Genomic DNA, 60,948 nt, shown 5'->3' on the forward strand with positions numbered 1-60,948 from the left:
CACTATTATTGCTGATATTTCCATCACATTATAGTGTCACAACTTCTAAGATCATCAGATCCAACCATAAACCCGTCATCACTATGCTCACTAAGTAATTGTTGCATCCACTATACCATCATCCTTTGGATGGAGCCTAAACTGGAGATGCTTGGCCATGTCACTGCTGTCCCATATTCATCCAGCTGAGCCCTTTTATTAGGAGAAATCAATCCAGAGTGAGGACAGTTGAAACTGGACTCCCAGCACCTCATTTCCCTTGTTCTGGAGCTATCGTCCTTCAGTGTCTCCACCCTGGCAGATGCACCTGCTTGCATTCATTATAGCCAGCATCTTCTGCATAAATGCTTTAGTGATAGTTAACCTGGCTGTAAGAGGTACACAGCAATGACAATCGCAGGGTGTCAATGCACTTTACAGCCTATCTCACCCCCCAGGATCAAGAGGGTTTTGTTAGTGTCTGGTGATGCTGCAGGCAATCAAAAAGAATTATGAGTTTAATTGAAAACCACCATAACCATTTAACTGGGCATAACAATGCTATCCAACCTGGAATTTGCACAGCATTTAAACATTCACTGTTTCAAATGAGGAGAAGAATGGTTGGTTGTTTATATTTCAGGGGAAAGCAGCATGCCCAGCTCTTCTCCTTCCAGCACAAAGGATGAGCATCTCCTGCATGTATGGGCAGTGCCTCCCAGCAGAAGACCTTTCTCTGTATCTCTGTTGAGCACTTAGAGCTAAGAGTTTCCATGTGGGCTGTCTGCCTCAGGCATTTCTGCATTTTTTAGGAAGGTTTCAGCTGTAATCACCCTATTTTCTGTGGCTAAGATTTGGGATAGATATGTGGTTTTGAGCATTCTTCTCCCTGATTTGTTGAGAAAATAAAATGCTACCCAAGCCTGGAGGTTTGGCAGGATGTGCACACCTTGAGTGTGAAATCTGCTGCTTTCACCAATTTTGGCTGAGTTACAGATGCTTGATAACCTTCCATTAGCACTTAAAGAGGGTGGCATAGCCTGGGGATGCTGAGGGCTCACTGATGCAGCTGATATTAACAGAATTTGTCCTAGATCTGTTAAGTTCACTACATAAAGAAGGAAAATGTGCTTATATATGTTCTTTTATTTAGCAGCCATCCATACACCATCTTGTCTCAGTCTTGACTGAGAGCCCAGAATGGGGCTCTCCCACACAGCAACCACCTTTGCACAACATTAAACTTATTTTCAAAATATGAGGCTTCTCAGGCATGACTCACAAATTCCTGGTGACAAATGTGCTGAGGTTTGTCTGAGATGAGGTCAGATTTCATGAAGGACAAATGCTTCAGGGGGGGGGGTTAGCTGTTGATTTGGTTTCTGCCCCTTGTGTGCAGGAAGAGGCACAAGTACTGAGTCTAGGACAGGCATGGTGCCCTCTCCAAGGGCTGAGCAAACACAAGAAACTGCCACCTTCTCCTTTCACCACCTATCCCTACTGAGTTTATATCTGCAAGCAAAAATATCAGCAGTTCCATGGGATTTGGTCAGTGCTGACAACCAACAATGTGGCACACTAATAGGAAAGGAGGCAGACAGAAAAACAGGGAAAGGCTGCAGGCAGCACTGATGTCAGACTTGCTTTTATTTTAGCTTTCAAGGTGCTTTTCAAATTTTGTTATGTTCAGTAGTTAAAAACCACATTCATTTCTTCATTACAGCGTACTGGAAGTCCCTGTTCTTGTTTTGATTTCTAGGCATTTGTGAGTTTAATAAGATTTTGTGTTTGTTTAGGCAATTATTGCCCACCTAATTGAAAGATAATGGGATGGTGTAGCCTTGCCAAGAGTTTTTATACTTCAGTAAAGTAACGAGCAATTTACACAAGGCAATAAAACAGTACCCTGCATCCCCAGTGAAGAAACACAAAGCAGCGTTTGAAATGTCTAGCTTGGAAAATAAATCCACCCTTACTCAGTGCACTCCATAAAATTAACTGGGCACAAAAGCCCCCTTGCGCTTCCCTTTTCCCAGAAGTTTGGAAAATTAGCACAAGATGCTCTTGAAAGTCCTGTAACACATTGCTGTCTGCAGAGCAGCAGGCTGACTGCTTGTTCAGACTGCCAAAGGAGCATAGGTATGATCACATGCTGTGTTATCACTGATTTCTTCTCTCTTCGGGTCTTCTTATTTTCAGAGAAGCACTCTCCAGGTCTGCTGGTGGTGCCCCTTTCGAACACTATCAATCACAATACATAAGCATGTATTATTTCAAAAGCCTGGAATACTTTGTAACAGCACTAGCTATGTTCGCACACAAAGATCAGTATCCAGCTGTAGTATGGGGCTTTATCTCCTCCCAGCTGTTAACTCTTAGGGAATTCCACACACTCTGCTTGGAAGTGCTGTGCTGACCTTTCCTCTGGAGCACCCTCTGGACTTCAGCAGCTGCAGCTCAGTTATCCTTCTGGCTGGTCACAACTGTGGCTGTTTAAAGAAATAAATACACAATTCAGCCAGCTGCAGAGCTGGGTTCACAGCCATCTTTCCTGACAAAGGATAAGGTCAGAACCTCCTTAAACAGAAACACACCCTGGCACAAGGATTAAAGCTTTCACATATCTCTTTTGCTGTTAAAATCCCACTTCTCATGAGAAACCTCCCTCCTCCTTCCATAAAGCATCCAGCTCTCTTGAACCACCCGGTTGTCAGTGGATGATGGATTAGCACAGCAAAAGCTCCTGAAGCTTTTAGCTCTCCTTCTCTGGGCATCTACTTCAAACAGCCTGGCACACTGAGAAAACTTCACTCCTAATCCCGGGGGCTTGGCTGGGGGGATGCCTGTGAGACTAGATCACTGCTCTCTACAGAAATTAGAGGGGTCAAAGAAGTAACCACACTCTAATTTCTAACAGCTGAGATCTTTGATTTGGGGAGCTAATACAAAAGCAGCACTGTCTGTAGCTTACTTTTCCTTCACTGCATTACAGAAACTGGAAAATGAAGGAAAACAGAGCACTTGCTACTGTATTCAGAGATCTTCTACCCCCAGCTACCCTACTGAATCTCTTTTTGGACAAGTCCCAGAAGTAATGCAGTCTAGGAGAGCAGGAGAAAATACACTTGGAGCTCTATTTTTAATGGTTGCATAAGCCTGAGATGTGCTCCACCCTTGCCACTCATCTATCTCAGCCAAAAAAGCCCTGAAAGAACTCCTGAAGTTGTAGTGAATACCCTGTGCCACGCAGCCTGGGATGCTGGTGTGCTCTCCTTTGGTGTCTGGCTGTGTAAAGGGTTTTGCTGTGTGAGGTCCCAGGGAAGAGAGGCAGGACAGCTAGTCCTGCTGCACAATACCCTGAGTGTTGGGAATCTGTTCCCTTAGAGAAATAGTCATTAATCCAGTGACACTGCAGCTAGGAACAGAAGCAATTTCTTTTCCTGTTCTTCAGCAGTGTTTCTCTTCTGTAATTTCTGTGATTATAGGAAACATTTCAGTGAGACAGAATATTTGCTCCTCTCTGTTTCATTATCGCCATCTGGATTTCCTGCTCATTCCATATGCTCCCCAGCTGATGTTAACCATCCAATGCAGTGTCACTACCAGTGTGACATTCCTGGCACTACCAAGGGAAGGAGAGGGTGGCGTGGGGAAGGTAAAGGCAGGTTCTGATCTCTCAGATCAGAAGCAAACTGGTGTCATTCTGCATCCTTACACCACTGCTCCATCATTCATCAGTCCCACGCTTCAATACCCAGATTTTCTCTAATTGTCCCCAGACCACATAGTTGGCTTTGGTACCTCATCTCCAGAATTACACTCATGTGAGGAGAGACCAGGACCATGGGAGGTCTGTGGGTTACACCAAATGTTAGCAATTCAACGTCTGCTTCCTTTCCCAGGGATAATTTCTTTTAAGACAGGGTTGTTCTGGGATGTCCTGGGTTGGTTATTCCCTCCTCACATCTGGGTGGGAAGCAGTGGGCCAGCAACCTGCCTGCTGAGCAGCTGCAATGAAGTGAGTTTATGTCTATAACATTAGGAGAGCATTTTAGGATTCCCTAGGATGAAAACTACTGCCATATAAATCTAGCACCTTGCAGTAAAAATGATTCTGCCAAATACACTATGCATTTTATTTAGTTTTAACCAGACCTGGGTCTATTCCTCTCCTTAGTCTGGAGAAGCGGCAGCTCAGGGGAGACCTTATCGCTCTTTACAGCTCCCTGAAAGGAGGTTGTGGTGAAGTGGGGTGTCAGCCTCTTCTCTCACATAACTGTAATTGGACAAGAGGTGATGGCTTTAAGTTGTGCCAGGGGAGGTTCAGGTTGGATATTAGGAAACGTTTCTTCTCAGAAAGAGTGGTAGTGCGCTGGCACAGGCTGCCCAGGGAGATGGTGGAGTCGACCATCCTTGGAGGTGTGCAGGACTATGCAGATGTTGCACTGAGGGATGTGGTTAGTGGGCATGGTGAGGGTGGATTAATGGTTGGACTAGAAGATCTCGAACAAGTAGTCATTTTCAACCCTGTATGTCAGTGATCTGCCCCAAATCACCCTCATTTAGATTCTTTGATTCCTTTTTGATGAGATCAGGGAGCGGGTACAGAGCTACCCAGCCTTGTATGTAAGCACATGCCATTTCTTCCAGCTTCTCCTGAGTTATGGAGAATTGGCCAGCAAATGTTGAGTTATGCCTCTTGCTTGGGTTAGTCAGAGCTGCATCAATGCACAGGAAAGATGGACTGTAAAAGGGAAGCCACAGGAAACTCGATCCTAGTGAAATAAATGAGCTCAATGTTGTTTATAGCCTCTCACAACATACCCACATCCCCTTGCCTTCTCTCAGAATCATAAAGATGAAAATGGGGAAGGCCTGGCTGCACGTGGGCCTCCTGTCCTGCCTGTGCCAAGGGCCACTTGCTGGGCCTGGCAGCGCTCCTGGATGGGCTTCTTCGAGCAAGCTCCTCTGCAGCACCCGCTGACACGGCCAAATTCAGGCTTAATTTCCTCCATGGACTTTCATTACTTCTTGGGCTTCCCTCATAGCTTTCTTCCTTCCTCTGATGTTGTGTCTAGGATGTTGGGTTCCCGCTGCTATGCTTCTCTGCTCCCTTCTGTAGCGATGCTATCCTCAGATGCCTCTTCTTCAAGCCTGGCATTTCCTTCATTCTTCTCACACTATACTGGGCTCTGAATTGTGGGGAGAAAGGAAATATTTACCCCTGGAGATCCCCACAGCTGGGCAGCTCTGGGGAAAACTCTGTGGATGAAAAACTGATGTCAGCAGTTGCAGCTTGGAGTGGGGTGTAGCATCTGCCTGAGCTGGCTTGACAGCTCCGAGGTGCACTTGTTGGATGGAAATGCCACCCGTGTCTCTGCCTCTCCTGGATGAAATCTTCACACCTTCCTCAAACAGGCCAATAGTCAGTCCCACCTGCATACAGTCTCCATGCATGGGACCTCCTAAAGCTATGACTGGGCACCATCTGTATGTACACGTGTTGTACTTAACCGGTCCTTTAGCAATGCCACTGACATCAGCCCAATTACACCAGCCGTGAATTGGACACTGTTTACACTCTGAAACTACCATAGCTTACAGCCAGAGTTCAGACTGTTATACAATGAAACCATTCACACGTCTCATTAACTCTGCACTATGCATTGAAAATAACCATGCCCACATGAGGCTGTGATTTTCTCAGTTTATATCATTTGTAAGTGCTTTTTCCTCTTCATTACAGCAACTCTCAATACGGGAAACATTTTACGCTGTCAGTGTAGCAAAAATGCTACTTAGAGCAGAAAATAGTAACTTCTTGGTGTTGTATTAATCGTCTTCATCTTAAATAATACAGTCCATGAAGGTATTTTAAACCCAAGCTCAAAGACATAGGCATGTGGCCAACTTCTCTGAGACACCAGTGCGCCTGTGGTTGTGTATTTTATACTTTTTGAACTTTATTTTTATTGGTTTTTAATTTATAATGGCAGTAAAATACAGCCCAAGTTTCTGAGTAAGCAAAGCGTACAAGCACTTGGAATTTAACAAGGTTATACTGTTGCCTACACATGGGAAGACACAAGAATCTTCTGCTCATATGATTTATATTACTGTATTTCTCTGCTGAGTGCCAGCAACGAGCCTTGTGTTGTACATGACTGTGCTCTTGTATAAAGGTTTGTATAACAGATCCAGCACATGAATATCTGGAAATCACAAAGCACTTGCAAAGTAAAGCACATGTTCCCAGCCTTGAGAGGCACAATAGAGGGACTGCTGCAGGGATGGCTCTGGGGGGTTGGTTTTGGTTTGTGCTGCAGGAAAGAAGAAATGGTGGATTCTAGAACTCAAAACCTATCCCAAAAGAGGCAGAGATATGATAAGTCCCATGAAACAAAGCAGAGAGATGGGCTGGGCCAGGACAACGAGACAAATGAGTTGCCAAGACTGGTATTAACAATGGAGCGTAGCACAGAGAGATGTGGACAAGCAAACCTTTCACTGGGTGCTGAAAGGGAGGATAGGAGATGGCCATGAGTGTGTTTGAGGAAGTATACACAAGTGGATGATGCATTTAGAGCAATGTCAGTGTAAGCAAAGCTTTGTTCTCAATCATTTTGTCCATCTGCAAAAGTAGTGTGGGAAGTCAGAAAGAAGACTGCTGGCAGCTCAATATGAGAGGACATACATTGAAGTAATGTCAGGTCAGAGGCATGTCAGTGCAGAGGATGTCTCAAGTGCTTGTGATTGATTGTAGGTTATAGAAGAAGAGCATATGTTTGATCACAGGTTAGGTATGTTTGGGAGAAAAAAAAACAAAACAGAGAGAGCTGTTAACAGATCCTGAGCCTGGATCGAATGGAAATATTGCTAGAAGTAGGTAAAAGGAGACTATTTTATGTTGCTAGAAGGAAGTAAAAGTGAAAAGGGTTTTAGAGGAAAAATTAAAGACCTCCTGTTCACCTGTGCTGTGTCAGAGATAGATGGAAAGAAAAAATGACCCAAGAGGCACGTGGGGAAGCAGATTTATAAGCTGTCATCAGTGAAACAAGAGGTACAACTCAGAGGAGATGGGCTGGCCATGTACCTTCTATTTTCTCCATCCTCATATTGCTGTGTTGCAATGGGCATTCATCTTGCTATGAATAAGAATAGTAACTTAAAGAAGAAGTCCCTCCTTTCGTTGCTCATCATTTCATTCCTCCTGAAGCTAAACTGTTTTTACATGTTCATTTCGCATCATCCAGTGACATCTACAATCACTCCCACTCCTTGAATAAAGAAAAGAGATGGGCAAATGGAGATATTCTACAGAATTCAGGTCTGTTTTCAGATCTAAATCATGAAGTATTTCAGTAATGGTTTTGATACTTTCACCAAAACCTGTACCCATATATATTATGCAAGGATCAAAGCTCTTCAATGAGACTACGTTGTACTTTTCCATCTGTTCCAAAACTCCCTCACTAAGGTACATGGCTGGAGAGGTCACCTGTGTTTGATTTGGGAATTATAAAGTTTGTTCATGAATTAACCAGGAAGGCAAGTCTACAAATGAAACAGAGAGGGCTTGAAACATAGGTCTGCTTGTAAAAGGCATGTTGAAAAGCCATTTTGAAAGACATCCTAAAATCTGCTCTTATCTTGTTGCCAAGACATCAGTGGTTTGACCCACGTATCAGAACTTTCCTTAAAAAATAATAATTAAAAAAAAGCTTCAGATGAATCTATTTACGCACGAAAAAGTCTTTCAAAACAACTGCACAGGGGCCAGGATCAACATCTGAACACGGGCTGAGTTGTTACATATTTAGAATTATTCCTTTCATTAGAAGCATGAGGGTTATCTCAGGCATCCTGGGGACTGATTTGGAGTTGAAATGTCCTAAAGCAGTGACTGCCTTGCTGGGTTAAATCCTGCCTTTGTATATGCAAGGCTTCTAATTCCAACTCATTTCCACACTGTTGCTGCCACTGAGGACTTCATTAAGGTGAACCCACCATTTCCATTGCCACTCTAGTGTGGCTGTAGCAGCTGAATTGGTGTGATTCAGATCTTCTGCAAAGAGATGAAACCCACTTGGAGGACCACCAAACTTTTTTCCATCTGATGTTTGCCTTTCCAGTAATGCAGTGAGTAGACACATGGAAAAAACAGTGACTGCTCCAACGACTGCATTTGAGTTGCCTGGGGTTGGGTGCCTTGTGTGTGCCAACTCTTGCTGAGCTCTGAGCAATTAGGTAGCAATGAAGCATCAAGGTGAGGAAAAGCACAAACTATTGTGAACAAAGAAAACATGACCTTAAGCAGAAGGATTGCAGAGCGAGGGCAGTGGAGACTGGTCCAGAGTGAATGGGAGTCTGCAGAGAAACACTTTGAGAACGTGCAGTGGAATTGCACTGCAGGATGTCAGAACTAAGCATGTTTCTTCACTGTTTCAAAAAGGATATATTTTTTTTTTAATGACAGAAACATCTGGATCAGAAAATGTAGCAGGCTGAAATAAAGCATTTTGTTTCATTTTGTTCTCTCTCCACTCATTTATGCACTTTCAGCATTCCTTCCTATGCAGGGCCTCAGTGTTATCACTGCATGCACAGAGATGCTGCTGATGTGGAAACAACATGGAATTACATACAGCACTTTTGCACATAGATCATTTTGGCTGCATCTTTCACATAACAAAGCCAAGGAGACAGGTGTTTTATCACTGTGTTTAGGGAGACAGATGACCCCAATCTAAACTTGCATGCTCACCAGGTGCGTCTGTCTTGTATCTAGGCAGCAGCTCCTCACAGAGACCCTTGAGAAGGTTGAAACAGTCTTCCCATAAGCTCGTCTCCATGCCCAGGAGTGCTGATTACACTTTCCTTGGGAAGGGCTTTATCTGGGCCTAAGAATTCATACTTAATGGGCAAGCGCTTGCAGCACATACCTTTCCCACAGAGTCCTCCTTTCAGTGTTTTTGGTTCCAGCAGGAAGGACAACCAAAACTTCCAAAGGCTTTGTGCCAAAGAGCAAGAAAGCAACAAGGTAGAGCACTATGAAAGCTTTGCCAAATGGGAAAGCTCCTCACCAAGCTCTTCACCAAGAACTCAAGTAAATTTTCAGCCATGTGGGAATAAAACTTTCCTGATATGAAGCTATTGTGGACAAGGCTCCATAATGTAATGCACTGCCCAAAATAAGAATGCCGAGCCCTGCTTCTGGTTCTGGACATAGCAGCATAGAATGAGAACAATGTGTTCAAAGCCACAAGAACAGCAGGGAGAAGCTCAGCAGGGCCATCAGGATCACCTGGTATTATGCACTAATGAAATCTGTCCCAAATGGGTTTGAGATATCTCCCATTTGCTGCTATTTCTCTCTGTGAAGGGATAGACAGCTGCTATAGAGATGTTCCTGAAATGTCTGCAGTGACTACAGCCACAGTCCCTGGTGAGAGACCCTATGGAGCACAATGCTGTTTGCACAGGTTTGGGAGCATTCAAGCACAGAACAGGTTACAGTAAAGCATCTAATGAGATCAAGGATTTGCCCATTCGCTCTCACTTAGGAAAAGCTGATTTCAGCCAAATTAACCATGTTAATATTAAAGACATCTTGCTGACAGGTGTTCAACACTGAGCTTATTGGAAATGCCAAGTGAGATGTGTGTGTGTGTGTGTGTGTGTGTGTGTGTGTGAGACAGGGCCATGTTGCCAAATGTCTCATCACAGGAATGCCTTAAAATTCATGCAAACATGAGTAACATTTTGGCAGGGCTGGGCTTTCCAGCACTGGGAGAGAGAAACCCTGGAGGAAGCGAGACGTACACGCAGCTGGGAGCTGAAAGGGCTGCAGCGGCCACTCGCTGTGACCATCCCCGATGATATATCTGCAGAATTCCCCGCAGCAGGAGGCAGTCGGGGCAAGAGGGCACGGGGTGGAGACTCCAGCGAGAAACGGCTCCAAGCAGAAGCCTTGAAGAAGGGCATCCTTCAAGCAGTGATGCCGGGATGTTGGAGAGGGAGCAAGAATGGTAAAGAGGGGGGAAGAAGTGCTGCAATGTGGGGGGTGGGGGTGGGGAGGGGGAGAGGGAACTTATCAATTTAACGAAGAAGGAAAGGAAAGGACAAAGGAAAGCATAAAAGAAAGGAAAAGGGAAAGGACAAAGGAATGGAAAAAAGAAAGAAGGAAAGGAAAAGAAAGGAGAAAGGAAAGGGGAAAGGAAAGGAAAACATCACGGTGATTTGCAGAGCGCGGAGTAGGGATGCTCTGCGCCGCGGTTGCTCCCTCCTTCGCTGCGGGGGGGCCGGGCCGGGGCGGGCCGGCCGCGCGGGGCCCTTTAAGAGGTGCGGGCCGGGGGAGGGCGTGCAGGGAGTTGGGTTGAGATACCGCCGTGGTGTTCTTACCGTCCCCGAGCCGGTGCTCGCACGGCGGGCATGGCGCCGGGGAGCCGGTCCTGGGGGGCCGTGCTGTTGCTCGCGGCGCTGCTGCCTGCGGCGTGCGGGAGCTGCGGAGCGGAGGGCGGCCCGCTGGAGCCCTTCGACGCGCTGTACGCCAGCGGCGTGGAAGCGTACTACGGCGGAGACTTCGCGGGCGCTGCGCGGTGCCTGGAACAAGCGCTGCGCAGCCGGCGGGAGCTGCGGGCGGAGCGGCTGCGGTGCAGGCGGCGCTGCCGGGGGCAGGTGCGGCTGGCGGCGCTGGGCGCGGGGCCCGCCGGGGAGCTGCCCTTCTTCTGGGCTCTGCTGCGGCGCGCCGGCTGCCTGCGGAGCTGCGAGGAGCCGCGCCTGGGAGCCGCATCCCGGCACCGCATCACCGAGGAGGTGCGCTCTGACTTCCAGCGCAGGGTGCCCTACAGCTACCTGCAGCGCGCCTACATCCAGGTAGGCACCCCCTGTGCGCCCCGAAGGATGGCCTAGCCTCTGTCCTTCTGTGTCTCGCGTGCGGTTCTCACCTTCAGCTCCATCGAGCCCACGTGTTGTGCCCGTCCCTTCTCGTTTCTGTGCACAGCTGGGGCTCGCAGCTCAGGCTCAGTCCAGCCTTGCTTTACGGGTGTTTCTCTTGATTGATTTGTGCTTCATTTATCCATTGGAGACTGCTTTTGTTTGTATTGTGCAGTATAATTCCGAAAAGACTTCTTTTGGCTGCTTGGCGGAGGGAAGCCCTCCAGAACTCCACCCCAGCAGCCCGATGCCCCGTGCAGGGGACCTTTCCCTTTGATGTGAAGTGAGCTGATTCCATGCTTGCTTCAGGAATGAGGAGTGTGTGTGGCTGGGTGGTGCGCAGGCTCTGCTATCCAATGGTCTTCATCTCACAGTGTGATACGGAATCGTTTGCGTGATGCTGTGCAGTCAGTATTTAGCTGCCCATGTCATCTTAAGTAGCCTTCCCTAATACTAGTCACTCCTGCTGTATTGATGTTACCTTCTGTCATGAAAATAACATTCATGTCACCATTTTCTTTTCTTCTGCTAAAAAAGAAACCTAACTGCTGGGTAATTAAAGGGATTTTTCTTCTAGTTCAGAACCTATGCTCCATAAGGCAAGTACCTGCAGTAAGTCTTCCTATTCACATGGGATTTTTTTTCATGCCAAGCTGAATGTATAAAACGTCTCTGGAATATTTTCTCCTACATTTCTGTTTTATGTAAACACATTCATAGCCTTTTTGTTGCTAGAGGCAACTTGAGAGGTGAAGACCTGCACAGCTGAGCAGGGCAATGGGGTTTTGCTGAAGTCTGCTTCCAGTTGGGGAAGGAAACCTCTGTCTTAGAAAGTGCTAGTGCTGATGGTGCTGTGACTGACAGCAGTGGAACAAGGAGGTGAATCACCTCCTGCTCTTTAAAACCTTCTGAAATACAGTAACTGTGTTGCTTTAGCTGTAGTTCCTTTTCTGTCGTTGCCTTGATGTCATTTTTACAAGTCAGAGGATGGAAATGCCTTGGCTTTAACTCTGTTGTGCATGTGCAGAGCTCCTGAAAGAAATCCTGGGAGAGAACTGAGACTGTAATTTGGCATGCGCTGAGGCTGGTGAAGCTAGTGGAATTTTCCTGAGGTCTTTACCCTGAGAGATATTCTGGCTGTGCAGTGTCACTGTGTGTGGGAAGTGACACTAAATTTGTCGTGACAAAAATGATTTATTTTTATGAACTCAAAGCTTTTCCCAGAGTCACAGAGGTTGGCTCATGCTAAGCTCATCAAACAACTTTCTTTTGATCTAGGCAATGCGATTAGTGAAATGGAAAACAAAATAAGCTAAAGTTGGTATACATAATTCCGCATGATTTTGAGTCATGGTCTGTCTTCTGGGTCTGTAGTTTTTGTTTTCTTATTTAAAAGTGTTTTGTAAACTTATCAAAACAATGTGTTGAGAACAGACTTTTTTTCCCCTTGTATACAAGTCATCTTAATTTGCTTCTGCAGTGTCTGGAGATGTTATGTTAATTCCAACACTTTGACTTTCCCCCTCTCTGATGGAGAAAGGGTTGTTGTTGCTACCTGCATGGATGCTCAGGTGTGGGACAGGTACTGTTTGAATGGAGCTGTTCTGTTTTAGTACCTCTTCTTTAACCCTTCCTGTACACCAACTGCTCCTGGGGTCCTGGCTGACTTTGTGAGCAGTGATGGGACCAGCTCTGTCCTGCTGATTAAGCCATAACTGTTTGTCACACATCATCTGGCGTGCTCTTTCCATCTGCCTCAACAGCTCTGTGTGCAGGAGAGAATGTCCCACACTGAGTTTGTCTGCACTTGCACATACATGAGGTCTCACGCCCAGCACCAGCACATGCTCCGATGCAAACCATCCTCCTGTGCCAAGGCTGAGTGAACACTTTGGCACGTTCCCTGAGGGTTGGGAAGCACCCGCAGGGAGACCTTGCTGCAGCATCCACTTGGCTTTCTGGCTGTAAGGGCGAGCTGTGACATGGGGCTCACACAGAGTATGACTGCTGGTGGTGCCTCTCCCTGGCTTTTTACCTCTATTTTGCTCCTTGAAAACAAAAAGTAAATGAGAGAAGGTTGAATGTGCTTCTGTGTCCTGTTTGGTCCCTCTATAGGTTGCATGAGAAGCCCTGACTGCTGGGCGCACACATGAGGTCTGACTGGTTGAATGGAGGTGATGATATCAATGGGTTTGAGGGGGAGGAGCAGCCTTGCAGTGTGTTTTCCATCTCCCGCTGCCCATGACTCTGCATTTGTTTGGTTCTCAGGAGGAGAGAAATGTGTCCCCTTGGGAGGGAATGACACAACAAGGAATAGATTTAAAAGTAAAAAAGTGAAAAATAAATGGGAGAAAAAAAAACCGAAAAGGGTTTGGCACTCATGCAGTGCTTTGAAAAATGTTGCTGAATAAACATGAGCTAATCCTTGTAGCACTCCTGTAGGGTATGAAAAGCAAAGGCTTTGATTCTTGCTGGACAGATGCACTGGCCAAGGGCTGGCCTGCAACATGTGAGCCTGGGTGCTTTGGGGCAGCAGAACTGTGGTTCTGCTCATGAGTGAACTGGGGGATGACTGATGTTAGGATTTTAGGTTTGGGGCTTTGCTGTATCCAAGATCAGTGGCAGCCCCAAGCTGTACTGCTGAGCAGTACTAGAGGTGCTGCTGCATGGAGCACTGTGGAGAAGCGGGGGATAGTGTGGTTAGATCAAATGCTGATAATCTTATTTCTAGGGACATGGGCCATCAGTCGCTAAATCTGTGCCATCCTATCACTTCCCTAAGTTATTTCCTGCAGTGGGCTTCTGTCATGTCCAAAAGGCAAAAGGACAGTTTGCCTGATGCTGGTGGTAGTATTCGATGAAATACCCTCTAGACTTGGCAGATGGGTATGAGGGAATCTCTTTGCTCTCTGAAATATTTTTATTAATCACATCCTCCTCACTTTGCTGCCTGAGTCATCTTGTTTCTGTTAAAACCAAGCCTGCAGGCTGTGATATTTCTAGACGTCCCCTTTCTAGGGGCTTTCTAGCTCTGAGAGCAAGCAGAAGAGGAAGCCACACATACCATGAGTGGGGCTGCTGACTCAGCAGTCTTTTGCTCTTCTATGAACGATTCCAGGTCACTGGTGGAGCAAAAGGTGCAAGACTCTGACCCTGTCTTGCTTATTCTTTGTGCTGAGTTCCTCCTAGTAGCTGTGGGAGAACTGCAAAGTCTTCTCTGCTGGGCTTCCAGTTGTGCAGTTCAGCAATGCTGAAGGCTCTGCCACGAGCGTGTCCTTGGGCTGTATTATGTTTTCTTGCCTGCTTGTACTGCTGTAAGACTTCCAAAATGCAACACGGACACAGTAATGACTCGATAACAGAGAGGGAACAAGGTGAAAGAAGAGAAGGTAGGAGTAGAGTGGGAGTCCGAACTCCTGGAAAGCTTTGCAGTACTGGTTATAGCCCTTTTCCAGCTCTGCCTTTGAAAACTCCCTGGTTTCGGGCATTCAATCTCAAGGCAGGGATCTGTACGCATAAAATCAGGCCTCTAACCACTCCACGCTGACCCCTCAGTCTTTTGCCAGTGCTTATGTGAGATTTGCTGTCAGCCACACTTGGGCGGCTGTGCATTTGCAGTGAGCCTTGGGTCTCTTTTCAAGATATCTCTTCCTAAATTCTTTCCATCTCAAGTAGCTCCTTGTTGCCTGTCTCTACAGTGCTGTGCTGGGCCAAAGTCTTTTGTCTTGTTGACAGAAATCTGGAGTATTGGCTTAGAAATTGTGGAGTAACTCTGGATTGGTACCAGTGCAGTTACTTTGCTAATTTGGTTTGTTCTGCTCAAGCATCGATACTCTCCATGAAAGTTTGTTCAGTTTTTCTATGTGCTGCAATTCCACATGGTATTCAAGGGCCCCATCTTAGGATGCACTGCAGCCTTTGGGAGAAGGATGGTGATCTCACTTCTGGCATCTCATGGATAGTGATGTGGAATAAGGTACAAAATCCCACTATGTGCAGGTCTCTGCAGGAGTCTCCTGAAGCTGTTTCTCATCCCAGCCACCACCTGTGTGCAATGTCCCCATTTGGTCAGCCTTGTTGTCACTGGATTTACATGGCACATCTCAGACAAAGACCTATCATAGAGCTCTCAGATAATCCTTATTATTAGGATTATTACTGTTGAAGGTATTTATTCATCTTTAATCTTGAACATTGGTATTACTCAGATATTGGATAAATAAGAGATCCCGGGAGTAATCTCTCAGAACTTCCCTTTATTTAGTTTCTCTGAAGGAACATTCCTGGTTCTCACTAGAGGGTAAATGTTAGTGCTCAGGCATTTAAGATTATATGGACAAAAATAAACTCAGTTTATGGGATGTAAAACTTAATGGTGGGGTCAGTGCTCTGGGCTCAGGGCATGACTGAATATGCTTGTTCTTGCTGACCTACATCAACCTGCTGTAAAGGGAGCTGCTGACTCCAGTGGGGTTGCCTGTGGTGTGACATACCACATTGCTTTGAATTTGTGGGAGCTGTAAATAAATTCCCTCTTAACTATGGGTTTCATGGTGAAACTAATAAACCTGAGATGCTCAGAAGCACATTTCTTCACTTTGATGAAATGGTGGGGCCAGTTGGGAATTACTTGGAGCTGCCTCATTGTCTTCACAGGAAAGACACTCTTCCTTTTTCAGATTATTTCTGCTCTAGCTCCAAAAGAAACTAATAGCAGCCAGCCTCCAGGTTGGTGCTGTAGGAGAAGCTAGACAAGGTGATTGTGATGGTTTGCTGCTGGTGGTGGAAGGACACAGCCAGTTAGTGCATCTGGTTTTAGCCCATGAAGCTCACTTTATACAGCCTGGTAATGAGCCATTTGATGGCTGGAGCTACTTTTTTGTCTTGCCAAGTTCCTCTTTCTCACCTCATTGCTATGCAGCAATGCCAGGACTCCAAAACAACTGCTAGCGGGGCCCAGCCTGCAAAACTTATCTGTCTTTTGGAGAGGAAAAAAGGTAAATCTGGATTCCTTCTTATTTCTTGGTGTTCTCGAGTGCTGGGCCTTGGATGGTGGAGAATACAATGCTGTGACTTGCATAGTTTCACTGGATTGGTTGGAGCCTTGTCTTGAGGGTATCCCAGCTCAAGAGCTGGCCTGCCATTCCACCTCAGACAAAGCAATGCACCAATGGCACTTAAGAACCCTTTTGCCTTTAGAGACCAAACTCCTGCTACTGTGAGGCTGTATGTTGTCATCTGCCCTTCCCCGTTGCACCATCTCCATACTACCCCAGGTTTCCTGTCCCTTGCTCTTCATGCATTTCCTGGGAGCCTCTTGGTGGTGCTTGGCTACTGTGTTTCCCTGTGCACCCTGGAGTTCATTAAATGCCTTTTTGCACTGCCTGTTAATTCTCATCTGTATGTCCTAGCTAGCTGTTCTCTGGCTTCTGTTGAGCCCTCTTGTTGTCCTTGGCCACAGGAATAACTAATGGCAGCTGATAATGAACTGCATGTGAATGAGCAATGCTATTTAGCCCTGCTAAGCAAATTTGTGCCCAGTACTTACTAGCTGTGCCTGAAGTTTCAACAAGGATTATTCTTGTTTCCTCATATAAGTGGTGATTTCATCATGGATGGCGTGGGCAGTAATGAGAAGCCATCATGTTAGTAACTCAGCTGCCTGCTGCTAATGTGCTGAGTGCTGCGGGAGCCCTGCTAGTGGGATCTGGGGCTGTAGGCAGTGCTTGACATCTGGAGCAAGGGATTTGGGACTCATTTATCTTTGTTTGTTTGATTGTTTTAATTATTTTTTTCTTTGAGGTGATTTGAATTGGTCATGGTGATTGGGTTTGTTCCCATGGAGTAGGGACCCTTGTGCTTTGCATGGGGCATATTTCCAGACCTGAGGTCAGGTTGAGTTTGGTTTCATCTGCGTGAACCTGCAGTGACCCAGCTGGTGCCTATGGAGTTTATCTCCGTTTACACAGTGGAAACTGAGGTCAGAATTTGGCCCGTTCTTATTAGCAGTAACTGATGGCAGGAACGAGAGTGCGAGGTTCTTTGGATGCTTTCATTTCTAGCCAATGTATTGGCAGTAAGATACTGACGTTTTTACTTCTTGGCCATAGAGGGTGATAGCTGATGACGGCAGGGGGTTTGCCTGTGTGTGGGTTCAGGCAGCAAGGAGCTGTTCCTCATCAGCCTGTACCTCTGAGCCAGCCCTCCTCCTTCCCATGACAACTGGATGGTTAAACAGACCCTCCAGAGCTGACGTCAAGGGTCAGGGATTTGGCCACTGAATAATTACAGCAACAAAAATAGCATCCCCTTTCCACCCCTTCCTTCCCACACGCTCCTGCTGAATCCCTGTTCATAAATGTCCTTTTTTTTCCCCTCCTGCTCTTGGAAGGGAAGCAAAACCCACATGTATTAGCTGGAACATATGGCAAAGTTTGGCTGCAGCCCATCAGTTGCGAAGGCCAAATACTTGCATGTAGCTTCGTGTTCATTAAAAAAGGGGGAGAAAAAAAAAAAGCTGAGGAGTGGGAGAAAGAGTGAAAAACACGTTCTTTCAAGATTGGATAAAAGGCTGAGTCTGTGCTCGTGCTGAGATGGGAAACAGATACGGTGTGGAACAGCATGCTGCCCCTGCTGCCATGCCAAGGAGCACGTCCACTGCAGCACAGAAGGGAAAGGCTTCTCATTGAGGTCAGCTCTTTACTGGCAGCTGCCACTGCCCCACACGGATGCTGGCTCTCTGGTCATGCCTTGTAAAATGTCTGCTTCCAGTGTTCGATTGTATGTTTTGGAGATGTTGGCTGCAGGGACCAGTGCAAGGTGCCGTACTGCTTTGTTCAAAACCATTCTGCATGAGTCTGAGCTTGCTTTAGTGTTGTGAGCAGAGTTACCACAACTGGTATAACCAGGCTTGGGTACAATATAGCCATGAGGAAGAGTTGCTGCTGTTCCAAGTGGCACTGTTTCTTCTTTTTCATGGAGTTGCACGTTCCTCTTTGGTGCAAAACCACCTTGGGTCTTGCATATCCTTCTCACATGTTCAGATCAGGGAGATCCTGTGATGGAGTAAGGAAAAGATCAGGAAAGTAACAACAAAAACACCAGTGTGCTGCTTTTCATCCTGGTTTACTCAGATCAGCTCAGGTTGTGGCTATGATCTCATACTGTGTCCCCACAGAAAGAGGAGCCTGTTAAGATTAGGCAGGGCACTGCTTAAACTCGCAGCACTTTGAGGTCGGGATTGGGCTCTAACAGGAGCAATGAGGACACGTATTGAAGTACATTGCCCAGACCTGCAGCAGGATGGGGGATGCAGTGTCCTTTGAAGATGTAGCCAACCACGTCCCTTCCCAGGAAAGATCAGTGTGGTACAGAGAGAAAGAGGTTGGAAAATATGCTTGAAAATGTTTGCTGAAGGTGTTGCTGTGACTGCACAGGGACTCGACTGGAGTCTGTTGATTCCCTTGCTTAGAAAGCTATGTTTTTAAAGTGGTTTTTGCCAAGGCACTGCCTGTTCTGAGGCTTATATATATTTATATATATATATTCTGGAGCATCTGTGTCCTGAGTTACTCTGTCTCTTTGGAAGCAGATGGGAATCTGTGAAGTTTCAGTGAAAGTCTGAAAGGAAGAGCACTGACTGGCCCTGCCTTGCACTGCAGCTGTTGGCATCATCCAGGGTCTGCAATAAAGCAAATGCTGGATAGATGGGCAGGAAAGAGTCTGCTGTGTTATCTCCATTTTTTTTTTTCCCCTTATTGAACTGTGTAATAAGTGTTTTCTTTCTTCTTTTCTCCAAATGCTCTGGTGTTCCTGAAATGCCTTATTAAATAGAACGTTTCAGTTTGTTCTCAGAAGTCTCTCTTGGGACAACAAATGGTGCAAGTACTTTTGGAGTTGTGTAAGTGTGATTAAGGATTGCTTAGAGGAGAATCACGTAGCTTTTGGGAAAGGCTTTTTGCTTCTTGGAGGTGTTTCCAAGCCTGTGATCCCTCATGAGGGCACAGGGCTGGAGCAGGGCTTGCTGCAGCTTGTGCAAGTGATGCTGGGGCATCTTATACTGTGCCTTCCTGTTAGCCACAGAGCCACCTATATGCAAACTGTGACCATGTCCTGCTTTGGCTGATGTGTTCGTGCAGGGTAGGTGCAGTGGTGAGGTGAGGACTGAGGTGGTTGGCTGTTGGGTGTACTAAAGCAGCCCTCTCTTCCCACTGCATGCCCAGGCTTCCAATGCAGCCGGCATGGAGTTGAATCACTCTCATGCTTGGCCACTTCTGTTCCCTTTACTTTAAATACCAACGTCTCTTGGATGCTGCTTGTTTCCCTTTTTTCTTGGTTGGCAGCCTCACTCCATTTCCTTTAACACAAGCATTGCATCCTGGTGTCTGGATTGTGGTGGCTCTGCTGCTTCTCCAGAGCTGACATTGTGAAGTCAGCCTGCTTGAGGGTGTCTTTTCCTCCAACCACCTTGGCTTGCATTGTTCCTATTAATAAAAGCCTTATCTCAGTCTTCATCCTCTTATGAGGAAGGCAAACAGCAAATAAAAGAGCAGCGTGTGGCTGTAGGAAGCAGCATTTGTCAACTGTGCATCCTTTCTGCTTAGTGCCGGCTGTGCTGTGAGCTGCTGGGTGCTTGCTGCTGCGTGCTTGGTGGGTGTCCAGCTGGAAGCACTCCCTGCAGCTTCTATTTCTGTGCTGGGCTTTTACAGCCGTGCTTCCCACTGCTTGGATTTACAGCCTGCCACTGTGTTTTAATGCTGGACTAGAATCTCATTCCAGTGGCCTGGGTGCAACTAGGACTAGATATGTGGCATCAGCATCCACCTGAGCCTGGTGGTTGCACAGTTGTTCCCCAGTGCTACCCAGCCGAGTCATGGCAATGGTGTGCACTTTGAGAACTGTGGCAGCTATGGGGGTGGGATGTGCCTGGCTCAGGTTTGAGGGTAACTCAAGGGAATTCCCCATCATGGGGTCTTGCTCCAGCCTGGCTGCTGTTTAGACTGTTTTCATTCATATCCAAGACCTCTGGAAAATGACTTTTGCACTGCAGTACAAAGCTTCCCACAGGGGTGTTTGTAGCTCCACATCACTGTTATTTTAATCAGCGTGTTTCTGTTTTATAGATGTATTTTTGGATACCAGCTTTGAAATCTTGGTAGGTGACAGAACCATAAATATACCATTTTTAGACTTCAGTGTTTTCTGATTCAAAAGAAACCAGGTAGAGAGACCTAAATAACCAACCACTTGCCTGGATTTTGTTCTTAGAAAGTTACAGTGCTTAAAGCTGTCACGGCTCTGCCAGCAGTCAGGGATCTTCTAAAGTGCAGGGTAGAAACCATCCTGCCCTTTATGTTTCTTTTGAGAAGTATCAGCTAGGAAAGGTTTGCATACATGGGGCATATTGTTTACATTCCTGTTGCTTTGCTGTTATAAATGTTACAGTTCAGCTCTGTAGTGGAATAGTCAGCAGTCAGATGATGGTGTTCTCTTTGGTGTTGCAGCCAGCCTGAGATGAACAGCAAAGTCCCGCAAAGTGGGGTGGACAGTTTTGCTCTTGCACATTTTGGATGTGCATCTGTGTGCTCTTTCCATGTGCTCAGACAGGAATGGAGCTGGGGTGATGTGCTTTGTGATGGCACAAATACATCTATTCTTTAATCTCAAGGCACTGAGTTGGTAGTTTAAATGGAAGGGAATGTGACTTAACTTATGCACATCTAGCTGGTGACCCTTGCAAAAGAGAGATGGACTGACTACAAAATGAAGGATGCTGAGCAGTTGGTTGCAAGATAAGGGAGATATGAGTGGCTGATTTCCCTTTAGATGTTGGGTGTGATGTGGTAGCTGAAGAAAGAATAAATGCAGATCAGTCTACAGTGTTTATTCTGTGATATGTGGGAGAAGGTGGCCTAGAGAGGTGCTGCTGTGACTGGAGTGGAAATGGATGGGACTGATCCCATCCAGCTCAGGTTAGTCAGGTGAGAGGCAGTGCTCCATCCCTCACTTACTCATCAAGTAAACAGGAGCAGATGAATTATAAATGTCCTGCCCTTAGAGAAACAAGTCTGATTATGGAAGCAGTTTGCTCCAAGTTAGAAGTTCTGCCTGGTTTATTAGGAAAGTGTGACCTGTCTGTTCTGGTAGAAACAGGTGACCATTCACACCTTGCAAAGCAGGAGACCTACATGAGCCACAGGCCAGTTTTGGCCACAACCCATTTGGTGGACACCTTACCAAGGGGGTAAACACCTTACAACCTCTGTGTTTTGGCAGCATATGGCAAAAACTAGTTTTGGGCATTCCTGATTACCTTTACAAAGATCTTTTTGACATTGGCACATTTATTTTATTTCAAACATTTTGCTCTGAGCTGCTGCTGCTCAAAACCTGATGACATTGCTGGGAAAGGGTGAAAACTGAATATCTCAGATGAGTGGGAACCCTAAATTACAGCCAGGATGCATAATAACAGCGCAGCTTGCTTTGAGTGTTTAAAGTCTGATAGAATCACTGTAGGAAATGTGGCCCAAGGAGATTTCTTAGAGCAGTTTCTGAGTTACAGATGCTTTCTAGTGAGGACCTGGATTGAATCTGGAAAGCCAGGTGGCTTCTTCAGGAGCAGCAGCGTTCACAGAGCAGAATGCATCCAGCTTGGGGTGAAAGGCGTAGTGGTGCCTTCAGTGTCCTTAGCCCAACTTTGCTCTCTGCACCATGCAGTCGGCACAACCTGCTGCCAACAGACAGAGCCATGCTCTTCTGCTGCAGCTTGTCCCATCTGCTTCTGTTCTGTGTGAGCATGGGCACTGCAAGGGACTCTCCTTTTGCAGCAAAACGTATCTTATTTATTTATTTTGTTTTTTATAAGGAGAGAAGGGGTGGGGAAAAAAAAAAGAAGTATCTGCTGGAGAAATACTTATTTCAACATCCAGTGAGAATTTTTTTTGGAAAGTAGATATTCTGCTTCATTTCACATCCGTGGAATAAACTGTAATTTCAGCTGTGGAGCACGTCTCGGTTTGTCTTCCTCCCATGGGAGAGCAAAAAGAGAAATGTGAGAAAAGTGGAGGAGGGTACAAAAACCACAGAGAAATCCATGGGGAGAGGAGCTGCAGCACTGAAAGGAACGTATTCCTGAGCCAAACCCAAAAAGGAGATGATGCCTCCCATGGAGGGGCACTCACCTGTAGCGAGGGTTCTGGGGGAAAGTGATGATGAATGCAGTTTGTTCTGGAAGGAGAAACTTGCTGAAAGGCTGGGTTTGAACCTGGTGTAGAGAAACTGGTGTATAAACACCCTTTCTGCTACAAAAGAGGGTTTACAGGGATTTCTGGCCTTTGCTTGAGTTAAAGGGATATGGAGTCACAAAGGTTAGAGAAGACTGATAAAATTGTCTAGTCCAGCCCCAGCACATCACCACTGTGCCCACTAACCCATGTCCCTTAGTGCCACATCTACCCTTTTCTTGAACACCTGCAGGGACAGGTTCTCTACCACCTCCCTGGGCAGTATGTTCTAATAAATACGACTTAGTGCCCTCACACTCTGCTTAGCCCAAGGCATACATCTTCCTAGCCAGTTACAGATCTGTCAGTATAGTAATCTGCTTTGTAAGGGATTTTGCAGAGCTGGGCTGGGAGTCATGTAGATTTGGGAGATCTTGGAGCTTGTTCATATGTTCGTATATTGGAATTTACATGCGCTCATGGGTAAAGAACTTCAGGAAAGAAAATAACAGTTCTATTCCTTGAATCCTTCGAAGTTCCCCACTGGAGGAAAACTTGGCAAAAATATGGCAACCTGAATTTGTAAATGTTTGCTTCTTTGTTTGCCTTTGCTTGTATCCCTGGAGGAATGAAGTCATTTATTTGATTTGCCCTGCTGCCTTGTGCTCCTACTCATGAATGGTAGGGAACAAGGCTGTATGAATAGTCTGGCCGTGTGTGGTTTTGAAAGACGTGTTCACTTGCACATTACTGTCCGGATAGTGTGGCTGGCTCTGAAATCCCATCAGTAAGGCTTTTGAGTAACTTAAAACCTTTCTAGTAGATGCTTGACATTTCTTCCACTCTGACATTGTGTAAGCCCCTGTTGAAGTCTCATTACCTCAGTAACCACAGAAAAGCAGGCTGCCTTTTTGCTCAAACCTTCACCACAAAGGTCTGGATTCATATTCTTTATTTTTTTTTCTCTTTTTTTTTCCTAGAAGGCAGAACACAGCTTATTGTAGTCTAAATACAGGGTAGAAGGCCAAGATCACATATGGATCTGGGTGGAGGACGTGCTGAAGATGGAGTATGAATGTGTCTTTTCCTCTGGCTATGTCTGGACAACTTTGCACTAAATATGAAGAAAGCTTGTGTAATTTTCAACATAAATAGGATATTCAGTGCTTTTTTTGGGGTGGCTTGTAAAAGCCAATCCTGAACAGCTGCCATTTCATGGGTATTTTCCATGCTTTAAATAACTCCAGGGCTTCATCCTGTGCTCCAATGGGAGATCTTCCCCATCTTCTCTCAGACAGTTCTTGCAGACCTTCAGAGAGTCAAGTGTTGCTTTAGGGATTCGTCGCAGGGTCTGTGTGGGACTGTGGGTTGAACAGTCACATGATTTCAATATTGCTCCTTCAGATTTCATGGAATCATTAAACTTGGAAAAGAACATCTCATCCAGCTGTCAACCCATCATTACCATGCCCTCCAAGCCACCTTTCCCTGCAGCCAGACTTCAGCGCTACCCAGAGCAGCAGTGTCCTTCCTCTTCCTTCTCCACCAAGCCCCAGCCATGTTGTTTCCAACATGATTCATCCTGCTACTGCTACATAGACCAGAAAAGCTACCTGGGAGAAGCTCAGCCTTTTGCTTTTGCCCATTTCATCCCAGGAGATGATGACAGCGTGTGGCACTGTTACACAGATAGAATGAAATCTCTTTCTGAAAAGAAACCTCTGGCAGCAGCCAATACACTGAACTGCTGGGAACCTTTCAGTTGGATACTGCCAGGACTCTTCTCTGTGTGTATGTGTGTGTGTGTGTGTGTGTATATATATATATATACACAATTTAGTATACATACATATTGGATGCCTTCTAGACAACAGAAATCAGTGGCAAAATGATCATCAAGTGAAAAGGTTTACACCGAAGCCCTTGAACTCTCAGTTTAAATGTAGTCAAGTTCTACTTGCCTATGCTGCAGAGAGGCAAAGAAAAAGCCCTTTTTAGACACCAGACAATGCAATGCATGATATGTGTCTCTGCAGACACTCTCATTTTCAGTTGTTTTTTTTTTTTCTTTTCTTTTTTGATTCAGACACCTATAAAATTAAGGGATTATTATTTTTGGCACAAAATCATTCCTATTTTCAGAAGTATCCGGAGCTGCCTCCAGCACTGCAGTTACTGCTGCTGGGGGAATCGGTGCCAGGCAGCTGCTCTCTATTTTTAGGGAATTTAAGAAAAATCTCACAGTGCTTAGCTGGTGCTTTATGTTTATGAAAGCCTCTGTTTTCTCCCTCGGAGACTCATTAATCACATTATTTGTGGCTTAAGCAGCAAGGTAGCAATCAGATGGAAATGACTGATGTTATTTGATCATGTCTGATAAAAAGTTACTGAAGTATGAAAAGGGGAGAAGACCGAGAAGGAAAAGGTGCTGCTGCTGTATGAGCTGTAGGGGATACAAGGCTGGAAACTTACCTAAACTGAGCAAACAAGAACGCAAAGCTCATCTAACAGCTTTCCATTTCATGCTGGTGATGGGGTTTTTTGGCATGGGTTATTTTTTTCCCCCCAGCTAATGATTTTTTCATGAGTCACTTGTGCAGAGCCAGCAATGGGCTTACAGACCTCTGGAGTTGGTGGGCTCAGCAGTGCTTGCACAGATGTGGTAGATAAACTACTGAGAGGTGAAACGAGGAACGGGTCTCACTTTGTGACTGTGTGCACAGCCTGCCTGGCATCAGCCGCCCACCACTCAGTAAAGTGAAAAGGACCGAAGAAGTTGGAAGTTTGGTCATGTGCTTTGCTATCTATCACACCACGCTTGTTAGAACTATCCAGTTCAGAATAAAAGGCCCTAGGAAACTGCCCTCCATAAAGTATGCAAAGTAGAAACGAGACATAGCAGGGTAGCAATAACAAATGGACCCGTGGGGCTGCTCTGTACCCTGCTCCAGGCAGAATGGCTCTCTCCAAGGACTTGCAGTCCATCTTTCTTTTTCCACATTTAAACTGATTTCAGTCCTCTTGGTATAGCTGTATACCAGCTCCTGTGCAGGTGGGAGGTTTTGCTTGACACATTTTCAGTGCAGATAACTGTGTAAAGAAGAATGCTTTACTGCACCCTGGGGATCAGGCTGCACCATGTGCTGGCACTGGCAGGCAAGAGTTATCTCTGAATTTGCTGACTGTTTGATTTAACCTCATTGTGAGGCAGCAGGTGTGAATTGCCACCAGCAGTTTGTGTTCCTTTTGGCTCTCCTTCCCACGCTGGCCACTCTTGGGTTAATAATGATTCTGTGATTCTAATAGGCGCAGCCACCTGTTTCTAGCTAGTGCTTCTGGTGTGACTGAACCAAATAGGATATAAGAGGGGCACAACTCTGGGTCTCTCCTTAATATCTCCAAGATGGAAGTTTGCCACTTCTTTCAGTGGCACCAGACACAGGAGCTGCTTCCTGTAGGTCAGCTGGCATTTCATATTCCCTATGGAGAAAATCTTGCTGTAAGCTACTGGATAAGGAAGGTATTTTTCTTTCACTTTTCTTTTACCTCCCACTGTGCTGCTTGTTACGAATCTGGTTATGCCACAACTGCACATTTTTCTGAGGGGAGGAGGAGGCTCTCGATGGCCACAGATGCTGTCATAGTCCCTTGATGTTTGCAGAGTCAAACAGATGCAGCCCAGAGATGATGGAGGTTGCATCTCAGACTTGCAGACCTCCCAGTTGGTCAATGTGGTTTCAGCCAGAAATAGCATTTAAGGGCCTTGATTCATCCCCAGGTATTTCCCTCGGGGAAACTGCAGAGGAGGATCATGGATTTTTGTGTATTTTCTATGCAGGAGGCATGCAAAGTTGAGGATCAACAGGGGATTGATCCTGTTACTTCAGGAGCTCATCACTTGAAGCTCTGGCAGGAAGCCCTGTGATGTATGGGTTCTGGGAACTGCTCCCAGCTCTTAGCCCTGTACTGGGTTATGAGCCTTGTTCTTACTAGCACTGTGTCAAGGAGGCAATGCTGAATAATAGGTCAGAGTAGAAATACCAACTTGGCTTTCTCTGGAAAGCTGCATAATGGACCATGCCCTCACTGAGTGCCATTTGTTCATGTTTTGAAGCCAGAAGCCTGACGTTTGGAATCTCATCCCATAGGACAGCAACTAGGTACATTTTCAGAAGCAAACACTGGTGATGATCTCTGCCTTCAGCCTTGGGAAGTAAGGACTCTTTCTGGCTGCAATGTTTCTGTCTGTGACGCTGGGAAACCTGTCTGGGCTGGAACCTACTGCAGTGCTGGAATGGAAGGGTAGAATGGGAACATGGTAGAAGATGTCTATATTGTGTCTGTTGTCCAAAAGAGATCGTTTTCAGGAAATGAGGAGCTATACTTTCACAGCTTTGCTTATAAGCAACCAACCTGGAGTGGAGCCTGGAAAATATAGCCACTGGCTTTTTTGTTTTTGGTTATGTACTACCTCTTCATCTGCTCGTTGGCCCCTTGAGAAAGAGCAGAGCTCTGGTTTAGTTTCCGTCTCCCAGCCAGGGCAATGGAAACTGGATCCTTACAGAAGAAAAATGTAGAGGGTTGTTTCTTGTTGTTTCTTTGCCATTTACCTTGCTGGAGAAGAGGAACTGAAGGGTTGGAAGTGAGGTATATCATCCCCTGATTAATTTGCATTGTCTAGTGTTCTTTGGGATGAATCCCAGATTCTTTTGGTTATTTTTATCCTGAAAGGTGTGAAGTGCTAATCTGAATTTCATCAGGTAACTTGTTGATGCTGCTCAACAATAGACAGTACTGTGGATATGTCCCAGCATGATGTGGTGAGGGAACAGATGGGCCCCACAGTAGTTCTGGGGAGTGCAGTGAGTTAGACTGAAGCTGCAGGTACAAGCTGAGGAAGGCTGATGCAGGCAGCAATGCCTGTGCTGTTGGTTTCAACGAGGTGAGGGTCCCAGACGCATAGTTTATAGATGACTGTGTAGAAGTGATGAACGCAGCATGCAGAGATGCTGCTGCACTGGCACTGAGCTTGCACTACAGATCAATTTGCTTCTCACTCAGAGATACCCATGGCATCAATTAAACAACTGTTGTTCATCAGCCTTTTTCCTACACCCATTGCAGTGGCTTCATAAGGTGCACTGCACAGCATGACATCACAGTCACACACTGCTCAGCCACCTCAGGGCTCCTTTGCCTTCTGGTTTCAGGAGTCAGAGTTGGGAGAGAATCATTTTCCCACCTGAACTTTCCAGTTTGGATGGTGGAAAGCTTCTTAGAGATTCCAATCTTAATTGGAATTTTCTGTTTCAATTAAAAGCTCTTTCAGATAAACTTGAGCCACATTCCAGATGTGTTATAAACTCCTCCCTGCTATCCTGCTCCTTTGAAGCTCCTTGCAATAGCAGGCTATTACCATGCCATGCAGAAACCACATTTGGATTTTCTGGTGAGAAAACCTTTTTGTCCCAGGACTTTTGTTATTGCTGCTGTTACTCTTAGTAACATTGTGTGCACTAGAAAACAGATGATTAATGGCATGGAGGGGCGGGGGGAGAAGCTTGTTTTTGTTGTCTTGTTTTTAGGCAACTGACAGAGCAGCTGTATCCAGTTAGAGTAAAGGTCCCTATGAGTGTCTGGCAGTGGGCATTCAAGGGTCAAGAGCAGAGAAAAATGCTTTCCTCGAATTCTCACCAGCCTCTAGAACTTGTGGCTGTGGGTTTTTTTTTACCCTCTGTGAGTTTGTGCGGCTGCTGATGAACTCCTATAAAGGTTTTGCACTCGTGCCTCCTTTGGGGAGGAATTCCAAGTGGGATAATGCTCTGCATGAAGACGTGCAATTGTACTTTCGAAACTGGCACCTCTTCCTGTGTGGTAGTGACTGTAAGTTGTACCAGTGGGGCTGCTGGTACCCCGAGATGCACTGTCTGCTTGAGCAGCCCACGTTGTTCACATTCTTCTTGTGTTTACATTCCTGCAGAAAACAGGTTATTTGTTTGCAGGTGTATTAGCTGTGACTTAAGCTTAAAAACAGGTAGGGCTAAGGAAGAAACATTTCCTGGTGAAGAACGCTTGCAGGAAGGGCTCTTCCTACTGAGAGACCTGCTGCAGATGCAGACCAAGGGTTGATGCTGCCTGCCTGTGAGTGCTGACAGTATGTGAATGCACAGATGTTTTGGAGGCCAGAGGACAAAGGCGCTTCCTGCTGGAGATACTGATTTGCTGAGGAAGTTGTATCCAGGGCCAAAAAAGCAAGACTCCCGCGGGTGCTTTATTGTGGGCTTTTTTTGGTGTGTTTTGTTTTCTAGAGATGATGCTGATTTAATGCTTCCTGTTGTTCAGTGGTACAGCAGGAATTTCCCCTTCCCCTGGTGAGAAAGTTGGTGGTGTTCAGCCACTGTTTAATGGTGCAGTGTTCAATGACGGCTCTGCCAGTGGGCCCAAGATACGATGCTGATGCCTGCTCCATCAGGTTGGAAAACAGCAGAATGCCTAAGGAGGAGTGGAGAGCAGGGGCAGAGCTGTGGGGAATTGCTCTGCAAGCAGACTCCTGTCTTGTCTAGCCCTGGTCCGTGGGATAGGATGGCAGCACTGAGTGCTGGGCAGAGGGCTGCACAGTACAGATGAGTGCCTTGCTAGTTTGGTGAGTTGACTGTGGTCACCCTGACAAGCAAATTCCCCTCTGCTGGGTAATGAATTATCAGATCCAGACAGAGGAAGTCTCTCATCATTCTCCTCCTCTGAGGTAACTCAGTTACTTTATAAATTAGCTTGTTTTACAAACAAAGAACACGGCATACAAGAGCGGTTGTTAAAAATGTGCTCCAAATAGCACTCAAGTGGATGGAAACTTAATATAGGTTGGATCACTGTGCCAAATTCCAACTGTCCAGATTGGATAGTTGACTTTATGCTTTCCTAAATCCCTTCTCAGATGTAAGCATCATTAAGCTGCATCTCTATTTTAATAATCTCTATGGAAAAAGCCACACGGAATACGTGCTCCTTTAGTTTGAAGCTCTTAGATGAGCTCTCCTTAAAAACAGATGTGTTTTCACCCTCACTCTGTTACCTGTAACTGCAAGGGGAGCTGATAAACTGTCCTTTCCTTTCTCTCTTTTCTTCTTTTTCCTCTCCTCTCCTTGGCATGATGGGGGAGTTAAAGTTCATTTGTTTATGGCTGAGCACATTTTGTCAGCCTTCCAGGCAGCAAGTAGTGCTTGGCAGGGTGATGCTGAGCCTGCATAAGCCAAAAATTATAAATGCTTTGAAATTAAGGTTGTATGCTCCCAATTTCAGTTTTTATAGGAGGAAAAATGATTGCTTCATATTATAGAAGGAAAGTAAAAGAAGTGGAGAAAATCCAGTGTTTCAAGCAAGGCTTGATCCAAGAAAGGTTTCTGAACGAGTGCTGTCAGCTTGTGGTCTCTGCAGATGGGGTGATCCCATAGGAGGATGTCAGCTCTGCAGCATGCTTTTCTGGCCAGGCTGCAGCTCTGCTGCTGGCATGATAACCTGACTGTGCCATGTCCAAAAGGGGGAAGCCCCCTAATGAAGTCATGAAGGGCTCTTCACACTGCTTAGACAAAGACTCTGGGAGGAGATGGATGAGAATGGTGTTTTCCATAGATGTCCCCCAGCAGCTGTGACAAGGAGGGTGCTGGAGGTGTTTTTCCTATGGTTTTTACCCTATGGTGTGACACAGCAACCCCATTTAGCAGTATGTTGCAATTAAGGTGCCAGTTCCCTCCTCTGAAACAGAGAGATCAAAGATTTTGAGCAAATGCTTCCTTCCCACATGGAGGGCCATTCCTAATGTTATTTTTGGAACTGGGGTTACCATAAGTTTTCCAGGAAGAAAATAGCAAATCTCAGTGCTCCATAGGCCATCTGCTTCATTTCTTCCCCCTTTCTTTTTTCTTTTTACTTTTTTTTTTTTTTCTTTTAATTTTTGAGATGTTTTGGAGCCTGTGTGTAATCAGACAATAGTGTTAACTGATTCTGGCATGTTGCAGGACAAACACCTTGTATCCTGGACCAGATGTGGGGCAGCTAATGAGGTGTCTGCAAGCAGAGTATGAAAACCTGAAGCTGCGGCAAAGGTTTGGAATTTGATACCTCTTGAGGTCATGGAAATTAGTGCTTTAGGCAGGAGAGAACGTGCAGATTTGGGGGAAAGTGCTATTAAAGGCAGTATGTGGATTAGAAATGAGGGGTTACTTTGAAATATTTTATTTGGCTGTTGGTAGGAAGCAAGGCTGTCATTGTGCTGGTGGGAACAAACTGAGAACTGTGAGCTGTATCGCAGCTGTGACCAAAGTCCCTACCATGGAGCACTGCTGCCAGCAGCCACAGGAAGAAGGCTGATGAGCAAGAGAGTGAGGTCCCCGGAGAAGCTCTCATGGTGCTTCTTCCCCTTTGTGGTAGCATCCTCCCAGAATAGCGTGCAATGTTTCACTTCCTTTTGGAAGTACCTTAGGATACCTCAGGAGTTGGATTCAATGATCCTTATGGATCCCTTCCAACTGGGGATACTCTATGATAAGTGGATTTTCCTGTACCTTGCTAGCTCAAGGTGTTGAAGTGTTGCCATAATCTAGACAGATAGCTAACTATTTTAAATGAACTTTCTCAGTTTAGGGCTTTTGCATTTCTTTGGGGCAGTGCTCTTCATCCATCTTCCTTGAGGAAACTCTGTGTTTGTTTTCCTCTTGCCTGTTTGGCACGTTGAAGCAAAATGATGTGGTTGACCTCCAAGGTTACAGATGAAGCCTAATTTCTGGCCCCAATTAATTTAGGATAGCTGCAGGAAAAGCTCTGAATCACTGTAGATATAGCAGATAAAAGCAGGAGCTGAATGGCTTGAAGAGGTTTAGCACTTTGGAAATTTGTAAATATTCAGCTGAGAGTGAAGTGGAGCATGGATGTGTGACAGATTTACTGCGTGTCCTTGGCAATGTTCACCCTTACTGAAGCAGAGGAGGGGCAGCCATGATGATTTAAAAACAAACAAACAAACAAACATGAAATCTCTTTGAATTTGGCTTATGGCTTCCCTGACTGCATAGATCATAGCATGGCTTGGGTTGGAAGGGACCTTAAAGCCCACCTGCTTCCAACCCCCTGCCATGGCCTGATTGCCCCCCACCAGATCATGCTGCCCAGGGTCCCATCCAGTCCACTGAACTTCCAGTGGTGGTGTTCCTCTTCTATCATCCAGGCTCTGCTGTTGCCACTCTTGCTTCTCCCAGCATCCCTCCTTATCCTGCTGTGAAGAAGCAGAGGCTCTAATGGAGTGAAGCCGCAGCAGTTCATTTGGAAGCGCAGGGTAATTAGTGACCAGGTTGTTTACATATCAAGCTTCCCCTTTCTGACCCAGCGTATTTGGCACTCAACCAGAGCCACTGGTTTCATGCTGAAGCCAGCCTTTTCACAAGGAACAGCAATCTCAGCTGTGAGAGGAGAGCTTAAAAAATATGTTGCCTAATTGCTATCGTTTAATTAGAAGGAAGAGCGTGCCAGCACTGCCTCTTGGCTGTGCTGTGGAAGGGGAAGCAAAGCTGGGTGGTTTTGTGTGGGTCTGCACAATGCTGTTGAACTTCCTCACTAGGTGTGAAGTTTTCTTTCTCCTCTGCTGCCTTCTTTTGTCTCTTGGATAGATTGGAAGGGCTCTCCAGGCCAATTTCATGGGTCTTTTTTAATTTCTTTGCAGCATTTTCCTACCTTGTGCTGTTGGACTCTGAAATCCAGTTGCAGGAGAGGTTGCATAGCTTTGGGCTTGGCTGCAGGGTCTGCTCCTGGGAACTGGAGGCTGAGCAACCCTGGCTGCAGCTGTTGGTGGGAAATGCAAGCAGGGAGGTGTTGGAGTGCAAACTCCACAGCCACCTACATCCATCCAGCGTGCTGATAGCATGAGCCTTGCTGCGGTGGGGAAGCTGAGTTTGAGCTGAACTCCCATGTGTGCCTCTTGGATGGCTGTGGAGTGAACAAAGGGTGTGAATGAGCAGTGTGCTCTTTGTCTTTCTGGAGACAAACATGTGCAACTACTAACCTTGTGATTCGATTGCAGAAATGCCCTCAGTCTTCGCTGTCATAAAGTGGCTGTTTAGACTTGGAAGAAAGGTTGAGGATATAAGATCAAAGATAAATAGATGAATGAGGCTGCTGGTCTCTGCCATCTGCTGAATGCATCACAGGTATTGGGGCTGGCTGCCGTGCAGCTACAAAATTCCCAGTGTCTCTCATTTGGGAGGAATCCCAGTGCCTGCATTACATCACTGCTGGAGTACGCAGGCTGCACCACAATAGGTTTTATTCTTTTTCCAGATTAGCTTTTAATCCACTCATTTCTCAGTAGGCTGTTTGAACGTAAATGGATGTAATTAAAGGTGCATTTCCCAGTTGGATAAAGGCAAAGTGGAAGAAGGCAGCTGGCCTGGGGAGAGCCATGGTGGCTTTGAAACAGGCTGCTGGGAGGTGCTCTGCTTCTCAGCTCGGAGCTGGTGGGCATCAAGCGAGAGAGATGCCAGGGAAAGTGTGGTTTGTCCTCATGTGAATCCTCGTTCAGAATCCTCCTGTTCTCTGCAGCAGTGCGTGGAACTCAGCAGAGGAAGTGGTGAGAAAATCACTGTCTGAGATCCCTGTTCCACTGATTGCGTATGTGTATATGTCAGGCTGTTGCTATAGATGTGTTGCAGTTGTGTGATCTGATGACATGCCATGTAAAGAGCTCTTAAGGTCGTTGGGTGTTGGACTCATTCACTGTCTTGCTGGATTAATCCAAATGAGAAGGTTTTTGAGCCGTGTGTATGTTACTGCTTTTGCACCCAAGATTCTGGTATACCAGTTGTTTGTACAACATGGTCACCAAATTCCTAAGGGACACTGCCAGCTCACAGAGACGCAGTGAGGTGAAAATACCTTGTCAAAGTCCAGCTTCTTTCCCAGTTGTTTCAGGACCTGAGGTTTTGCAATTCTGGTTAAGGAACATCTGAGCCTGTGAATTACAGGGTTCTGTCAGACCCTTGGCCAAAAATTCTTCCTCAGTGACCAGCCAGGAGTGGTGTCTGGCTGGCCTTCACTCCATCGCTGCCATTACTCAGATTGAAATCTGGACAGTAAATATACAAAGAACCCACCAAAAACTACCTTCAAAAATGACCAGTGGCAAGGTTATAGTTGGTCTCCAGTTTAGCTACTGGAAGATTCAGAGATGAGCAAGCTGTTGATTACTACTAGAGGTGTTGACCACTTCTGGTGTCCACCAGCTGGTACGTGTGTCTTCAACTCTGCATTTCTTCTCCTGCAGCCAACCCTAAAACTTTCATGCATACTGAAGGAGTAGTGTGAGGGTCATGGCTCTGACTGCTGAAAACTGCTTCTGTTGCAACTGTGGGGGCTGACAGCATGGGAGATGGGGGCCCCCAGGCTGGAGCAGGGTGAGGTCGGAGCCATCCTGTTCCCATGCTGGGAGCAGCAGGGAAGAGAGGGGAGTCAGTATTTCCAGCCTTGGCTTTTATGCTTTATTACTGCTGCTTTCAGCAGCCTTGTTTGGCAGGAGGAGCAGGAGGGGGGCTGCAAACAATGGCTGCTCACATTTTCCAGCTGTCAGATATTTAATGACATTAACTCCCCGGCCCCCACTCCCCCCTTTTTGGTAAGGTTTTGTCTTTTTCCTCCAGCAAAGCCTGCTGAAGCACTGCCAGTAGCCAGCGTGACCCAAGTCCTGGCCCTGATAGCTCCCCTTCCCCACCTACGCAGCCAGTGTGAGATGGGGGTCTCTGGCCTTTCCCTCCCCTTGAGGAGCTGTAAGTGTACATTAGGAGGATGTGTGGGAGGGAAGTGTCTCCTTGAAAACAAGGAGATAATTTGTTCTCTGTGTGGAAAGGACATCAGTTCTATGTATGGACTACTGAAAGCATAAGAAACCATCCAGTCCTGGCATCTGGGTGCGCTGGTCCTGGCCCAGTGTCTGAGCATGTTGAGTGAGTAACTGATGGGAGCAGAATCCACAGCAAGTGAATATACAGCAAAATCCACTGCAGCACTGGGACCTCCTTAGGGGCTGCGGCTGCCTTGTTTGTTCAGTTATTCCTGCAAATTAAGGGGCAGTTTCAGTTCAGCCTTTCTTGTGGTAATGATGGTGGTGGAAGAGACAACACAGAGAAGGAACATGAAAAATACTTATGACTCTGCTTAGCTCTGAATCCTGGAGATGAGATGCATTGTAGGATCAGTCACTGTGGTGAATGCTGCCTACCAATAGTTGAAAGTGTGTTTTTGTGGCCCTTGGAGGTTGAAACTGGGGCTGTTCTTCCTCCAGCAGAGAAGACTAGATGAGAAGCAGCATCTCTGGCTCATGCCTCCAGGGGCTGGTGGTGGCTGGAGGAGACACCAATTCACCAGCAATGTGAAAGTGGAAGCATGGGAGGATTCTCAGGAGCTGGGGGTAGGAGTTGATAGCCTGTGCTTCATGGGCCTCTCCATGGTCAAATGGAAACTTGAGCCCCACGAGTGACATTCCTGGAGGCAGCACATTATTCCAGCCCGTTTCACTTGGGATTTTTCCTGTTTGCACCATTTTCTGCTTGACTGCCAATGAAAGCAATGTACGGGTTTGATATTATTAACAGGAGAAAGGCCTAATCAGAGCTTTTCTTCCTTTGACAATATCTACCCTGCCAGCCTGGGAGATGATCCAGCACTTCTGGCCAGTTGTGCAGGGATGGCCCAAGGCTGTGGTACAACATCTTGCATCTGTTCCCAGTGCTTGTCCCACTTCTCTGTCCCAGATAGGCTGTGTGAAAAATGATCCTGGCTTGGTGAGCCTCCTTGCCTTGAGCTGACATCACTCCACATTGCTTGGTGGCTATCAGATCTCAGCTGTGGGCTGGAACTTGGCAGACATTTTAGGCATGGCTGTGAGGCCAGAATCTACTGTTATGTCCTGTGGGAAGTGTCCTGGACAGGGACATAAACACAGAAGAGGGTTCTGGTTTCCTTTTGCTGTAACTGCTCATGAGATGTGCATCCTCTATCAGCTGTGATCTTGACGGCTAAAAGCAGTTGATCCTTGTTATAATCATTTGTTATGATGCTTGAAGTAAGAGAAATGCGGATTTCTACCTGGCACTACGTAAGCTGTGGAGTCAGCCTTTACCCCAGAGGACAGACAATGCATAGGAACCCCTGGGAGCATTGCCATCTGCTTTATCCATGGTTGTACCTTTAGAGTTAGGAGATCTGCTGCTGTCTGGACTGGTTCTAAGTATCGATGCTTCCTTGCATCAGTATATGGACTCAGGAGCATTCAGCATTATACTGACATATTGCCTGCCCTTGTGTGAATGCAGTGATGCTCAGAGCTGATACCTCCTGCACCCTGCACACCACCCTCCTCTCCCCTGCTCCTCTTTGCTCCAGAGAAAGGTGGGTACCTTCTCACTCATTGTGCAGGAATTTTTCTCATTTTATTTCACCAGCTTTCTAATTTAAGTCTCCTTGTCGTTGACTCGCTCCAGAACTACTTCTTTGGCAGGGCCAAGAGGGTGAGTCATGGCCATGGGCTGTGATCCTGCCTCCTGCTTTGGATGCAGCACTGCTGCTGGGCTGGGCAACACAACCAGGGAGCTCCAGTGCTTCAGCAGGGACAAGTCCTGGGAGAAGGACAGGTCCCTAGGAGCAGGAGGAGTAAATGATTATGCTGAGAACAGAGAATCTATTCTGGTATATGAGTCCAGAGTGCTTCCTCCTGCATTGCCTTCCAAGCAGAGGGTTATGAGCTCACTGGGTAACCCCAGCAAACTGCTCCCAAAGGAAGGGCCACTCCTGGAAGCAAAACCCTGTGAAAGACGTATCTGTGCAGAGGCTCTCTCTAACATGAGAAAATACTGGAAAATTAAACCAGATTGTAAACAGAGCTGTTCCTTAGAGATGGGATGGGTTTGGTAGAATTTGTGCTGATTCAGGGCATCCTTTCCATAAAGCTCCTAGGTTTTGTTTTTTTCTGCTGTTACCAAGTCTTGTACAAAGCCTGATAAGCAGAAACACCCCCTCGCCTGTACAGAGTCTCCTTTCTGTGCTCCTGCAATGTATCCTGCCCTGCCCAGGTGGCAGACAGCACTGGGTTCTAGGTAGTAGCATCATAGAATAGAATCACTGAATCATTAAGGTTGGAAAACCTTAATGGACCCTTCATGGTTCCATTGTTCCTCTCTGGACATGCTCCAGGGCCTCAGTGTCTTTCTTGTAGTGGGGGGTCCAGAACTGAACACATTACTTGACGTGCTGTGTCACCAGTGCTGAGTACAGAAGGGCAGTCACCTCCTGCTGGCTGCAGACTCTCAGAAGTGCTATAGCTTACAATCTTGATGATTTCCAGGCTAGCATCAAGTGTGGCATGTGCTGGACAGACAACAATGCGCCTTTTGAGCACATTTTGGGACGGAATACTGTTTTCATGGAGGGAGAAAGGAAAGGGAGGCTGGTGCTCTGGCCTTGTATCAGCAGCTGTCTGGTGAGCTGGTTCCCTGGGGATAGGGGGTCACCCACAGTGTTAGGTCCTGTGAGGGGCCATTGCTCAGCAGGGTGGGTAGCAAGCCCTCTCTCCTCACTGCTGTTTCAAAGAAAGCTTTTCAAGTAACTTGGGAGTCTGAAATTACCCTGCTGCGATGTGTCAGCTGTTGACACAGCAACATGACTGTATGTCATCACTTATTTCCTGCCTGAGGAGTCGTAAAGCCTTTTCACATTATTTGGGCCCATGTGCTTTCCAAAAGCTGAGCTTTATTATATGCCTCTTGTCCTCGCTGTCCTCCTCTTCCCAACTGGTCTCTGGAACCTTCCCTTTTTTGCATTCTTGAGGTCTGCAGCATGAGGACTTCCTGAAGCCTTCAGTTTGGTTTGGCCTGGGAGAAGCCCAGGTTGGACATTAGGAACAGTTTCTTCTCACAAAGAGTGATGGGGGTTCGGCACAGGCTGCTCAAGGAAATAGTGGAGTCACCACCCCTGGAGGTGTTCAGGAACCATGGAGATGTGATGCTGAGGGATGTGGTTAGTGGGCATAGTGGGGATGGGTTGATGGTTGAACTAGATGATCTTAGTGGTCTTTTCCAAGCTTAAGGATTCCATGATTCTAAGCACTGCCTACCTGCTCTCTCTAGGCCACTGTCATCATATAAATGAATAACAGCCTTTCCATGGGAGGGTTAGTAAGGTCTCCTACTTCCTTGTGCAGCTGGTGGAATTGTAAGTCTGACCACTTTCTCTGTCCAGCCTGGAACTGGAAGTGCTTGCAAGCTTGGTTGACCTGTTGGTCATAAGAGAAAAGTGAGCAATATGACACACAAGTGAGAGGTGGACGTTGCCTTGAAGCCCTGGTTTGAGGTGTCCAGGTGTGGTGAAGCAGCCTTAGCCTGTGCCTGGAGAATAGTGTGAATATCAAGTTGCAGAAAGCTGCCCATTTTCCTATCCATGCCCAGGTGATAGCAGGTGTGAAGGCTCAGCTGGAGCCACTGGTCTTTTGTGATCCTTCACACAAAGCATCACTGTTTCTTTTTCTGCCAGAATGCTCAAAGGCTTCTGCTACTGTTTTTAGTTTGATATAAAATCCAGCCTGGGCTTCCTGAAGGATTGGAGGTGGATGCTTTTCATTCTGACCCATCACAAGACAGCATTTTTGCTGCTATGCTGTCCCATATATCATTGCTTTTTCACCATGCCAGCGTGAGGACAGGTCTCTCTGTGCAACTGGGGATCAGACATATGGATGGTCTCATGCTAAAACCTCTTTGGTGAGCTGCTGAAGAAGGAGCTTGGCTCTGGTCTTATGTCAAGTAGGACGAGGGAAGGAAATGCCTCCAGCTTGTTTGTGGTCTGGCAGCTGGAGAGCTTTCTGCTGCTGTCACTGGAAACCGTATTTTTTTTTAATGCTTGCCTCATTCCTGAGATGCTTCTGCTGTGTGCCAGCACTGGAGCTCAGCAGCATCAGCTGGGTGTGATCTGCAGACACCAGGGGTTCTGACATGTCTCAGCATAGGGCTGGGCAGATGCACAGTGTGACCAGAGAGCCTCTAAAGGGAACCTGTGTGTTAGAGTGGCATGACAGTGCTTGAACACGCACTTCCCATCCACTCTTCATATTGAGGAGCATCCTGCACCCCACAAACATGGCATGAACCCCTGGGGGGGGGGCACTTGCACTGAGCAGTGCCAGGGAGAAGGGAGGGATGCTGCCATCGCTTCGAGCATCTGCAGCTAACAACCCACAGTGCTGAATGTAGAGCTGGTGATAGTTATGCCACTCTGCCCACGCATCCATTTGACTGACCAAATCACTGTTTAGGTCTCATGGGTTCAGTTCTGTGGCCCAGATTTACTTTGGATGGAAAGCTGAGTGTTTCCAGCATAGTTACACCTGCGATGATTTATGCACTGAGTCAGCCTCAGCAATGACCAAAACACATTTGTCAATGGTTCTCCATATTTATTTTTTCTAAGGCTTTTTTCTTTCTTTCTTTCTTTTTTTCTTTTATGGAGGAAGTACGCTCTGCTTCTTTAACAGTAGTCCAGGCTGAGAACAGATGAATGGTTTTCCATTGGCTTCTGGAAATGAACAGCTGTTGTTCAGCACGTTGAACAAAAAGACCTTGTGACAAGAATGATTCTTAAAACAATACAGAAGCAAAAAGCTAACAACGGGAACAAGGAAACCAGAAATTAAATACAACATTGTGGCTAGATGCATATACCAGGGAGTGAGCCCTAGGGTGAGCCCTGGGGGTGCCATTAGCTCCAAGCTGCCCTGCTGTCTGCTGTGTCTTCAGTTCCATCCTCTGCCTGCTTTGGTTGCAGCCATGGGTCATCTTTAAGCAAGTTATAGGAACTTGGTAAACTTGATGATGATTAGGTTCACTACCTCTTATCAACATAATTAGCATTAGTTCCTTTCAAAATCCCTGCACTGCTGCATCTGCTTCTTTTAAGCTAGGAAAAACTCAGACCTGGTAGCACACGGTGAGCGAGGCAGTTCCTATGACTTCATTCACGTCATGTGCTGTCACTGGAGCTGGTTGCAATGTTTTCATTACTAAAAAAAATAATTTTTTTGAGGATTTCTGGGTTTGCAAATTTGGTTTTCAACAAATGGAAACATTTGCAGAAGGGGGGGGGGAATTGAATCAACATCTGGCAGTTCCCTCAGCCACCAGATTTTTTTCTTTTGCTTTGTGGATAATTGCAAAAAAAAATCTAAGCAAAGTATCTGTGCAAGTAGAACCCTCACTGTCTGGGCATGATTGATCAGGGATGTTGGAGCTTTTCCTAACTCTCTTACTTCATCCTGGCACCATCCACCTCTTCTGTCCTGGCTATTTCCACTGGAGATGGAGCAGCTCTCTGCTAAGGGCAGGAGCCCCCCTCACCCATGTTGGACAGATGGACAGACTAGGTGGAGGGCAGGCAGCCACCCTTTCCTGGCCACAGCTCTGGGCAGCAGAACCATAGTGACCCTGACCCTATTTGACTTCTGTGTAGATTTGTGTCTCTGTAACCAGCCTTTTATGAGATTTGTCTTTCAAAGAGAAACCGCGGGTGGGGATGGGAACAGTGACAAAGAGCCACTTATAAGGATTGAGGGAGCTCTTGCAGAAGAACAGTGCGTAATTTTAAGATCAACAGAAAAATCTTGCAATGTCTTAAGCCCTGAAATGTCATCTGAGGTATTTAAATGCTGTCATCCAGGCTCCCGGCTACTGGGGTCAGGAGGTTTGCATTGCTGTTGGACGGCAAAACTGAACCATAGAGAAGCTTAGAGACTTCTTGAAGGATTCCCAGCAAGTCAGAAACCAAGCCAGGAACTAAAAGCAGAAACCCAGACTGCCCGGCCCCAGTGCTGTGTTCAAACACTGACTTCTTGCAGGATCCTGAATGCAACCATGTCCTCAGCTGGGCAGGCAGAGAGCTGCCCCACAGCCTCCTTCTCCTGTGTGGGGAAGGCAGAATGGGGTGAGCAGTGATGGAGTAAACACCTGCTTCATTCCTGCAGGGCATACACACATCCTTCAGGATGTTGTGGCAATGAGAGCTGGGAAATGAAGAGGCTGACACTGGATGAGGAGCCAGTGGGGGATTGTCTGTGTCAAAGGTCTTAATGATGGCCATACAGATGGCATCATTGGCTCATCTCTTGTTCATTGATGCAGTTAAACTACTGTAGAATAGAGTTGGTCAGGCAGGACTTTTTTCCTTGTTGAAATCATGACTCCTAGCAGGGCAGGCAGCAGCTCACACAGTGAAACCTATGCAGCAGCAGATCTTATGACTCCATTACTGTGCAATTGTAGGGCTTTTTGTACACTAATTAACCAGCAGTTTGATTTGAAGGCGATACGTCATGTTCCATTACAAACAGGCAATTGTAACTCAACATCCTGGCCCTGTGGCACAACGAGAGGCATGAAAGTGGTGCTCTGTGTGCAGGTCACTTGGCAAAGGCTCTCTCATTCCCCTCTTGGATTAAATGTCATGATGGAGAGATGGAGCCGAGAGGGCTGGTTTCATTCCTTGCAGCAATAGAGATCAGAGCTGGTTGTGATTTGAGGGAGACTTTGGACTCCTTACCTACAAGCTGGGGAAAGTGATACCTCTTCCAGGGGCCCTCCAGGCTCAGCTAGGATTAATAAGGGAGAGAGGGAGATGGAGTAGCTGTGATATTTTGTTTTTATTATTAATGATGTAAAGCAAAGCCAGGGCATCTCTGTGAATGATCACTCTGGTTTGCCTATGGATTTGGCTGCGTTTTTCCCCTCCTCTACCCTCTGCTAATCAGAGCAAAGTTTGACTTTGCAGAGGAGGGTTCAGAAAGCACCATTTCTCAGTGTCTGAACAAAAACCTGAGCGTTTCCTGGAGTAATTAGGTCCAGGCTTTCAGGAAATGAAGGCCGTCTAGTTGATAAGTGTTCAGCAATGATTACCGACCTATGGCTGGGGAAAGCAAGCAAAGTGTTTTCATTTCAGAAACAGCAAATCCAGCTGAGACTTGTGGAGTGTGTCATGTATGGAGGCAATTGTCCAAGTGGTATGTGGCCTTGCTGGCTGCAGCATGAGCCAGATTTACCCTGGAGCAGTTCCACAAGAGATGACTGCAGGGTTGCACCATGAGGCTGAGCTGTCTGTGCCCCTGGGTGAGGATGGGAATATCATTCTGGAGGCTGGTGTTGTTCTCCTCAGAGCGAGGAATTTCTCTCTCAAATTAGTGCTCATCTGTTTGTAGAGCTGGAATAGGGTAAGAGTGACATTTGGAAGAACGGGATTAGGTCATCTCCAAGTGAAATACCTGCTTCTTCAGCAGTGTTGGGTAAGCTGATGGTGAAAGCACAAATATGGCTTTATCAGTGTGGTTTTGTTCCTGAGTCAACCTCAGCTGTTCTGAACCCCATATCTTCTGAAAACTCTCATGGAGCCTAGCAGCAGGTCTTGCTTAGCTATAAATCTGGTCTGCTGGAAATAATACACTGATGTCTTAAAATCTCCCAAATCCCCTCTTTATTGCAGTTTATATAAATGTCTTCCAGAAAGGATTACACAGCTCAGTGGAGGATAGGTCCAAGGATGGCTTTAAGCACAGTGGTGCAGAGGCAACTCCCAGTTCAGGAAACCTATGAGCTGCTGTTTGCAGTTGTGATGGTCTGTGTGAAGGTCCCCATTTTTTAGCTCCATCCTGGTGCTCTGGTCACTCCTGGGAGCTTTTAGACCGATCCAGCTTGGCAGTCCATACAGTTGGTGCACTCTGCAAGGCCTTTCTTGTCTTTTCCAAAACAACCGAGGTTACACTGCAGAACTGCAGATATATTTTCATTTCCCTCCTCGTACCTTTTCCCTTTCTCAGCAAGCTTTGCTTCCTGGTAAAGGCAGTGGGATGCTGGTCCAGTGCCTGGCGAATCTGTCAGATCCGCATAGTAGTGCAGTTTTTTCAAGTCTTTACAAGATGCTCATTTAATTGGAGTGATGATGTGATGTTTTCCTTAATCAGGCCTGCAATGCTGTATTGTCCCAGCACCATCATGATGGATTCCAAGTATTCAGCAATTGGGATTTGTAATCTGTTGGTTTATAATCTAATCCTGGAAAAGGTATTCTAGAAATGTTGCGTCAGAGGAAAAGATGGTCATCAAAAACGTTTCCTTAAAGACTTACAAGGCTTTGGAATGTGGTGGAGATATGTATATATGCTATGAGTCTGTTTTCTCTTTGGGGTTTAGTTTGTTTTCTTTTTTCCTGTGCTGTCTTGCAGTTGCTTGGAGCAGAGGGAGATAAGAAGCTCTTTCTTAGATAGCCCAGTGCTGTTTGCAGCCCACCCCCAGGGTTATGCATCCTGCTTTTTAAACAAATGCTCTGGTACTTGTTTATTTAATGGAATTATCTGACCTCAGTCACTGTTGGGAGTAGGTTGGTGCCTTCTGTAGTAAACAGCCTTTCTATTGCAAAAGGGAAAAGCAGGGAGAAGCAGACTTCAGGCTCAGCTCAGGGTTTCAATAAGCTGTTTGTCAAAACTCCTGGGTTGCAAGAATGGGCATCATTTTGTCCACCATATCAGCCTGGCTTCCTGGCTCTGCAATGGTCACGAGTAATCTTTGTGTGCTCACACAGAGGCATTTTCTAGGGGCTTGCAGGGCTGCTTGGATGGTCTTGAGGAACAGCAGAGAAGCAGATGCATTTTCACAAGAAGCTTTGGCCCCTGATGGCCATTCAGCAGCTCATCATGTCCAAGGCTGGAAAGGGAGGAAATTTCTGCTTTAAGAATTCCTCTGTTTGTCTCAGGTTTTCCTGTTGTGTTTTTCTGAAGTGCTTTAGTTTTTATTTCTATGCAGATATCAGTGGGGAAGCAGCTTTGTCAGAAGTCTGCTGCAGTGCTTGATGTTATCAACCAGTTGCAGCATCCCAGGGTGCTGTCAGCAATAGGAAATCCACATGTGAACTGGGAGGCTACTGATCTGTGGGCCTCGAAGAAGGGAGAGAGAGAAAAGCAGGAAAAACACATAATCTGGAGATGGAGAGCCCCTGGTGTTCTGCTCATTTCAGGTCTGATCTCTGAGTTGCATTGCTGCATGCTTGCATATGTGGCAGGGAAGTGCTGTTGGTGCTATGCAGGCAGGAGGAGCTGCTATTGTGCTTTCTTCTTAGCACATGGATGGCGTCAGCCTGTCAGGCACAGGCATACACTTGTGGAATAAACACTTCAAGTTTGTTTCTGTGCAGATGCAGATCCGTGTGTTGTGGATGACACTTGTGTTTAGTCCTAGGCACTGTGAGGCTGTCTGCAAAAGCATCTCATCCTTTTCCAAGTATCTCCTGCCTCATCTCTGTGTCATCACATCTCTTCAGCTCTCATCACAGATGTGTTGGCTTTGTTTCTGGTCCACTTCAAATGCCTTTGGGTTGCTAAGGCTGTAAGGCTTTGTGGAAAGGAAAAAGAATATGATGTTCCCAGGGCATTCCTACCATGGGGTGAATGCCCTGTTAGCCTCCCCATCTGCCTCTTGCTCCCACAATACCTCCCAGCCTTTCAGCTGCTCACCTCAACACTTGGAGGAAGGCTATGCATGGGAAATCCTCTGCTCTGGAAAGCCTGGCTGGTTTTATAGCTCCCTTGTAGTATTTCCAGCCAGGTACAGCTGGTAGAGGAGCCCACCCATGGCCTTGTGCCTATGGGTTGTTGGTAGAATCTGTTGTTTGCTGCTCATATGCTTTACAGGAGGCTGGAAAGGAAACATGGGGTTTTGTGCCCAATATTGAAAACTCTGCTGTAGGGATTTTGATATTTTTCTTCTTTTTGCCAGGAGAGTCCGCACTGTGTATTCTAGGAATTTTTCCTCATTAAAAATGCTATTTCACACACAGCACAGCCGTCATCATAGTGCATTAAATGCAGCCAAGTGTTTATGTAGGACAGAATTTGCCTGGGAGTGTTTTTCACAGTGGGTTAGGTCAAAGTTCAGTAAACACAAACACATTTCCCACTGCTTGCTCCATGGATGAGTTCTGCAGTGTGTCATTGTGTTTGGGATTTATGTGGGAAGGGGCTTTCCTGCTGGGAAATGGCTTAGCAGGAAGTCACTTGCCATCAGTAATGACCTGTTTGCACGTGAGGTGTTGGTTGTACCATGGCTGCATCTAAGCATATAATGCAGCATCACAAACGTGCTGAAATCTTTGTTCTTAGTGTCTGGGAAGAGTTTGAGAAAATATGCTGGAGAGGGAGGGAGGGATGACCACCCTTCCAAAGAGTGGTGATGCACTGGCACAGGCTGTTCAGGGAGGTGGTGGAGTTGGCATCCCTGGAGGTGTTCAAGGGCCTTGGAGATGCAGCACTGAGGGATATGGTCAGTGGGCATGGTGGGGATGGGTTGTTTGTTGGACTGGTTGATTTTTTGTGGTCTTTTATAACCTTATTGATTTTGTGATTCTGCAATGTGTAGGAAAGAGGGGACCAAGGTGCTCTCTGGCTCTGAGCTTCAAAATGAGTTTGTCTCACTATAACTTAAGATCACCCCAGTGCTGATCTTAACAAGGATCTGTGGCAGAGAAGAGTACTTGTGTTGCACAGTGCACTCCCAGCACCTGGGGGATGCAATTCGCCCGCTCTGCATACCCACATGAAGGCTTATATAAGACAGCACCAGTGTGGCTCAAGTAGGAGATCAGTTAGAACGTCTGCTTTCTTTCTTGGTTAATTGAAAGAAAAAATTGTTCCATGAAGCATGTTGAAGTGGTTTGCTCAGTTCAGTTTTAAGTTTCCAAGTATCTGCCACTTGCTTTAGACTAATCCAGTGTCTAGTCAGCTCTTTTGACCATGCGCTACCAATCCACATGTTTGTGTGCTGAAAAATTGTCTGCTGGAATAACAAAGAAACCCAAACACTTCCTAGGCTTCCTTTCTCATGAGAAGCTCCCCCTGTGCCAGCTCTCCAGATGGGGTCTGTGGGCAGCTCAGGCACCTTTCTGCCAGCACACACATCCATCAGCAGACGGAAAGTTTCCTGATCAGCTCCTCCTCCTCCATTTGCAGTAATAAAACAGTTGAGACAAGGTCACACGCTATTTATAGCCATCTCATGCTACTTGCTTCTACGCACCCAGGCAGTAATCTTTGCACAGACACAGCAAGATTAATCCTTCACGAAACCGAGTCCTTTATTCCCCTTGTTATCTGTGCTTACCCGCTCCTGAAAGCAGAGCCCTGTGTGCTAAGCCTTTGATAAAACACAGCAGCAGTGGGACTGTGGAAAAGTTTTTTGAACAAACAACATCTGTTCAATAAACCAGGGGCTGGATGGAAGGTTTGAGACCTTTCTGGGTCAGATGAATGGTTTGAAATTTGTTCTCTGCAGTTCCGTACCAAACTCAAGCACGGAGCCATTCCCTGAGGTGTTATAAAGGTGGATGCGTGCACAGTACTGCAGGGTTTTGGGGGATCTTTCTGGTGTGTAAAGCTTCTTCACCCCCAGTAAAGAAGTTTAAATTCCAAGTGTCTTGCATGCTGAAGATACCTTAATGTTGGAATAGGTTGAGTTATGACTGTAGTCTATTAAAAACCATCTGGATGTGGTGCTCAGGGATATGATGTAGAGGTGGGTTGTTAGGGTAGTATGGTTAAGGTTGAGGTTGGACTTGATGATCTTGAAGGTCTTTTCCAACCTGAGCAATTCTATGATTCCATGATTGTAGCTGTAGGCGTCCTTGTTTGTTGCAGGGGAGTTGGGCCAGTGACCTTTCATGGCCCCTTCCAACCCAAACAATTCTGTAATTCTAATTGCCATTGTCTGATAATATGTTCAGTGGAATGGGAATTCAATATTGAAATTTGTTTGAGGTCTTGGTTATATTGTGTACCACCACCCTTTTCTCAAGTAGGCAGTATCAACTGTGCGGTGGCATTGAGGTACACCTGAGACACAGACTGTGCTGCATGGTGAGTCCAGGCCAGTGATGTCCTTGATGGGAATGGAATAAGCAACTGCTTTTGTGTTTGATCAGTTAAGTTTGATCAGTTTCTTTGATCTTAAGTTTTGTTTCTTAAAATCATTTTCCATTTTTCCATGGGAAAAAGAAAAATCAGTATCAAAACCCAGAAACACTTAAAAAATATGTTTTCCCCTTCTTGGCTCTGTCTGTTGTCATGGCAAAGTCAACACGGATAGGGTGCTCCAGGGTCTACCTAGTTGCTGATGTTCTGACCTGGGGTGTCTGCTTTGGCTGACGTACCCAGGGCTTGGTGTAAAGCTGTAGCAGCATTCCAGAGATCTCATCCCAATAATGTGAACAAGGAGTCCTTAGAGTACATACCAAGGTTGTGCTTCCACAGTTGTCATTTTTTCCTTGCTGATTTTCCTTCAGTGTTGGTTGTTACGCTATGTTTTACATTTACATTATGTCCTGAGAGCTGTACTAAGATCAAAATCAGTAACGTGCTTTTCTTACAGTCCCTGAGTTACTTGGCATCTAAATAAACAATATGATTCCCCTGTAATATAAATACTTTTTATTATTATTGTTATTATCGTTACTCATTTAAAACAATGGAAAAACAGGCACAAGGAAAACAATGTGATTTTTCCAATGACTGCACAATGAGATTGCGACAGGGCCAGGAACTGAGTCCAGGTGCCCTGAGTCCCAGCCCAGGCCTTTAAACACCAAAATATCCTTTAGTGCCTAGTGAATTTGGCAAAGGTTTCCTTGAAGTGTTTCATAATTAATGTCAGTACAACTCTCTGAACGTGTCTTACTTACTAGTTAGGAATTTGCTTTTATATACAGACAACCACTTAGTAACTCCCCCAAACTTAGCAGCTGTTGGCTTCTTTGTGTTACTTGAGTCTTTCTAAGGCAAGTGTGGGCTATGATAAATTGCAAAGTGTTGAGTTGGAATGCTCTGCTTTGAGTCCACTTAGCAAAATCAAAAGGTCATCTCTGCTGTGAGGAGTCAGCAGGACAAAGCATGGGGTGAGCCTTGTTTTGGGGGAAAGGGAGTTCTGCTGTGTCTAGAGATCAGACTTTGCTTATCTCATGGGGGTGAGTTTTATCCAGGAAAAGCTAAGCCTGTCCTATCATTTGAGGCAATTTTCATCAGCTTTATGGATAGGATGATCTATCCCATGACCAGCTGACACGGCTTGCCTCTCATGGGAGCCCCCCCTTGCTGAGATGTGTCTGCTCTCTTAAGTCTGCATGTGCAGGATGCTGCCAGAAAAGAAGAGACATCTGTGGTGTGAAAAGATGTAATTTCTCTGGGCAGCTCAAATAGCAGCTCAAATAATAGCAACCTCTGGATCAGGTCAAAAGCTCTGTCCAACAATCCTCTTGCCCTGTTACAGCCTCTCTGATTGCAGGGTGCAGCGATGCTCCTGCATGCACTCAGTGTGACCTGAAAATTCCCACTGTGAGATGCTCTGATCAGTGCTTTGTATGTACCAGACACTGTCCAGCTGAGATGTGCTTTTTCCAGGATGGGATTATGTTGAAATGAGTTTTTAGAGGATGGGATATACATTTCTGAATAAGAATTTCTCTCTTTTTTTAATATGTATATATGTATTATTTCTACATGGAAAGTGTTGGGGGTTTTATTGTGCTGTCTCTGCAGTGATGTTGCTCACCTGCTGGGAAACCAAGGGCTTATTCTGCAGACTGGGATCCTGGCAAAGCTTTCTTAGGCAAAATCAGATCTGGAACTAAATGCAGGTGTTTTGCAGTCTGCAATTAGAAGAAACCCCAAAGTCAGAATCTGCATTAAAAGGAGTTTCTTAGCATTGGGAAGTCAGAGAATCAAGAGCTTGAGAGAAATCTGGAGCTGAGTCTCAGAATTTGGTTCTCATCTTTGCTCCTATTTCTGCTTTGACATTGGGGAAATCACTTATGGTATCTGTGAGACAGAAGAAACAGAATTAACAGTGGGAAATGCCAAGGGATAAACTGTTACAGATCCTTTCCTGGCAGTGAAAGCTTCTCTGTACCCGCTGTCAGCACGGAGCTAATCCTGGAAATCTTCTAAAGTTTGCACAGGGCAAATTTTCTGCATTTCTATGGGCTGTGCAGTGCAGTGGTGCTTTGGTGTTCAAGAAGCAGCTCTCGGGGGTGGGTGGGAGCTGGGATCTCAGCTCTTTTTCAGAGGTATTCATGTGTGCATCCTCAGCCAGCCCTGCCCTGGCCTTGCTGGGACTCCCCTTGCCCAGATGAACTGAAGCCATGGCTTCGCCATTTGAGATGTCAGTTGGACATATGCATGCCTCAAGCAGGATAGGCTTGGGAGAGCCTGCTCAGCATGCAAATGTTCCCTGCTGCTGTCTCTGCACGTTGCTGTTGGGCAGAGGCATTGCTTTCCTTCAGGAGCAAGTGTCTCAGCTGTGCAGGCGGCATCTGACATTATGGGTCATGCAGATGTTCACCTGAACATCTGGCCTGCTCCCTGCATCCTGCAGCTGCGGATGTGTGGAGCATTCTGTCTGTATTTGTTTAGGAGGCTTTCTCTTGAATGACACTAATGTCTGGTCTCAGTCATAAACTTAAAAACCCAAAATAATTGGACACGTTAGGGTAAACTCCTTTCTGTCATTATCAACAGGGTCCAGTTTTTTGCAACAGTACACATCTGAGCAAAATAAATGGTCTCAAGTCCCCAGCCATTTTCTGTACACTCTGCATTCAGGTTTACCTTGCTTATCCTTTCACTGCCCAGCCCAGTGGTGTCTAAAAGGTGTCCAGCTACATCTCTTAGCAGATAGAATCATAGATTCAAAGAACAGCTTGGGTTGGGAGGGACCTCAAAGATCATCTAGTTCCAACTCTCACAAACAGCTGTACGTCACCAACTTGGATGGTCTTTCTTACCTTGTTACAGCTGAACAAGCTGGAGGAGGCAGCAAATGCAGCTCACACCTTCTTCATGGCAAACCCTGAGCACATGGAGATACAGCAGGACATTGAGAACTACAAAACCACAGCAGGGAAAGTCAGCTTGATCGACCGGGAGGCCAAGCCACACATGGTGAGTCTGAGCTGAAGAGGTGCCTGGGTTAAGTGTCAGACAGTCTGGACTAAAGAGATTTGGGAGGCCAAGAGAGCATCATCTATGAATGGAAAGGTTCTTGCCAAGGTCCATGTTATAATACAGCAAAACAAACTTTCCCTTTCAGAGCTCTTCTTTAAGCCAAGTCAGCTCCTGTTTTCACAGCACTGCTTACTATTTTTATGATGGCTTTGTCCCCGTCTCAGTCCCTCCCTTCAGGGAGCTCCTAGGTCATTTGTGTTGATTACATACCAGAAGCTCTGATGGGTACCCTCCTTCACACTATTGGGCAGATACCAGCTCATATTTGTTTCATACAGGCTGGGTTCTTTCACTTGGGAGGGCACAGCTGTGCTGGTGACAGTGTGTAGTGACAGTCAAGGGACAGCTTTTTACATTTCTCTAAGGAGAAAGGCCGACATGAATGTCAGAGCCATCCCGACATTCTGATTTCACAAGATCCACTGACAGCTTAAGTGTGGTTTGGTGCAAGTGCTTACACCTTGTATATGAGTAGGGAGACTGTTCTGTCCTTGCCCACTTGTACTTCTTCCAAAAAGCACCCATGGTACAGAGGTCTGTACCTGCTGACTGTCTCCTGCTGGCTTCTCAGGAGGATTACAGTGCTGGTGTCAGGCACTATGACAAAGAGGAGTACAGGTTGGCCATCACCTTCTTGGAGCGTGCACTGGAAGGATACTATGCTGAGGATGAGGACTGCCAGATCATGTGCGAGGGACCACAGAGGTTTGAGGAACACGAATACCTGGAATATAAAGCTGGCCTCTACGAAGCTATTGCAGGTGAGATCTTTTTGCATCTTACTGGTTCTCATCCAGTGGACTGTCAGTGTTTTTAACTGTTGAGTTTGGGCTGCGTAGCAGAAACACTGACTCATGGCTTGAACTGTCGAATGAGCACCTGGTGGGAAAGCAGGACCAACCCAGGGGAGCTCAGATGAATGCAATTGACTGTGGGTGTGGAGCCAGGATCCACCCCTTCCCAGACCTCACTTAAGGGTTAGCAGTGGTGGTGAGGGTATCTCCTTGGTGATATCTGCCTATTTGAGGTCTTCTAAGGGTAAGCAAATTTTCTTCCTTTGTTTTTGCATATGTGGCTGCTGTATCTGGGCTTGTTCCCATTTGCTGCAGCCCAGAACTTTGATGTCTCACTATTATTGCTGTACTTTCTATCACATTTTTACATTACAGCATTACATGCTATTGGTTGAGTTTGGTGAAATGTCTTTTCTCCCCTCAGTGCTGTTAGTGAGTAATGCTGCAGGATTAAGACCAGAAATTGCAAATACAGAGGACAGGGAACCAGGGCATCTCGTTCTGGTCCTGAGTAGAAGGAAATGAACTGGAAGAATTACACTTCCAGATGTATGGGGCATCAGCAGCATTCAGTTAGAGCTGGATTAAAGGCACTTTAGCATGAACTGCCTTGGTTTCTCCCAGCAATCTCACAGGAATTAATAAGTAGACTTTACTGGTTATATTTTCTCTGATTTTTTCAGTGCACATGAAGAGAGCAGCTGAGTTGACTTGGCCCTGCTCCAGATGGACAGGAAAGTTGCCAAAAAGGCTCAGGATGTAGATTTCATTCCCATCCAAAGGGATGGATTTGTCATTAGCGAAGGCCCACCTAAGTATGGTCTTGTCTGAAGCCTCTGGACAGAATTGAACGTGGCTATGCAATCTTTGGATTTGCATGTGAGTGAGCCAGAGGGCATTAAAACTGTTTATTCTCACTGGGAATAAGATTACATGTAATTTGTTGTAAGGGGTAAAAGAGCAATAAAAACTGTTTGCTAGAAGAACTCTTATTTATCTGCTCTTGGTCTTGGAGTTGCATCATACATTGCAGTTTTGCTTCTTTCATGGGAAGTATTTCACTCAGATGCAGATTGTTTTTGGTTTTGCATAGTTCTGCTTGCCTAGCAACAGGAAGTTTAATGAAACCTACCAAGATGAGAAACCACTAACATATGAATGTGCCCCCTCCATGTGTTCAGGACAGGTAGTATGGGGCTTTGGGCAGCCTGATATAGTGGGAAAAGGACTTAGTTGGACTAGATGGTCCTTTAGAAGGTCCCTTCCAACCTAAATCTTTATGTTACTGCTATAGTACAGGATGAGTATTTACATTTCTCCGAAGCCCCATTCTTTTTTCAGTTCCAAACTAATTTGTTGTGCCATTGCAAGGCGTAGAAGCATTCACACCTCTCCACCCAGGGACAGATGCATTTCAGTGCACTGATTCCAGTATATACAGCCTGTTCCTTGGGTACCCTGACTACTGACTGAAAGCAGTTCTTGTCATTGATGGATTTTTTTCCAGGTCTGGGATGTTTAAAGAGATCTGAATGACAACAAAATTATTTATGTCCTTTCTCTTCCTTGCTTTCCTTAGTACGATACCCTGGGTGTATGTTGTAAATCAGACAGCTGCTCAGGCTACCTGCTTGGAGAAAATGGGGGCTGTTTTGTGTTTCCAGTTAATTTCAGCACGGATTCCTCCGGCTGTTTTCTTGGCAGCTACAACAAGTGCTTTGGTAGCTGAGCACATGTTTTTTCTCAAGCCTGTGTTTGTTTCTGAAAGTTTTTAATGGTGTACAGAAACAGAGCAAGCAAAGTAGATTTGTACTTACACTGCAGCAAAGGCTCCAAACGGGAATCAGATGTCAGCTTTGGCTTCGGCATCATCCAGCTGATACAATGCCTGAATTGTGTACTCCCACTGATCAGAAAACGTGCTGATGGCAGATGTTTACCGCATGCTTTCATTACCCCAAGAGATATATCACTGAGAAGCAATGAGTGCAGGGATTTTGCTGCCAACATGAGCTGATTGGTGCTATGAAAGTGGCTGCAGTGTCCTCACACCTCTCTTGCTTTGGGGTTGGCTTTGGGGTTGGCTTTTGGGACTGAGCACCTACCCTGCACTTTCCTGGGCAGTGGTGGCATCTCCTGGGGTGCAAAAGAGATGCTCAGGCTCCCTCTACAGTTGGCAGAAGAACAGCACTTCTCCGGGATGGGCAAAACATGACTGAATCTCCATTGGCTTTGGAAAGGAGGCTGAGCTCATTCCTCTAGGTGTTTAGTCGCTGCTGGGCTGGAAGCTGCACATCCTTCAGTTGGAAAAGCATGATTGCTGTCTGTCCTGGTGTCAGCATCATCATTTCCCTCTTCTCTCAGATCACTACATGCAAATCCTGGCCTGCAAACATGACTGCATTCGAGAACTTGCCACGCGCTCGGGCCGCATCTCACCCATCGAAAACTTCCTTCCCCTCCACTACGATTACCTGCAGTTTGCCTATTACAGAGGTAAGGCCCATCTTCCCGCTCCTTACAGCTCTTGCTGTGTGGTGGAACTTTGTTCAGGAACTTTGTTCAGGTATGATTTGTTCCATGGGATATCAGGATGTTTCCCCATGATGTCTGTGCTACCACAGTGCAGTGGCGTGGTCTGGAAGAATTAGGAAGCAAAAGGTATGGGGAAGCTCTCTGTTCAAAAGTCCTTTTCCTTTTGGATCAGCTGAAATGCACAGTTACATATTATAGTAAAATACCAGAAGTATTTTAAACCACCAGCTCAGTTTTAAAAGCCCAAACTTAAACATGATTATTCTTAAAGAGGTTGTTCTTCTGGGGGATCCTTTCATTTGATTTTTCAGTGTTAAAATTTTGGGGATTTATAAGTTTAAAGCTTTCTGAAACCCATAAATAATTACGAGCTTATGTACATAGATTGCTCCAAAAGTAGTACCTTCTATTTATTTCCATGGAAACTACAACAAAGAGCACAGTAATGCTATTTGATAGAGCAGATTTCCAGCTGTGAAATGCCACTATTCAACATAGTCGCCTCCATTAGCTGTGCCTTTTCATCAGTTTTGTGGTCCTGTATGGTATTTTGTTACATTCTGTTCTAAAAAAGAATGCCAAGGCAGAATTCTGATTATCTCATGTAGTAGATGCCTTCCTGAAAAGGGCAGAATGAGTGAGGGTCAACATTTACGTTCAAATCAGATGCTTCTTCATTCATCAGTGCAGTGGGAAGAGAGCTGGAGTCGGCTGTGTTTCTTACATAGTGTGCAGGCCTTTTAAAAAGCTTTATTCTCTAAAATGAGAGGTTTAATGTGTTGGTGGAGAACACCCAGAGAGCAACCGCACGTGGAAGAGGCTGTGCCCCTAATACCTGCTGTGTTACCTCCCAGTTGGTGACTATGTGAAAGCCTTGGAGTGTGCCAGGACCTACCTCCTCTTCCACCCAGATGATGAAGATGTCTTGGAGAATGCAGCTTATTATGAGGACCTCTTGGAAGGTACTCTGGATCCAGCCACTATCAAGCCCAGAAAGGTGAGATTGTGCATCCCATACAAGCCCTTGGTGTAGGTTTTAACAGAAGCATCTGGCTCAGAATTGGAGCAGCATGGCAGCTTTCCCACATAGGCATTGCTTTGAAAGCAAATGTGGAGCTGCTGGGCCAGGTGGAGATATGCTGATTGTAATGGTGCAAATCGAGAACATGGGGGGAGAAGCTGGAGAGCAGAATCTTCTGTAAATGGAGCCTTCAGCTTAATAAGGCCTGAGGAAGGGCGGTGAGGGCAATGTCCACATGCCTCAAGCAGAAGCCCTCCCTTCCCTCTGTGCTCTGGAGGAGATGTGGAGGAGGAATGTAATGAGGCCCTGAGCAGAGGGCAACCTCTGTTAAGAGAGGGCTGGAAAATATTTTCCCAAGGGAAGTTTGGGATGTCAAGTGTTGATACTTGAGTCACTGCCTTGGAGTTGAGTGCTCAGACTGTCCTGTGGGGAGCAGGGTGAGGCTGGGTCAGGCAAGCAGGCAGTGTTTGTTCAGTCATCCAAAGGGATGGGATTCAGAGCATCTTCATTCTCAGGCATAGGGCTGCTGTTCTCACATTGCAGAAGAGCAGTTCCTCCCATCACAACCCTGCAGAGGCTCATTCCCATTGGAGAGGTGGGCAGGAATTGGGTATTCCGTTCCTTAGGGAAATTGGTGAAGTGCTTGAAAAGAGAAAAGCTAAAGAAGGAAACAAAAATAATGATTCTCTCTCCTGAGAAAGCAGATCCAGGGAGAAAATAACAGATGCTGAGAAAAGCATTTCAATGTTATCCTTTGGTTTGAAGTTTTCTGTGACAAAACAACTGTTTTTTACTTTGTGAAGTAGGATAAAGCCCAGTATTTTTTTTTTATATATATATCTTTCATTAAAAAAGAAACCCTTAGATGGATAATTTCTACCTTTATGATGCCAATCCAGTATCCCAGGCTGCTGCTCATGGGAAAAGGATGGGGAAACTGAGGTGCAGCCCAGCCAAGGCCCTTGCTCCAGCATCCTGGGCCTGCCTCCTGCTCTGGGTCCTTTATGTCACCATCTTACCCAGCTATTCAGAGGCTTTCTGTGATACTATTCACATGTATCTGGGGACTTCAGGTTTCCTGAGGTTGCTCTAAAGCATGGCCAAAGCATCCCCCAGTTTAGAATCAAAGAATATCCCACATTGGAAGAGATTCCACGTGCAACTTCCTCTCTTCTCCTGTTTCTTTCAGGAAGCAAAAGCATTACTGCGTCGGTACAAGCTGGAGTCTCATCTCCTGCGGGTGGCTGCAGTTGGCCTGGGGTTCACCTATACAGAGCCGGTAAGGCCTGGGTTCCCTGTAGTGGGGTGTTCAGGGGTTCACCGCCATAGGACTGCCTTGCATCTTGTGTTGCCCTTGTGAGTGGAGGCTGTGTGTGGGTATCAAGTTGAAATTGACCTCCTTTTTTCCCTCAGAACTACTGGAAGAGGTACGGTGCCCGTCAAGATGAGCACAGGTGAGTCAGCACCTCATTCAGGCCCCTGTGACATGACTGTGGTGGTGATACCCATCAGCAGCCACCTCAGCACGCTGCTGTGGCCATGACAGGTGTTCCCATAGCTGAGTGCCTCAGAACAAATAGTGGAGCAGAGGAAAGTTGGTGGATAAAGCCAGACTGCTCTGAAGGGTTTGTTGGGTGCCCTGCTTTGCTGGTGGAAACTGTTATTCCTGTTACTGGAAAAAAAACCTTCAGTTTTCCATTGGGTTTCTCCTTGGGACATCTGTATGAAATATTAATTTGCTCTTTTTTTTAAACATATTGGCTTGCAATATATGCAAAGCAACATAACTCCCAGACATGGAGACCTGTGACCAAAGTCACAATGCTCTTCTTCTCTCTTGCTTCTCAGTGTCCCATCAAGTATCAGCAGTGAGCCAGAGGACGGGCCCCGGCTGTCGCTAACAAAGAAACCCACACCAAAACCAGATCGAGAGCTGAAGGAGGGTAAGTCCAATGAAAATTTGTCAGTAAAAACAGAATGTTTTTTCTATGGCAGCTGAGCAATGATGGCCAATCTGACTTGAGCAGTAACCTTTCCTTCAGGTGCTTTCCAAGGATGTTCCCTATTGTCTGGGTTGCAGGAGGATGCTGTAAGCCTTAGGTTTGGGGAACACTGGCTTGACTAAATGGGCTGGATTACACCACATTAACAACCATTTATGTTTGCAGAGTGGCTTGTTACATCATACTTTGGCTTCCCTCAAATGACTTTGTTTTAAAGCCCATCCGCAGGGATTTCAACTGATTTCAGCACATTCTCAGCTGCCACAGAAAATACCATAATGTCTTCTACTAATAGACGAGGGAAACCTTGTAACAATTTAGGAAAACTAGGTTGTGGCCAAATACCAATGTGTGTTCCTCACTGCAAAACAACAGGATCTCAGTCCAGGAGGTGTTTTGTGGGCCAGCTCCACAGCAGCTGGCAGTTCAACCTCTCTGTAATCCAATGGATGGAGGAAATTCACAGCTTTTGCAGCCCAAGTTGTCTCTTGCTGCTCAGTATCTTGTTCAGAGTCACTTTCCCTTCTTTAGCCATGCACGTAAAGTAGGAGGATGTTGAAGAGCTGCTTAAGCCAAGAGCTTGCTGATTTATAGTTGTTGGTTTGTTTGCCTTTGCAACCAAATAATTTCACCGTGTCTTTCTCTGTGCTGTGCTTTTATTCTTTCTGGTTTAGTTTACAAAGAAAACTGAGATGTTTCAAAGAAAGGAAAGGATTTTTGTCCACCCTGCTGCTTTATGTTTCCCTTTCTTTTCTCTTGGAAAAAGAAAAGGTCAGAAGAGAAAAAGAAAGGCTCGCTTTAATGTTGCGCTCCAATTTTATATGGAACTTTTTCACCTCTTCCCCTTTTCTGTCAGTTCCTTCACTCGCAAAAGCCCAAAGAATTCCTCAGTATCTTTGGGGTGTTTCTTTTTCACAGAGCATACATGTGGATCCTTTGATCTCAGCCTTGGATCCGTGGCTCTCTTCCAAAATAAAGTCACCCCATTGCAATTTTATCTTTAGGAAATGTAAAAGCCCACCAGGTCATGATGCACTACAGGTCCTGGAGTGTGCTCTGGCTTCTTGAAAAGCAGCCTAGGCTTTAAATAATCCCCATCCATCTCTCCTGTTTTAAATGAACAGTGAGAACATGGTTGCCAAGGGCTGATCCATGGGTTAATGTGTTGTGGCAGACCAGAATGGAACATGACTGCAGGAGGGTAGAGGAGCTCTGGTGTTGGGCCTGTGGCTTGTTTGGTTCAGGGGCAGTCAAGGTTAGGAAATGTTATCATTATGTTGCTTTTAAAACTCAAGGGTTAAGTGACATGACACTGAACAATACAAATTCACTATAATATTGGGAAGATATATCTATATAAAAGCTGGAACACCTGGTTCCCATTTCCAAGGCTTTATTTGGAGAGCAATTGAGTAAGAGGAATGATGCTGCATGTTGGACAAGATGATCTTAGTGGTCTTTTCCAACCTTAATGATCCCATGATCCAGACAAGAGTGAGGGATTGTTGCAGTGAAGGGGTGACTGTGGCAGTTCTGTGGCCTCTACAGGGGATAAAGATTGTCCTCAGGGTCCCCTGGCTGTTACATTCCCCAGTGGGATCAAGCACAAGTGATGTTTGCTTCCACTGAGGACAAGGGCAGAGAGTGGCTTTGTGTGCCAAGCCAGCAGGAGTTCCAAAAGGAAATGCAATGGCTGGTCAGAAGAGCTAGCTTAGCCAATGTCTCTCGTTATGTCCTGCTGGGTTCTGGCATTTTCAGGATGCATTTGCAAGGCTCTGATACTCTTGCAGCAAATTGATTTCACCTCTGGGTGTTTCTAATGCTTCTGTTTCTTTTCTTGTTGATGTGAGACCAAGCTCTGCTCTCTGCTGTAAAGCTGCTTCCCTGGAAGCACACCCGGCTGACTTCAGCTGGCCCTCAGCCACAGTACAAGATGTCAGCAAGGCCAGGCCATGTTCAGCAGGGTTGTTTTGTGTCTCTCTTTCCATCAGGGGGTCCGCTTCTCTACAGTGATGTGAAGTTCGTCTACAACTCACAGCAGTTGAATGGCACCCAACGAGTGCTACTGGACAATGTCATCTCAGAGGAGCAGTGCCGGGAGCTTCACAGGGTGGCCAGTGTGAGTGGATTGTGTCTATGGGAGATGTGGCTGCCTTGTGTGTCCAATATTTGATGCTCTCCAAAATGTTTGGCTTGTCAGAGCTGAGTTCTGTCTGCCTACAGGTAGGTTCAGGGCTTGCCCCTTGTTTCTGAGCACTGCAAATGGTGTGATGCTGATGGAGAGAACAGTCAGATGCTTATCCCAATAATATACCCTTAGCTCCAGCACAGGAGCTGCTGGTCCTCCTTGGGCTGATCCTGGGGGATTAGGGAAGAGAGTCCCAGTTGATTGTGTTGCAGATTTCTCCCCCACCTCTCCTGAGAAACTACTTCACAATCACTCATGTTTGTGTCTGTCCTGACAGGGGATCATGTTGGCTGGAGATGGCTATCGGGGCAAAACCTCTCCCCATACTCCAAATGAGAGATTTGAAGGAGCCACTGTCCTCAAAGCCCTCAAGGTAGAGTTCCCATTTCTCCCCTCCTTGCCCCTCTGCCTGGCATGGCATTAACTCCTCACCCTTTGTCCCTGCCCCCAGTATGGCTATGAGGGCCGGGTCCCACTGAAGAGTGCCCGTCTCTTCTACGACATCAGCGAGAAGGCCCGCAGGATCGTCGAGTCCTACTTCATGCTCAACTCCACACTCTACTTCTCCTACACGCACCTGGTGTGCCGCACTGCTCTCTCTGGTGAGCCTTGGGGGTGGCACTGGGCTGGTGTTGAGTCCCCCATGGGGAGTGACAGCATGGCAAGTGGGGGACATGAGTCTGGGAATCTCTCTCTTTTTTTGTCTGGTGCTTAAAGTGATGGCTAAGAGCTGGGCAAAGCCACTCATCTGTAGCATGGGCACTGCTGACCCAAAGCTCATTTCTGGGGTTTCTCTTGCTGTTTGTGTCTCCAACCTTTTCCTCTTTTCTTTCTTCTCTTTCCTGTCTCACTGTCCCTTTTCCTTTCTATCATCCCAGCTCTCCATCTCTCTTCCCATCAATAACAAACAAGTAAAGCTGTTCAAACCTGACTGCTCAGGTTTGCCTTTTCTCCCCTACATTTTCTTTGTTCCTCTTGCTTGTCAACACCACCTGGAGTGGAGCCAGGGCAGGCTGCCCCCATGACAGACACCATAGAACATGGCATTGCCACTTCATCCACCCCTTCTTCCCCCTTCCTCCCTATGGCCCTGCCTAGGCCAGCAGGAGAGGAGAAATGACCTGAGCCACCCCATCCATGCTGACAACTGTCTCCTGGATCCTGAGGCCAATGAGTGCTGGAAGGAGCCTCCTGCCTACACCTTTCGGGACTACAGGTAGGAAGGACAGAGCTGTCCCCATCTTTCTCCCCATGTATGGGCATGCTGCTGCAAGTCTGTAAACCCTAAAGCTGGTGTGTCCCAGTACTGGCAGAAGTGACAGCCAACAGCAGTAAACATCATGGCTAAGCTGCAAGCTGGAGTTGATAGCTCTGCAGTACTTGAGGGTGAGGAGGTCCCAGTGTGGCCTCCAGGACTGTACGTCTTTAAGGCTTTTTTTGGTGCAAAATGAAGGGTGGAAGCTGGTGTGACTTGGGACATTCTGAGACTTGTCCCCTGGTCAAGGAGTGATCTGCTGGTTCTCAGCTGTGGCTCCAAACCAGCAGTATTTGGGTGAGATTGCTCTGGCTGCTGTGAGAGGAAGCAGGGAGGGCTGTCCCCCCCTATCAGGATGATAGACCCAGAGCGGTCATCTCCACAGGGCTCTCCTGCTTCTTCCCCCAGTGCCCTCCTCTATATGAATGCAGATTTTGAAGGCGGCGAATTCATTTTCACTGAGATGGATGCCAAAACAGTGACGGTGAGTCAGTGCCCTTTCCTGGCTGGGGCATTTCCTAGTCAGCTCAGAGGCTGCACCATGCAGGAGCCCTACGTGGTCCTGGAGCCAGACACCCAGCAGGGCCCTGGGACACAGGGATCCCAGACATGGCCAGTGTGTGCCACCTTCAATGCCTGTTTTCCTGCAGGCATCTATCAAGCCCAAGTGTGGACGAATGGTCAGCTTCTCGTCGGGTGGTGAGAACCCACACGGAGTGAAGGCAGTTACCAAAGGCCAGCGGTGTGCTGTGGCTCTGTGGTTTACCTTGGACCCGCTTTACAGGGAACTGGTGAGTCTCTCCATCGCAGTGCAGGGAGGAGATAGCAGGCAGCCAGCATCCTGCAGGGATCCAGAGCATCCTTAGTCTCCAGTCCCACTGTGTCTGTTTCCATCCCACCAGGGACACGAGGACAAAAGGAGGGAGGGGCTCTTAGGAGACCCCCCAGAGCAGTTTTCTCTGATGGGTACCCGGGGATGGTCCAGGCTGGGCTGGGATGTTGCATGGAATGCTGTGTGCAGGAGGGCTGTGTGCAAGGCTGGGGCTGTCCGCTCCTGACACCTAGTGGCCAATAGGCCGATGAACGAGAGCAACGTGGGTGATACAGGGAGCTTATAAGCAGGAGGGAAGACAACTTTTACATGGGTAGATACTGATAAGACAAGGGCGAAGTGCTTTAAACTAAAAGAGAGGAGAGCTAGATTCGATGTTAGGTGGAAATTTTTGACAAAGGTGACAGTGAAGCTCTGACACAGGCTGCTCAGAGAGGTTGTAGATGCCTCATGCCTGGAGATGATCAAGACCAGATGGATGGTGATAAGGGACCTGCAGTATGTCAGCTCTGCCCCATCCACCACAGCACCAGGAGGGAGGAGCAGGTTAGGTATTGAGGTGAACAGGGACTTGGATTCATTCTGTCCAGCAAATCCTCAGTATGTGTCCAAGCTGCCCTCCTTACGCACTGCAGGTCCTCAGAGGAGATGTGTGCTGTGCTGGGTGAGCACTGAAGCTCTGCTTTGTGGTTTCTTCCCTTCCCTTCTTGCAGGAGCGAATCCAGGCAGATGAAGTGATCGCCATGTTGGACCAGGAGCACCTAGGACCCAGTGAAATGAACATCAACCCAAAGGATGAGCTATGAACTAGGCCAAAGACTTTTTCTATTAAATATTTATTTAATATTGTTAATCTTATTAGAACCTTTCTATTTTTGTACAGAGATGCTGTATAAATTAACAGGTTAATATGATTGTGGAGTTTTCAGGAGTGCCTCTTCTGTATTTAGCACAGCTCTCGCTGGGACCCCCTCATCCCTGTGCCAGCATCTCCTGCTTGAACTCTTTGCTGTTGGGGTTCCCTGTCCTTCCTGAGCACTGCTCAGGACCCACTCAGCCCTGCTGTACCTCCTTG

The 60,948-nt window shown here is 46.4% G+C and overlaps 1 protein-coding gene across 5 annotated transcripts; it reads left to right on the forward strand.

The window, feature by feature from the left end:
- The first annotated feature begins 6,987 nt into the window (after positions 1-6,987).
- Positions 6,988-60,726, forward strand: P3H2 (prolyl 3-hydroxylase 2). Of its 5 annotated transcripts, none has more exons than XM_072344866.1 (15): positions 6,988-10,007; positions 49,036-49,182; positions 49,817-50,006; positions 52,404-52,535; positions 53,429-53,571; positions 54,785-54,874; positions 55,009-55,049; positions 55,444-55,538; positions 57,590-57,717; positions 58,064-58,159; positions 58,238-58,388; positions 58,885-59,002; positions 59,450-59,525; positions 59,692-59,832; positions 60,587-60,726. In XM_072344866.1, the coding sequence occupies exons 1-15, from the start codon at positions 10,005-10,007 to the stop codon at positions 60,677-60,679; spliced, it is 1,644 nt and encodes a 547-aa protein (XP_072200967.1). In that variant the 5' UTR covers positions 6,988-10,004; the 3' UTR covers positions 60,680-60,726. The 5 variants fall into 5 exon arrangements, 4 of the variants coding, with proteins under 4 accessions (XP_072200967.1, XP_072200964.1, XP_072200965.1 ...); XR_011904692.1 differs by lacking the exon at positions 6,988-10,007 and adding an exon at positions 10,070-10,854 and having other exon boundaries at positions 59,427-59,525; XM_072344863.1 differs by lacking the exon at positions 6,988-10,007 and adding an exon at positions 10,070-10,854.
- Positions 60,727-60,948: the final 222 nt, after the last annotated feature.

The sequence above is a fragment of the Excalfactoria chinensis genome, chromosome 9 (genome assembly GCF_039878825.1).
Source record: "Excalfactoria chinensis isolate bCotChi1 chromosome 9, bCotChi1.hap2, whole genome shotgun sequence".
Classification (NCBI taxonomy): Eukaryota; Metazoa; Chordata; class Aves; order Galliformes; family Phasianidae; genus Excalfactoria; species Excalfactoria chinensis.

Excerpts from the sequence above, each read along its gene's own strand:
- P3H2 (XM_072344863.1), top strand. The coding sequence starts at position 10,411 with ATGGCGCCGGGGAGCCGGTCCTGGGGGGCCGTGCTGTTGCTCGCGGCG. Across the intron at positions 58,389-58,884 it reads GTGCCGCACTGCTCTCTCTG|GCCAGCAGGAGAGGAGAAAT; the intron begins GTGAGCCTTGGG and ends GGCCCTGCCTAG. Across the intron at positions 59,003-59,449 it reads TACACCTTTCGGGACTACAG|TGCCCTCCTCTATATGAATG; the intron begins GTAGGAAGGACA and ends TTCTTCCCCCAG.